This window comes from Rutidosis leptorrhynchoides, chromosome 5, assembly GCF_046630445.1.
Source record: "Rutidosis leptorrhynchoides isolate AG116_Rl617_1_P2 chromosome 5, CSIRO_AGI_Rlap_v1, whole genome shotgun sequence".
Lineage (NCBI taxonomy): Eukaryota > Viridiplantae > Streptophyta > Magnoliopsida > Asterales > Asteraceae > Rutidosis > Rutidosis leptorrhynchoides.
Window position 1 is genome coordinate 453,751,629 of NC_092337.1, and position 72,089 is coordinate 453,823,717.

General features: G+C 33.8%; 2 protein-coding genes across 2 annotated transcripts; both read right to left on the bottom strand.

Moving 5' to 3' along the window:
- Positions 1-8,321: 8,321 nt before the first annotated feature.
- LOC139850167 (uncharacterized) lies at positions 8,322-13,492 on the bottom strand. The gene is made up of 4 exons (XM_071839755.1): positions 11,159-13,492; positions 9,036-11,077; positions 8,607-8,889; positions 8,322-8,543 (listed from the first exon to the last, which is right to left on the bottom strand). Exons 1-4 carry the CDS (start codon positions 13,490-13,492, stop codon positions 8,322-8,324), a joined length of 4,881 nt encoding a protein of 1,626 aa, XP_071695856.1.
- A 9,590-nt stretch (positions 13,493-23,082) lies between these two features.
- Positions 23,083-26,129, bottom strand: LOC139850168 (protein FAR1-RELATED SEQUENCE 11-like). Its single transcript, XM_071839756.1, has 4 exons — positions 26,103-26,129; positions 24,869-25,435; positions 23,903-24,343; positions 23,083-23,814 (listed from the first exon to the last, which is right to left on the bottom strand). The coding sequence occupies exons 1-4, from the start codon at positions 26,127-26,129 to the stop codon at positions 23,083-23,085; spliced, it is 1,767 nt and encodes a 588-aa protein (XP_071695857.1).
- Between the last annotated feature and the right edge of the window lie 45,960 nt (positions 26,130-72,089).

The following is a 72,089-nucleotide window of genomic DNA, read 5'->3' on the forward strand; positions in this document are numbered from 1 at the left end:
ATTATATAGGTTAAATATAAGTGTTTTTCAACTATTTTATGTTCATTCATACTCTTCGTCAAGATCTATGTGTGATTCAATCTAGTTACATGTGAAAATCTTTATAAATTAAAAGTTCTCGCAGTTCTTGCCTTTTTTATGGTTCTCGTTTGAACTTTTGGCTTCACAAGTAAATACATAGTAAATAAACAATGAACTAATTCAAATATTCATATGTTGTTACCATTATAAATGTTAATGATGGGTTAAAATTTCCACCTTAACATCAAGTGTATTTGGTATGTGATAATATGAAGCTTAAACTGATGAACCTGAATGAAAGAACAATGAAGATAAGCAAATGAGTTTGAGAAGAAAGGACGAAGCCGAGCTAGCACCATACCACAAACCAAACACGATAGCATCAACAATAAGCCACTTATCACGATTAACCTGTAAAAAGTCAATAGCATCAGCAATAAGTGAGATGCTTCTAACTTCTAAGTGGCAAAAATGATGAACACCACAAACCAAAAGACAATGAAATCCACAATATGCCACTTATCAAAATCATTAAAGGGAAGATTCTAGCTACGTTTCATATCTAACGGGTCAAATGTATAAAGATTTTAATATATTTAAAATGTAGGAAAAGGGTCAAATTGTTCTAACCGGTCAATAAACAGCATCATTATACTCAAATGCATAAAATCTCCTAAAACACTTCATTAAAATAAAAATCAGAAATCCATGTTATTTGCAGTCGAGGTATAGTGATTCCTAAAGAGTTGGGAATGTAAAAAAATTAATAAAAATTGTCACCTAATTTATAAACACAGATTGATAGTGTTTGTACAATTCTTGGCAAACCTTGTTAGTGGAACAAGGGTATTGAGACCTGATCACTAAATGGATGATATGATGATGGATGTATGCTTGTTGGCGATTCCCCGAAGGTAGTGCGAAGGTATTGCACTTTACGCCACCAAGATACGAAGTTAACTCATTGAGAGTGTTTGTGTATGAGTGATTATGACTTGAGTGTGAATGCCTTGTCCAGGGATCATGTGCCCTTTATATAGAGTTAGGTGGTAGCCTTGTTACCAGTTTTCTAGGCGGATTCAATCTTCGAGGCAATCTCCGATGAGACAAAGGGGACTTTCCCTTCGGCTGACTGTGATCCCTGCTGGTCCAAGAAAGCTAACCTGCAGCATTCCTCTTTTGTCATTTGGCTGTTAGTGGTAACGAGCCTGGTCAACCCGTTAACTTCTCTCTTTCAGTCTAGGTGATCTCGTGACTTTAGGAGAGGTCCTTGTCCATTGGTATCCGTGATCCCTTCGTCAATACGTTCCTTCGTTATTATTTCTTCGTATCACTGAAGCGGATTTGCACCAACTCTGAATATTGGGATTCTTGTTTGGTGGCACTCTTCTTCTGTCCTTTGAGCGCCATTATTTGATTTCAAGGGTATCCTGCCCTATGATTTATATTCGACATGTGTATTCTTGTGATCCATCCTTACGTCATCTATCATTGCTAGGCGTGATACCTTCGTTAACGTAGCTTCGTGTATCTTGGCGGGGAGATACACTATCAAGCCCCTCAGTTTAATTTTACGAAGCTTCTTAACCAAGCTATGTTGAATTAAACTTAATCTGCCACTTGACTACTTGATTTGACGTTTCTGATCTAAGCAATTAATTACCCGGGTGCTGTTTTACCTTTCTGCCCTCGCTAATTCTTTTTGTTTCAATAAGACCGCTGGTTAAAATGGTAATTTGCAGGTGCGGTTACCAAAGTAACTCTGTAATTGATGGGACGGTTCCTGCTCTGTGGTAATAAAGGGTTTACTTTTTGATTTTCTCTTTCATTTTCCTTTTCTTCTTCTTTTGCTATTCTTCATCGTCTGATCATATTTTCCATTTCAAAAAAAAGGTATTGCTCCCCTCTTGTCGTCTTTTTTGTTATTTTGTTATGGCTAAAGTAGGGCTTCGATCGATTTCTAGTACCGTGACCCCCGAGCGTTTAAAACGCCTCTGTAAAACCCTAGGTCTCAAAGGAGACGACATGATTTTGCCGGAATCTGGTAAGTTTATGCTAGATTTTCCGGCGGATTACGTTGGGATGTACACTGAATCATTTACAGAGTGCAACCTTAGGATTCCCATTTCATCATTCTTTCTTAGTGTTCTTGATTACTTCAAAGTCCATGTTTCGATTGTTCACCCTCTTGCCGTTAAAAAGATCTTGGCTTTTGAATATATGTGTAAAGCTTATGGCGGTCAGCCTTCAGTTGACTTGTTTCACTATTTCTTTCAAACCGGGGACGCTGGGAATTGGGTTACTATTGCCAAGCGTCGCAAAAAGAGGGGTAGCGTTACTGATACTCCCATGTGTTTCGCTTATTCCATTCCTGATGTAAGGAATTGGAAGGATTCCTTCGTTTTAATCAAGAAATCTTTTTTCTTTCCGGATAAATATCCTAATGTTGTTGACATCAAATGTGCCACTGTTCCCAAGCAATATGGTGATCCTATCCCTGAGGATGCTAAAGATGATCCTCTCTTTAGTAGGATTTGTCGTCGTCCTATAATTCCTTCAACTCTTCCAGATTCCCTTCTTTTTAAACTCGGCATGGCACCTTCCTGGGAAAAAGGCGAAGCTTGAAATGTCCCGTTCTTATTGATTAAAAACGTTCCATATTAATTGATTTCGTTGCGAGGTTTTGACCTCTATATGAGACGTTTTTCAAAGACTGCATTCATTTTAAAACAAACCATAACCTTTATTTCATCAATAAAGGTTTAAAAAGCTTTACGTAGATTATCAAATAATGATAATCTAAAATATCCTGTTTACACACGACCATTACATAATGGTTTACAATACAAATATGTTACAACAAAATAAGTTTCTTGAATGCAGTTTTTACACAATATCATACAAGCATGGACTCCAAATCTCGTCCTTATTTAAGTATGCGACAGCGGAAGCTCTTAATAATCACCTGAGAATAAACATGCTTAAAACGTCAACAAAAATGTTGGTGAGTTATAGGTTTAACCTATATATATCAAATCGTAACAATAGACCACAAGATTTCATATTTCAATACACATCCCATACATAGAGATAAAAATCATTCATATGGTGAACACCTGGTAACCGACATTAACAAGATGCATATATAAGAATATCCCCATCATTCCGGGACACCCTTCGAATATGATATAAATTTCGAAGTACTAAAGCATCCGGTACTTTGGATGGGGTTTGTTAGGCCCAATAGATCTATCTTTAGGATTCGCGTCAATTAGGGTGTCTGTTCCCTAATTCTTAGATTACCAGACTTAATAAAAAGGGGCATATTCGATTTCGATAATTCAACCATAGAATGTAGTTTCACGTACTTGTGTCTATTTTGTAAATCATTTATAAAACCTGCATGTATTCTCATCCCAAAAATATTAGATTTTAAAAGTGGGACTATAACTCACTTTCACAGATTTTTACTTCGTCGGGAAGTAAGACTTGGCCACTGGTTGATTCACGAACCTATAACAATATATACATATATATCAAAGTATGTTCAAAATATATTTACAACACTTTTAACATATTTTGATGTTTTAAGTTTATTAAGTCAGATGTCCTCGTTAGTAACCTACAACTAGTTGTCCACAGTTAGATATACAGAAATAAATCGATAAATATTATCTTGAATCAATCCACGACCCAGTGTATACGTATCTCAGTATTGATCACAACTCAAACTATACATATTTTAGAATCAACCTCAACCCTGTATAGCTAACTCCAACATTCACATATAGAGTGTCTATGGTTGTTCCGAAATATATATAGATGTGTCGATATGATAGGTCGAAACATTGTATACGTGTCTATGGTATCTCAAGATTACATAATATACAATACAAGTTGATTAAGTTATGGTTGGAATAGATTTGTTACCAATTTTCACGTAGCTAAAATGAGAAAATTATCCAATCTTGTTTTACCCATAACTTCTTCATTTTAAATCCGTTTTGAGTGAATCAAATTGCTATGGTTTCATATTGAACTCTATTTTATGAATCTAAACAAAAAAAGTATAGGTTTATAGTCAGAAAAATAAGTTACAAGTCGTTTTTGTAAAGGTAGTCATTTCAGTCGAAAGAACGACGTCTAGATGACCATTTTAGAAAACATACTTCCACTTTGAGTTTAACCATAAATTTTGGATATAGTTTCATGTTCATAATAAAAATCATTTTCTCAGAATAACAACTTTTAAATCAAAGTTTATCATAGTTTTTAATTAACTAACCCAAAACAGCCCGCGGTGTTACTACGACGGCGTAAATCCGGTTTTACGGTGTTTTTCGTGTTTCCAGGTTTTAAATCATTAAGTTAGCATATCATATAGATATAGAACATGTGTTTAGTTAATTTTAAAAGTCAAGTTAGAAGGATTAACTTTTGTTTGCGAACAAGTTTAGAATTAACTAAACTATGTTCTAGTGATTACGAGTTTAAACCTTCGAATAAGATATGAATCGAATGATATTATGAACATCATTACTACCTCAAGTTTAGTAGGTAAACCTACTGGAAGTGACAAGAAATGATCTAGCTTCAAAGGATCTTGGATGGCTTGAAAGTTCTTGAAGTAGGATCATGACACAAAAACAAGTTCAAGTAAGATTTTTACTCGAATTAAGATAGTTTATAGTTATAGAAATTGAATCAAAGTTTGAATATGAATATTACCTTGAATAAGAAAGATAACCTACTGTATATAACAAAGGTTTCTTGATCTTAGATGATTACTTGGAATGGATTAGAAAGCTTGGAAGTAAATTAGTAAACTTGAAGGGATTTTTGAAGTGTTCTTGAAGTGTTCTTCCTATGATGATTATAGCTTGATTCTTGAAGTGATTTTTGATGAAGATGATGATTAACTACTGGAAAAATACGTTCATAATAGTGTGTGTGTGTGTTGAGAGAGAATTAGAAAGAGAATTGGAAGTGAAATGGAGTGAATGATGAGTGGTAATTGGTGAGTGGTGAGTGGGGTTAAAAGGAGTTCTAGTTAGTTGACTAGCTCATGGTAGAAGTTAAAATTGATTAGTCATACATGACATAATCAAGAGTGGAATCCCATGCTAGTTCCTATTGGTATATACCGATAGTAAGTACGTTTTGAAGCTGTGTATAATACGGGTAAGAATACGACTAGAATTCTTGATGAAAGAAAAGAATGGAAAAGTAACTGTAACCATTTTCGTTAAGTATGAGTGTTTTGATATATGTCTTGAAGTCTTCCAAAAGTATTTTAATACATCTAAATACACTACATGTATATACATTTTAACTTAGTCGTTAAGTCATCGTTAGTCGTTACATGTAAGTGTTGTTTTGAAACCTTTAAGTTAACGATCTCAATTAATGTTGTTAACCCATTGTTTATTATATCTAATGAGATATTAAATTATTATATTATCATGATATTATTATATATTAATATATCTTAATATGATATATATATACATTTAAATGTCGTTACAACGATAATCGTTACATATATGTCTCGTTTCGAAATCCTTAAGTTAGTAGTCTTGTTTATATGTATATAACTCATTGTTAATATACTTATGGAGATAATTACTTATCATAATCTCATGTTAACCATATGTATATCCATATATATATCGTCATGTCGTTTTTACAAGTTTTAACGTTCGTGAATCGTCGGTCAACTTGGGTGGTCAATTGTCTATATGAAACATATTTCAATTAATCAAGTCTTAACAAGTTTGATTGCTTAACATGTTGGAAACATTTAATCATGTAAATATCAATCTCAATTAATATATATAAACATGGAAAAGTTCGGGTCACTACAAAGCTATCCCTGTGTACTTTTGTGGGGAACGGGGTAGGTGTTGTATGTCTTAGGTTTTATTTCTTGTTCATACTTGCTTGTGTCAAATTTTTTGTAACCTTGCTTTATTTTTTGCAGAGATGTCTTTGCGAAATGTTATCAAATCTTTTGGTGTGAAGCAAATGACTGAAGCTGTCCGTGCTAGTACTGTGGTTAAAGAGCTTGGCTCTCCCTCCTGTTCTGGTTTTATGGAGGTGGACAGCAAGCTAGAGAAAGTCACTGAGTCGAGTGCTCCCAAGGTTCAATCCTGTGCTAAGGTGGAGTCAAGTGCCCCCAAGGTGCAACCCATTACTAGGGTTGCTTCGGAACACGAACCTATTGATGTTGATGCTGAACCTGACGTATCTAAAAGCATTCTTGTTAGGGCCTCTAGGCGCCAAAAGGTTGCCAGGAAGATGAAAGAGGTTGTTTCTGGTTCCCCTTTGAAGAAGGCGAAGTTTGCTCTCCATGATGAAGATACTGATGATGAAGCTCAGATTGAAGGTTCTGGTGACAACGTTCCCCTGGGTAAGCTTCGCATTTGTTAACTTTTTTTTTTTTTTTTTTTTTTTTTTTTTGCTTGCTTGAACAAATTTATGTGTCCTTGTAGGTGATACTCCTGCCATCCCTTCTTTAGAAGCTTGTTTTGATGTGTTCGATGAGATGATTCCTTCTGAATTCGAGGATGCCTTTGTGGATACCTCTAAGCTCATTGATGTTTGCACTGCCCATAACTATCGTTCTGCTATTTATAATCATCTTGTCCTTTCTCATTTGAAGCAGAAGTCTGGCGATGTTATATGTTTGGAGAAAGAGGTCGAAGAGCTTAGGGATGTCAATGCATCTTCCAAGGAGTCTGTAAGGAAGTTATAGGAACAATTGTTGTTGAACACTTCTTGGGAGGAGGAGGTGAAATCAGCCAAGAGTGAGATTCTGAGTATGCTGGAGAAGTAGAAGCTAGATGAGAAGAAGATAGCTGACTTGGAAGAGGAGAATGAGGTTCTTCGTCAGGAAGCGAAGTTGTTGGCAGATCAGAAGGCGAGGACAGACTATTCTGCTGTTATTACTCAGGTTATTCCACATGTTTGCAAGCAGGCTATCCGCAGCAAGGAGTTGAGCGAGTTGGTTGGTGAGGTTGTTCTTGCTAGCAAGCTTGAAGAGAGGTGTAAATTGTTGACTGAGTTGTCCCAGCAAGGCAAGCTCGAACTTAGCAGCTATCCAGAGTATACGGATTAGGCTACGGCCCTTGTTGATGCTGCGTGTGCTCGCTATACCGATGCTGATCTTAATTATGTCGCCTCTGTTGCTGCTCACTCCGATGCTAAGCCTGTGGAGCTTCTTGCTTTGGTAGCGGAACAATGATCTTGGTAGTCTGTTTATGACCATCTTTTGATGTGATGATCTGTACTCTAATTATTTTGTGTTCACGTACTTTTACCAGGCCTGCGTGCCTGTTGATTTGGGGCTATGTTGCCCGTGAACAATTTCTGTGTGGTGTTAGATTATCGTACCTGTTTATTATTCATGCATAAGTACTTGCCTATTTGTGGAGTACTTTGCAATAGCTTGGGTACACCTCTTGGGTTACCTTATTGCTAGAGTTCAACAAATATTCTTTTTGAGAATATTTTGCAATAGCTTCGGTGTACCTCTTGGGATACCTCTTGCTTATTGCTAAGTTTTTATAAGTATTCATGTTGGGAATATTTTGCAATAGCTTCGGTATACCTCTTGGGATACCTCTTGCTTATTGCTAAGTTTATATAAGTATTTCTCTTGGGAATTTTTTGCAATAGCTTCGGTATACCTCTTGGGATACCTCTTGCTTATTGCTAAGCTTTTATAAGTATTCCTCTTGGGAATGTTTTGCAATAGCTTCGGTATACCTCTTGGGATACCTCTTGCTTATTGCTAAGTTTATATAAGTATTCCTCTTGAGAATTTTTTGCAATAGCTTCGGTATACCTCTTGGGATATCTCTTGCTTATTGCTAAGTTTATATAAGTATTCCTCTTGGGAATGTTTTGCTTAATGAGTATTACAACATTCACGCTTGATGTTTCCAAAATATAGTAGGATTTCATTCAAATTTCTTGTGGTGGGAAGCGTATAAGTTTCGACTACCCATTACAAGTTTTCCTACTTACATGCGACTAGAAATCTAAAAGTAAAACTTTCGAAGGTTTACCCCATTCCAGGTTCTGGGGATCTGTATTCCTTCCGTGGTTTCAAGCTTGTATGAACCGTTCCCAAAAGCTTCGGAGATTACTTACGGGCCTTCCCAAGTCGGACCCATCTTTCCTTCATATTACACTTTACTAGTGCTGTTGAGCCTTAGGACATAGTCTCCGACCTTGTAAACCGACGGTTTGACTCGCTTGTTGTAATACTTTTCGATTGCTTTCTTGTATGCTGCTTCTCAAATTAACACAGCCTCCCTCCTTTCCTCCATAAGGTCAAGGTTGAGACGGAGATTTTCCTCATTTGCTTCGAGGTTTGCGGTCCTATTGGTTAGTACCTGTATCTTCGCTGGTAATACTGCCTCAGTTCCATAAACCAAACTATAGGGGGTTTCTCCATTACTCCTCTTGGGAGTGGTTCGGTGGGCCCATAGAACTAGGGGGAGTTCTTCCATCCATCCCTAATGGCATTTACCCAATCGTTTCTCAAGACCTTTTAAGATGCCCCTGTTGGTTACTTCGACCTGTCCATTCCCTTGTGGGTGGTAGACGGAGGTAAAAGTTTGTTTTATCTGTAGCTTCTCGCAGAACCCTGGGAATATACCCTCAGTGAATTGTTTCCCATTATCCGAGACGATTTCTTGGGGTATTCCAAACCGACATACAATGTGCTCCCAAACGAACTTTTCTATGTGCTTCCCTGTGGTGGTGCTTAGCGGTTTTGCTTCCGTCCACTTGTGAAGTAGTCTATTGCGACCATCAACCACTTGTAACCTCCCGGTGCTTCGGTTAGCGGACCTACTAGGTCTATGCCCCACTTAGAGAAAGGTCATGCTGATAACACTGATATCATTTCTTGTTTTGGCTGTTTCTGAACTTTAGCGTGGATCTGGCATGGCTCATAGGTTCGTAAGAGCGTGACTGTATCTTCGTGCATGGTTGGCCAGTAATACCCCATCCTTAGTATCTTTGCCACTATTGACCTTGGTCCAGCATGGAGTCCACAGATGCCTTCGTGCATTTCCCTGATGATTATCGAAGCTTGGTTCGGCCCAACACAGCGAAGCCACGGGGTGAGGAAAGATTTTCGGTATAAAGCTCCGTTCATTATCTTGTATGATGGTGCCTTGATCCGGATCTTTCTTGCCTCTTTTTTGTCTTTCGGTAATATTCCGAGGTCCAAATATTCCCTTAGTGGCTTCGTCCACGTGTTTTCTTCTTCGATGATTAGGTCGTGGACTTCTTGAGCTTCGATGGATCTTTTTTCTAACACTTCAACCAACACTTCCTTTGCCAGGTGTGCGAAAGTGATGGAGGCTAACTTGCTCAGAGCATCTGCTTTTTTGTTTTGACTTCTCCTCACGTGTTCTATTGTGAAGCTTCTGAAGCTTTCTACAAGTTCTCTGACCTTCGACAGATAGAGTTGTATGATTGGCTGTCTTGCTTCGAAGATACCTAGGACTTGGTTTGCGACGAGTTGTGAGTATACGAAGGCTTGCAAATGTTCAATTTTCATTTCCTTTGCTATTCTGAGCCCGGCAAGCAGAGCTTCGTATTCTGCTTCATTATTAGTTGTGCTGAACTCGAAACGAAGAGCATAATCTTGTCCCTCTGGATTAATTAACATAAGTCCTGCCCCCGAGCCATCAGAGCTAGAGGCTCCATCAGTGAACAATTTCCATTCCTTTGTTTCAATATTCGGAGTGATAATTTGTGCGAAGGTGGAGTAGTTTTCTTCATTTGTTTCTGTTGTTTCTGCCATGAAGTCTGCCAGCACTTGAGCTTTGATTGAATGGCGAGCTTGGAAGTCGATGTCGTGCTCCCCGAGCTCTATGGCCCATTTGGCCATTCTTCTCGACTTTTCTGGCCTCATAAGAACCTGTCTGATTTGCTTGTTAGTTAACACAATAATAGGGTGGGCTTGGAAATACCTCCGTAGTTTCCTCGCGGTGTGAACCAGAGCAAGTGTGAGCTTTTCGAGCTCTGGGTAGTTGACTTCTGCACCTTGTAGGACTCGGCTTACGAAATATATCGGGACCTGTACCCTTTCGCGTTCTACCACTAACACCGCACTAATGCATTCCTTAGACGTGGCTAGATAGAGGTACAGTGTTTCTCCTATCTGAGGTGACGTCAGTGTTGGAAAATTAGCTATGTGTGCCTTCATATCAACAAAAGCCCTGTCAGCTTCCTCGGTCCATGTTATTTTCTTCGCTCCCAAGCATCCCCTTAAAACTTTAAGGAAAGGCAATTGCCTCTCAGCCCCCTTGGACAGGAAACAACTTAACGACGCTAGCTTCCCATTTAAACTCTGCATTTCTTTGACCGTGGTTGGGGTTTTGAGTTGTTGGAGCTTGTCTATTTTCTCTGGGTTTGCTATGATCCCTTTCTTGGTGATATAATACCCTAGGAACTTTCCTTCCTCTACCCCGAATGAACACTTCTTGGGATTTAACTTCATGTTGACCGATCGAAGGGTGTTGAAGGTTTCTTGAATGTCTGTCAGCAAAGTGCTTTCTTCGGGACTCTTAATCACCATGTCATCGACATAAGCTTCCAGGTTTCTCCCTAGTTGCTTACGGAAAAATTTGTGCACCAGTCTTTGGTAGGTAGCTCCGACGTTTTTCAATCCGAAGGGCATTTTCCTATAGCAATATATCCCCTTGCTTGTGAAGAATGATGTCTTCTCCTCATCTTCTTCGGCCATTTGAATCTGATGGTAGCCTTTGTAGGCGTCGAGGAAGCACTTGTACTTGTACCCAGTTAGGGATTCTACCTTCCAATCGATCTCCGGTAGGGGGTAGCAATCCTTGGGGCAAGCTTTGTTGATATTTGTGAAATCGACGCACATTCTCCACCCTCCGTCAGATTTCTTCACCATGACGGGGTTAGCAACCCAGGTGGGATATTTTGCTTCTCGGATAATACCAGCCTGGAGCAGTTCTTTAACTTCCTTGCAAGCAGCCTCATCTCTTTCATTGGCAATGTTTCTTTTCTTTTAATGTATGGGCTCTAGGTGTTTATATTCATTGAGCTTGTGTTCCGTAGAGAAGGTTGTCCCGTCGATACTGAGCACCCGAGGAATACCTGTCATATCTCCGTATTCCCAAGCGAAGATGTTGATGTTGACCTGCAGTAGTTTACGAAGCTTCTTCTTCGTTACCGGAGGTAGTGAACCTCCAATAACTACTTGTTGCTCGGGGAACAAAGGGTTGACGGAGATCTTTTCTTCGTTCGACCTTTCTTCTCGGGTTTCAAGGATACATTCTCCTGGTCTTTCCTCTGTTTCCCTGATTGCCATGATAACCTTCTCTCGATCATAGGTGGAAGCTAGGGTACCAATTCCTTCGGGTGTGTAGAACTTCACTAGTTGATGTATGGTAGATGCAATTATCCCCATTTTCATCATGGCCACCCTTCCTAGCAGGATGTTGTGCTGCGAGACGGCTCTGACTACTACGAAATCTAGCGTTTCTGTTCTGGATAATGGTGGCTCTCCGATGGTGAAGTCGAGGTCAACTTCTCCGATTGGCCAACATCTTTCCCCAGAGAATCCGATTAGGGGTACCCTTGGTGGACTCAGGCGAGCTTTAATGGCGGGGCTAAGCTGGTCGAAACAATGCTCATACATAATGTCGCATGCGCTACCACCATCCAGGTAAACTCGGTGTACCTCTCTTTCAAAGATTCGCACGTTGATTGTGACGGGTTTGTCGGAGGGAGTGATGGTATCTAGGGCTGGGAAAGAGATCTCTTCCCAATCTATCACTCCATTCTTTCTCCCCCTTTTGTAAGTTCTTATCTTTTCCACTGCGAAGCATTCTGCAACCGTTAGTATGGCATTGTTTGCATCTGGCTTCTTTTCTTCGGGTCTGGGTTCCTGCTTCGGCACCTTCGGGTTGCGTATGCCTTTCACCAAGTGCGTTAGTTTCCCGGACCTAACTGCTTCTTCTATGGCTTGCCTCAGCTGTATGCAGTCGTCCATTTCATGCCCGAAGTCATTATGAAAGTCACAAAATTTGCTTGTGTCCCTCATCTTTCTCTTGCTGTTTAGCTTCGGTGGAGCTTTGAAAGCTTGGGCTGCCTTCTCGGTAGCTAGGATTTCCTTGGGTGACTTCATCAGTGTTCCAAGGATACCAGAGGTGTTTTCCCTTCTATAAGGGGAGAACCTATTTCGCTCGTTCCTTCGCCCAGACTTTTCTTCACGGTGACTTGGTTTTTCTTTTCGTTTAAAACCTTGTGTTTCTTCGTAGACGAAGCTATTCGCAGTATCCTTTGCATCTAGCCAAACGTATGCTTTGTCTAGTAACATTTCATAAGTGTCGGGAAGATCTCGGCTGAGATGTTCCACCAATGCTCGCGTTCTGCAACCGTATAAGAGTCCCGAGATCCTTTGCGACTTGGGGAGTCCGGGAATCTGCTGGGTTTCGTCCGTAAACCGGACGAGAAAAGCCCTCGAAGCTTCTCCATCTTTCTGCTTGATGCTGTGGGCAGCGACGTGATTCTTCTTATGTTTCTTTTGCTGGCTAAATTTCGACCTGAAGAGTCGTTTCAGGTCCTCGAAGCTGGAGATAGAATCCTTCGCTAGAGAGTCGAACCAGACTCTCGCATCACTTTTGAGCACATACGAGAATGCGTGACAAGCCACAGCTGTATCCCACAGTGACATTCGAGCCGCTCCCTCGAAGATGTTTATAAAATCGTCAGGGTCGTTCTTCCCTTCGTAATACCCCAAGTGGGAAGGTATCTTCATCCCGATTGGTAGCGGGTGATTTTGTATCGAAGATACGAAGGGAGTTTTCTGGCTCTTCCAAGGTTGATCTAAGCATCCGCCAGCACTTCCGTTTACTTCGTGATGGAGGTTGTTTGCTGCGGGGGTCCCTCCGATATAAGCATTCTGGAAAGGTAAACTAACCCATGGGCTACCTCCGTTCCAAAATTGCGACCCAAGAGACAACGTAGCGTTTGGCTGAGTTACCAGGGGAATGATTCCCGGGGTTGGTAAGACAGTACCGGTGTTGGCTATATTCTGTGGAGCAACGAGAAAAGGGCTCCCGAAGGTATATTGCTGCGTAATTGGTCCTCCTGGGTGGTTCAACGGGACACTGGTGATGGCCATTGAATGAGCTGGTTGTGAAGGTACCGGCTGAAGAGCAGCATTCGGAGGGACTGCCAGTTGTGAGGTCTGGGGTTGGCTGGAAAGAGGGAGGCTTCTGGATGGTCTAGCCTCCATTTCTATTTCTTCGTCGACGTCATCACTGTCATACGTCAGTGTCCGCCGGCTGTACAGCTGTCCCTCTTCTCGCAACTTCTTGATAACGGTGTGTATGTTATCGTAGATGTTGAGTATGAAGGGTTTGTCAATTAGCGGCGGTGGTTCAGAGTCACTCCGGTTTGTAGTTATTGGCATAACTGGAGTGATAGGTGTGACGACCCAGAAATTTCCGACCAAATTTAAACTTTAATCTTTATATTATTCCGACACGATAAGCAAAGTTTGTTAAGTTAAATCTCAAGAATTTTAAACTGTGTTCATACATTCATTATAACATCGACCAAATTTCGACGATTCACGAACCGTTATATATAAATAGATATGTATATGTATATGTATATATATATATATTATAACTTAAGAATATTAATAAAGTATTAAACGTATAATACCTTACACGAACGTATTTGTTTCAATATGATTTTCAATGAAATAAAAATATATTAAATGATTGAATTATCAGAAACATTGAATTATGATTACAAGTCTCTGTTGAGAGGTCCACTATGATTTGAGAAAATCTATTCCTCTTAACGATATTCAGAATAATTTGTAAAGCTATTTATAAATAAAAACAAAAAGTGTCATTTACGAAAGTTAGACAAAAGTTAGTGGAGAATTGGTTTCCATAATATTCTATTAATTTAGTTTCAAAAGTACAAAAAAAAACGTTTTCAGTTTAAAAAGAACTTTATTATTAAAACGTATATATCTTTTATAAATATCTAGAACCACTTTTGACAACTCATTACTTAACCAGTATGATAAAGATAACGATATTTATATTTTATTTTATTAAATATATATAATGATTTAAATTAATATTATATATACTTATACGCGTATTATACGTATATAGTTTTATACTTTTACTATACTTTAACTTTACATTTACTTTACTTTTATTTTACTTTAACTTTAATAATTCATACTTTAATAATTCAATTTAATAATTCATACTTTAATAATTCACTTTAATAATTCATACTTTAATAATTCACTTTAATAATTCATTTTAATAATTTATACTTTAATAATTCACTTTAATAATTCATACTTTAATAATTCATACTTTAATAATTCACTTTAATAATTCATACTTTAATAATTCATTTTAATAATTCATACTTTAATAATTTACTTTAATAATTCAAAAATCTGTTATAAATAGAATTCAATAAGTTTCATTATTTCATAGAAACTTGAAAATATATTTCTCTAAACTCTCTCAATCGAATTACATATATATATTTTCTTTGTATTATTTCAAGATATTATTAGTATACATAAAATATTACGACGGAGTGCTGTCCGAGTGATTTCAAAATAGTTTTTTTTGAATGAGTCGAAGCTAAGGAAATTATGGGTTATTGCTATGGAGGTTATGGGTATGGTTCATGGGTATGCTCGTGAGGTCAATCTAGTGTTTATCATCTCCGTTGCGTCTACGTACTTTCCTGCAATATTGAATCTCAATATTGATACGTTCGTGAATCCGAGTCCAACCTTGCACTTGTTAAAAGACGTTATATGTATTTTTACTATGAAATATAGTATTGTGAGTTTCATTTGCTCCCTTTTTAATTGCTTTTGCAATATATTTTTGGGCTGAGAATACATGCGCTGTTTTATAAATGTTTTACGAAATAGGCACAAGTACTAAAACTAATTCTACGTGGGTTTAAACCAGAAATATACCCTTAGCTTGGTAACATTAAACTACTTGTCTATGTACGGTAGGCGCGAATCTTAAAGATAGATCTATTGGGCCTGACAAACCCCATCCTGACTATGGGATGCTTTAGTACTTCGAGGTTATTTTAAACACACCTGATCTGGTGTACTTCAGAGGGTAAAACATGAACGTTAAGGCTTGTTACCGGGTGCCTACAACTTATAGAATACTTTTATACACTTGCGAGTGTACATATATTTATAAACGGAAATCTTGTGGTCTATTAATATATTGAAATGATTGTTATGATAAACCTATGAACTCACCAACCTTTTGGTTGACACTTTAAAGCATGTTTATTCTCAGGTATTAAAGAAATCTTCCGCTGTGCATTAGCTCATTTTAAGGATATTACTTGGAGTCATTCATGGCATATTTTGAAAGACGTTGCATTCGAGTCATTGAGTTCATCAAGATTATTATTAAGCCAATTATAGTTGGATGTATTATGAAATGGTGTGCATGCCGTCAACTTTCGTTGTAAAGAAATTTTGTCTTTTAAAAAAACGAATGCAATGTTTGTAAAATGTATCATATAGAGGTCAAATACCTTGCGATGTAATCAACTATTGTGAATCGTTTATAATGTATATGAACGGGTCCTTTCAGTTGGTATCAGAGCGGTGGTCTTAGCGAACCAGGTCTGCATTAGTGTGTCTAACTGATAGTCGTTAGGATGCATTAGTGAGTCTGGACTTCGACCGTGTCTGCATGTCAAAAGTTTTGCTCATCATTTTTGTCGAAAATTATCTGCTTATCATTCTTAGTCTAGACACATCTTATTGCATTGATTGCATGAATAGTGTATAGACAAAATTCATATCTTAGCGTATCTGCTAATTCATATCTTAGCGTATCTGTTACTGTAAACTTTGCCTGACATATTCCGTAAATTCCTCCGTAATCTACGAAACCTTTTGCTCTATATAATTAGAATACCACCTGATAGCCGGAAAATCATTTCATATCAAAAAATTCTTTATTTAATCGTACGAAATGAAATTCGTCATTAGTTCAAGTCCCTCGGATTCCGAAATGGAATCCCACTCAAGTTCCGAAAGCAGTGTGACCGGAATGGATCAACCAATTAGTCATCATCTATTCTGGATGAATTGGGGATAGATTCGTAGCCTCCTTAATCATTGGAGACAAGAAGAAGGTGATCCCTTCCATCCACTACATTGCCCTCTTGGCGAAGAACCTGAAGCACTTACCGGTGAACCTATTCGAAACACCATTTTCTCTCTCATTTCCAGAGTATCTCGTCATGATTATATACTACACCAAATTCTAGATCTTATTTATCCGCTCGTCCGAACCGACAATCACCCCGGTGTAATAGAAGAAGTCAACGAGCTTCGCGCTAGGGTAGTGGCTTTGGAGAATATGGTGCAAAGGTTACAAACACCAGTAGCAGCACCAACAACATAACCAGTACCACCAGCAACATCAACAGTACCATTACCACCACCAACAACAACCGCGTCGCAAACCTCAACTTCACAATCTCTCCCATGAGCATCGACGTCATACGCCCTGTAGATACTAAGGAATACCACAACGATGAAGTATTGATTCATAACTTCATTAGGAAAACATTTTATGATGATTATGTAATTTCTAAAGTTTAAAAATTATCTATCCTAGCCTTAACCATAAATTAAGTGAGTTTAATTTAATATTAACTCATTAAATCAATATTACATCTGAAGAAATATACACATATATTTCCATAAAGACTGTAATAAAATTCTTTTGTACAAAATATTAATTGTGACAATTTTTTTTAACGGGTAGGTAATACCCGAGAGATATATAAATTCACAATTAATATGTTACCTACTTCGAATCTGATTCAGTAAATCATCCATTATACTCCCTACTTTCACAACAATATACATTCTTTTATAGAAATCAAAACAACCATACTCATTCAAAAATCTAATTACATATTCTGATTTTAAAATCGCCGAATTCAATTCAAGTTATAACCGGTATCATCACTCTTAGATTCTTACATCTTTCAAAGCTATACTTTAACTTCAAAACTGTGTTAGAACATCGTATGTATATTAACGATTATAATCTGTGTTCAAGCCCTTCGAAATACCTGAAGACACTTCAAATAATGAACAATCGAGATGATGATCCAACCACATGTTATCCACAGTTACGTACCTGAAAAACTCTTGAAACCAAAGTCATAATTTAACATGTATCCATGTCAGACCTTTTGGCATTTACTAGCTAAAATAACTTTTCAATCCCTTCTAAAAATAGACGGTTTTGTCACAGCTCCAGCAAACCAACTTCAATTGTTCAATCGAATAAGCCTTATTATAATGATTACCTCTTCATCAATATTACCGGGGAACCTTTCATATCTCGCCACATTAGCAGTAAACTTATTAATAACTTCATTGATCTTTAACTTTCCGAAAAATCTTTATATTTATCAAAACCCCATCATTTACTCATCTGCATCTTGTAACGAGAATTGCCATACGAATCATCAGAAATTAGCAATCAGTATTTAGAAATCTCGCAGCATGTCTACGCCAACAATTATATGTGTCTATCTTCTGAACTTATATACTTTGAATGTGAAGTTTCTGAAAAACACCCTAAACTGCGAACTAGTTCTCAAAATACTGATGAAGCAACAAAAACTATAAACGACCTTAACAGTAAAAAGTTTGATGATAAAGAGTAGTGTGTTGGCAAAGCTCAGAAAAAGAGAATATTTGGTACTGAAAAATACGGATTGAGCAAACCATGAAGAAGGCTGTGGATAAATCACAAGGACGAAATCTACCTTCAAAGAATCTAAATGATTCCGTGTCTGCTGAAGTCATTATCGAATACCTTGCTCCTGACTCTAAACCCTTACGGACAATATTCTTCATCATCCTCTGATATTAGAAATTTTAAGATATCATCGTATCTTTCATTATAAATATCCTCCATATTTCTGAAGATATTTCCATAATTATTCTTATCTGAAATCATTTACCTCTTCGTGCTGTCTGTATTACATCATAAAAGAAACTATTTTAGTTTCTAAATTCTGAAACTTTCGAATTTAAAATAGGAATATTTTTGAAGTAGTGTTGTGAACTGAAGCATGAACTAGTATAATATAATGACACTTGATCAACGTGATTATATTACAGTAAGTCATGCTGAGTTTTTAAATGGAACGTGATGATTCACAGATCATAACGTCATCATGTGCTATGTTACACGACTCTTGTATTCTCTTTAACCTCTAAAATATCAAGAAAATATTTCTTGATGATTCGGCCTTTTTCGAGGTATTCTAGTAATTTGACAAGTCAAGATCGTGCCATTACAACTTCCTTCTTAGAACATTAACAATGTTCATTCCGAAATTCATATATGCGAATTCTGGACCATTACAAGCGGTGCTTAATCGCAAGAAGAAGAAACGAAAGGACAAAACTCCGAAATAGAAATTGGGGTATAAATCGCAGCAAATAAAAGAGAGCATTAATTGGGGATGACAATGATTATAGAAGAAGCAAGGACTTTGAAATATAAGGGAAGATATAAAACCCAACAACAACCCAGAAATCACAAACCGTATATATCAATGCATATAGCAATATAAAGACACGGGAGAACTAAAAACACTATAAAACCAAGAGTATAGCAGAAGTAAATAGATTCTTTCAGAGGCAGATGAAAAAGAAGAGCGACAGATATGAAAGTGAGGAGTATATCAAGAATCAGCACTGGATGAAGCATATTGACAAATACTTTAAAATATGAGTTGAGAAGGTGTGAGTTGTAAGAATACAAATGAGGTGGATTTATAGTGAAATATCCGACAGAGAAATCAAAATGGATTATCGCATTAATTCGAAGAGGATCATAATTTCCTTAATCGCCGAATAATCAAATCCAATATAGATTACAAAGATTTTCTTTTCGGAGATCAATCGTGATGACGTCAAAAGATACGATGAATCACTATTATCTTATTTCATTCATTTACGATAACTTCACTCACACGTTTCGATTAATCGAATTATTTTATCCATTCTTCTTGAACATGATAAAACTCTATAATCGTTATAATAACATTCTCATTGTTAGTCATGACGACCTCTATCAAATTTCGGGGACGAAATTTCTTTAACGGGTAGGTACTGTGACGACCCGGAAATTTCCGACCAAATTTAAACTTTAATCTTTATATTATTCCGACACGATAAGCAAAGTTTGTTAAGTTAAATCTCAAGAATTTTAAACTGTGTTCATACATTCATTATAACATCGACCAAATTTCGACGATTCACGAACCGTTATATATAAATAGATATGTATATGTATATATATATATTATAACTTAAGAATATTAATAAAGTATTAAACGTATAATTCCTTAGACGAACGTATTTGTTTCAATATGATTTTCAATGAAAAAAAATATATTAAATGATTGAATTATCAGAAACATTGAATTATGATTACAAGTCTCTGTTGAGAGGTCCACTATGATTTGAGAAAATCTATTCCTCTTAACGATATTCAGAATAATTTGTAAAGCTATTTATAAATAAAAACAAAAAGTGTCATTTACGAAAGTTAGACAAAAGTTAGTGGAGAATTGGTTTCCATAATATTCTATTAATTTAGTTTCAAAAGTACAAAAAAACGTTTTCAGTTTAAAAAGAACTTTATTATTAAAACGTATATATCTTTTATAAATATCTAGAACCACTTTTGACAACTCATTACTTAACCAGTATGATAAAGATAACGATATTTATATTTTATTTTATTAAATATATATAATGATTTAAATTAATATTATATATACTTATACGCGTATTATACGTATATAGTTTTATACTTTTACTATACTTTAACTTTACCTTTACTTTACTTTTATTTTACTTTAACTTTAATAATTCATACTTTAATAATTCAATTTAATAATTCATACTTTAATAATTCACTTTAATAATTCATACTTTAATAATTCACTTTAATAATTCACTTTAATAATTCATACTTTAATAATTCACTTTAATAATTCATACTTTAATAATTAACTTTAATAATTCATACTTTAATAATTCATTTTAATAATTCATACTTTAATAATTTACTTTAATAATTCAAAAATCTGTTATAAATAGAATTCAATAGGTTTCATTATTTCATAGAAACTTGAAAATATATTTCTCTAAACTCTCTCAATCGAATTACATATATATATTTTCTTTGTATTATTTTAAGATATTATTAGTATACATAAAATATTACGACGGAGTGCTGTCTGAGTGATTTCAAAATAGTTTTTTTTGAATGAGTCGAAGCTAAGGAAATTATGGGTTATTGCTATGGAGGTGATGGGTATGGTTCATGGGTATGCTCGTGAGGTCAATCTAGTGTTTATCATCTCCGTTGCGTCTACGTACTTTCCTGCAATATTGAATCTCAATATTGATACGTTCGTGAATCCGAGTCCAACCTTGCACTTGTTAAAAGACGTTATATGTATTTTTACTATGAAATACAGTATTGTGAGTTTCATTTGCTCCCTTTTTAATTGCTTTTGCAATATATTTTTGGGCTGAGAATACATGCGCTGTTTTATAAATGTTTTACGAAATAGGCACAAGTACTAAAACTAATTCTACGTGGGTTTAAACCAGAAATATACCCTTAGCTTGGTAACATTAAACTACTTGTCTATGTACGGTAGGCGCGAATCCTAAAGATAGATCTATTGGGCCTGACAAACCCCATCCTGACTATGGGATGCTTTAGTACTTCGAGGTTATTTTAAACACACCTGATCTGGTGTACTTCAGAGGGTAAAACATGAACGTTAAGGCTTGTTACCGGGTGCCTACAACTTATAGAATACTTTTATACACTTGCGAGTGTACATATATTTATAAACGGAAATCTTGTGGTCTATTAATATATTGAAATGATTGTTATGATAAACCTATGAACTCACCAACCTTTTGGTTGACACTTTAAAGCATGTTTATTCTCAGGTATTAAAGAAATCTTCCGCTGTGCATTAGCTCATTTTAAGGATATTACTTGGAGTCATTCATGGCATATTTTGAAAGACGTTGCATTCGAGTCATTGAGTTCATCAAGATTATTATTAAGCCAATTATAGTTGGATGTATTATGAAATGGTGTGCATGCCGTCAACTTTCGTTGTAAAGAAATTTTATCTTTTAAAAAAACGAATGCAATTTTTGTAAAATGTATCATATAGAGGTCAAATACCTTGCGATGTAATCAACTATTGTGAATCGTTTATAATGTATATGAACGGGTCCTTTCAATAGGTGTTCGCGTTTCGGTTTCAGGTTGATCTACCTCAGATGGTAAAGAGAAACCGGGCGGTGGATGATCAGATTCCACCATGATCTTGTGTTTTTCAAACAAAGTAAGTATTGAAGTGGAGTCCCACGGATGGCGCCAATTGTTTGTACAATTCTTGGCAAACCTTGTTAGTGTAACAAGGGTATTGAGACCTGATCACTAAATGGATGATATGATGATGAATGTATGCTTGTTGGCGATTCCCCGAAGGTAGTGCGAAGGTATTGCACTTTACGCCACCAAGATACGAAGGTAACTCATTGAGAGTGTTTGTGTATGAGTGATTATGACTTGAGTGTGAATGCCTTGTTCAGGGATCATGTGCCCTTTATATAGAGTTAGGTGGTAGCCTTGTTACCAGTTTTCTAGGCGGATTCAGTCTTCGAGGCAATCTCTGATGAGACAAAGGGGACTTTCCCTTCGGATGACTGTGATCCCTGCTGGTCCAAGAAAGCTATCCTGCAGCATTCCTCTTTTGTCATTTGGCTGTTAGTGGTAACGAGCCTGGTCAACCCGTTAACTTCTCTCTTTTAGTCTAGGTGATCTCGTGACTTTAGAAGAGGTCCTTGTCCATTGGTATCCGTGATCCCTTCGTCAATACGTTCCTTCGTTATTATTTCTTCGTATCACTGAAGCGGATTTGCACCAACTCTGAATATTGGGATTCTTGTTTGGTGGCACTCTTCTTATGTCCTTTGAGCGCCATTATTTGATTTCAAGGGTATCCCGCCCTATGATTTGTATTCGACATATGTATTCTTGTGATCCATCCTTACGTCATCTATCATTGCTAGGCGTGATACCTTCGCTAACGTAGCTTCGTGTATCTTGGCGGGGAGATACACTATCAGATAGGCTTTTACCCATTTATAGATAAACATTCACAGACTTTCTACCAGCATGATGTGCATAACATATTTTTTGTCTATTGTGTGCCCCTAGGCATATGATAAAATGTTATTACATCAATTTAGTTTTTAAGTCCTAAAAATAAGTACAGATGAGATAATTCAGTTATTTGTGTTCTTCCATATTTACCCTTTATCATTTTAATATCAAATTAGTTTTAGAATTAACAAACTCAAATACTACTTCCATATTTTACGTTGAATCATCAATGATTTTTTCAATAAAATTGCCTCCACATTTTCTCATTAAAAATACAATACGAAATATATATTCTGCATAATGCATACCGAACCTCCGATTTTTTTTATTTATTTAATTTTTTTTTTGTTTGTGCTTTCATTGTATTATGCGTAATGCATATTCAAACATTCAATTTTTTTTATGTGCTTCCATTGTATGATGCATAATGCATACCCAAACATCCAAAACAAATTTGTGCTTCCATTGTATGATGCATACTGCATACTCCTATTTCATTTAACCAATCATATATTCATATGTGTGCACATGATGTCAATAAATACTAAAAAATCAATAACTCCATAATTCACAATATCAGTTTAACCATTTATTCAAGATAAAACATTGAATTGAAGAAAAAATGTCTTCAAACTACATTGACACCCATCCAAAATAGTTCATAAAATATAGTTCAAGAACGAATTGAATAAAATAACAAAATAACTGACCACCAACATTCTTAACATTTGGTAGATAAAATAGGATTTAGTTCTTCATTTTCTGAATCGATCTTATTTCTTTTAGTAGATACCTCTGAGGAATTGTTTTCCAACTGAATATTTGTTTCTTTGCAAGTGGTAATATTGTGACCAAAACCCTTGCATCGTCCACAACGCCTTGCTTGTTTTGTCAACTCTTTTCCACTTTTCTTCCGTTTTTGTTGTGGTCGACCTTTAGTTTTAGATTTGATAGGGCACTGAACTAAATCAATTTCATCAAATACAAGCTCACCATCTTTATATGAGTCTGAATCCACAAGACTTGATCGTTGATGCGATGAACATGCACCATCATTTTCTATATCGTTTCGGCTCCATCGTGGATGCAAATAGATAGAAGGGATCTCAAAGCAACCCACATGGATAAACACACATAAAATATGACGACAAAGTATGCCAACAAATTCAAAGTTTTTGCAAGTACACATAGCCACTTTACCATCCCAAAAGACCGTGTGACAACGTGTTGCTTTGTGATGTTTGACAATAAACTTGCTGCCATCATTTTCAGGGACCAAATATTGAATTGCATTACCAAACTGCTCTTGAAATTTCTTAAATGCGAATGGAGTAAAGAAGCGATGAGCTTGTTCTTCTAATGGTGAAACTGATCGCAAATTTGACCCCCTATACTTCTCTAACATGGTATCATGTAATTGTTTTTGCTCTACGTCTTCAATTGCAAGATCAACCTAAACAAATATCATACCAAATAAAATCATGAGTCAAGATAATATTATTTATTTAAATGGGCATATGCAACTATAGAATACAACATACTTGTCTAATAAACTGCGTTAGGGAAGTACGAGAAGATAAAAATCTTTTTACAAATGCATTGATACTTTCTGATCTTCCGGTAGTTGTCATGCCGCCTAAGAAAAATTCCCTAAGATAAGCCGGCACCCAAAAAGTTTTAATCTGATATAAACCTAAAACATGCTTATTATTGGTGAGATTGTATTTTGTAGTTACAAGTGGCCATTGTTGCTCAAATTCTTCAACTGTATCCAACTTATATAAGGTGTAGAAGTCCGAACACCAATTTGAATACTCACTTCTTAACACCGACATAAACCAACTACTAAATTTAGAAGTTATATGCCATATGCAAAATGCATGTTTAGTTGAAGGCATTTCTTTTACAATTGCACGAGTCATCCATCTATCTTGATCCGTTAAGATTGTCTGCGGGGACTTTTTCATAAGTACTGAAAAGATCTGCATGTTATAAATAAGTTATTGGTTATTTAAGCGCTACACTCCACAATCAATTGAAAAAAGTTCACCACGTTTTAAGCGCAAACAAATATATATTGTATAACATTAAATATATAAAATAAGTAAAATAAAAAGATGTTGATTTCCTTAAAGAGCCATTCAAATGTATTTGACGTCTCATTGCGTAGAAGTGCACAACCAAGTAATATGGTTCTTCCATGATTGTCAATACCAACAAATATGCCAAAAGGCATGTCATATGAATTGACGTTGTAAGTAGTATAAACACTAAAACATCTCCATATTTTTGATACATGTCAAAGCAATGAGCATGAGACCAAAAAATATGTTCTAGTTTTTTATCACTGTCAATAGTAAACGCATACTTAAAGTTTGAATTTTTTATTTTTTCATTTTTACAGTACTCTAAAAGCTCTTGTGCATCATTTTGAGAGTGTTGTTTATGATTTTTGTTATAAAATTATGAACATCTATTCTAAGAAAAGAAAGTTCCCCATGCCTTACATTCTTTTCGAGCTCCATTACACGCATAATTTGTCTAACGGACAACCCGGGTTCTTTTAACAAGAGAATTCGATTTTTATCTTCAGTTGTAATGTTACGATAAGATGGAAGAAAACGAACCTCTCGAGTAGACAATAGATCATGAGTATGATCCATAACGAATGTCGTGACTTGCCATTCTTCCGGAAAAATTTCGTTAATTCTCCTCAACTTTATACGCATATGAGCTTTGCAATCACATCTTGTTGAACCCCTGTTTCTTTGTTTTTTTGAGTAATCAACTAGTTTGACTCTAGGATGTCCTTCACGGTGACAAACGAAGTCGCGTCTATTTTTTTTTCCAGATTTGTTATCAAACCTTCCTTTACGAACTGAAAATCCATTAATTCTAGCATAATTTTTATAGAAAATAAATGCCTCTTCTTCACTAAGAAAACACTGACCGACAAATGACTTTTCTAAATCTAAAACATTCGTATCAACCTCTTCTTCAATAAGCGATCGTTCTTCTTCAGTGACTTCTTCAAGTGGTATTTCATTCAAGTCAACGTGAAATAGTTGCATCATCTACAAAAAGAAGGTAACATACATACAAATTTAATACTGTTAAATGAAAATAATTATATGGTTAAGTGTCAAATAGTCATTACCTTTTTTATTGCATATGAAGCTACTCCATAAATAAAAAAACAATAAATAGAGGATGAATAATAAGAAGAAGCAAATATAGTTTTGGTTGAAAAAGTGATAACAAACTGAATTAAATACGTATTAATCAAATGTAGAGGGAAAAATTGGAGGGAGTTTTTTCTTAAATTCTGGACTAATATTCAAAATCATGGAAATCTTGAGCTATATCTACGTAAAATATGGGAGTTCAGTATTGTTATTTTTAGATTGGTAAAACGTGATTTAATATTAAATAGATAAGGGTAATTATGGAAGAACGAGAAAAGAAAAAATATTTGTTGCAGATATTGTTGAGATTTAGAATTTAAAAGCTTGTAATGACAATTTATTATATCCTCCTTGGCATACATTAGATAAATCCTAGTTCATATGAGAATCAAAAATATTATAATAGATAATGTAAATCATATATTGTCTTAGCATTAATAACTGTGTACTATTTACAAGTTAGGAATTATATCATAACTTGTTTGAAGACATTTAAAACTATGCACTAACGCTCCTTCACCAAGAGACTTTGAAAGATTTTGAAGTGTTCATGCACCTTCCATATAACCAATTCACATAACATAGCCGATTAAAATAGCAACCACTACTACAAAAAATGAGAAAAGAAACCTCTTTTAAGGGCTTTAGGAACCTGTTTTAAAACAGGTTCCTATAAGTAGGGGTTCCTAAAGTGTGGAACCGGTTTTATAACCGGTTTCTTTGGTATTCGTATAGAAACCGGTTTTCTTAAAAAAGAGGTTCCTATTCTGGACATAAGGAACCTCTTTTTAGCTAAAATCGGTTTCTATTATGTATATTTGGAACCTCTTTTATGTTAAAAACTGGTTTCGAATATAATTTTGTTTTTAAAAAAATAGCGTAAAAATTGTTTCTCCTATGACCAGCAGTTTACTATGCAGATGGAGAACTTCAGAGCTAGAAAAAATATACCAATTCAACTTCGATACTCATTCAAAATAGCAAATGTATCACTTAATATATATTTAGTAAATAAATTACAACCTAGTTATGATTGCGTTCACATATTAGATCTTTCACTGACAACACAAATTTAGGCAACATAAAGTTTTAACATCCAAAAAATAATAGCAAAATAAGAATAACTAAAGAATGGTGTAACAGTTTACATATTTTTAGTTACTTATCTTTTTTGAAGATAAAATATACGAATGTCATAACTTTCTGCAAGACTATTTATTAAATGCAAAGCTTTCTATCATATAGGTTTATTTTTACGTTGATGCCATAGCTTGATTTTTATGTTGATGATTTTGGTGAATAATCAAGTGAGTGTTAATTAAGAGGTAAAATGGGTGTTCAATGGTAGTGAGTGGTGGACGGAAATGGTAGAGTCAAAAGTGAGTGTTTTGGTGAATATGTGAGAGGTAGAAGTAGAGGGAGATGTGGATTTGAATGGAATTTTCGTTCCCGCTAAAGTGTTATCGAAATTTTAAAAAGTTTTAAGAGGTAGAAACCGGTTTTAACTAAAAAGAGGTTCCTAAAGTTTACAAAAGAGACCGGTTTGTTAATAAAAGGGGTTTTAAAAGGTTGAAACCTCTTTTTGTTCAAAAACAGGTTCCTAAAGTCTACCAAAGGAACCGGTTTTGTTCTCTAACATCAAAACCGGTTTCTATACACTTTAGAAACCTCTTTTTATGTCATTCTCCAAAAATAGGTTTCTTATAAGGGTTTCTATTCTCATTTGTGTACTAGTGAACCTTCAATTAGTGACGTAACCTTCAATAGGATAACTGTATAGGTGAACTGTACATTAGACTGTATGTGGAAGCATCCATTTTTAAGAGTGTATGTATTCACAAGTAGGGGCAGATTCAAACGAGAACCACTAAAATGTGAGAACTGCGAGAACTTTTTAATTTAATAGTTTTTATGCGTTTAAATGTATCAAATTACATGCAAATGTTAATTAATGCACATATTATTAACAAACATATGTTCATTAACTCATATTACATGTTAAATTGTTCATTATATGGAACTGTTCACATGTTCGGAAACAAATATGCACATGTGAACGAGAAACTATATATTTAATTATATAGGTTAAATATAAGTGTTTTTCAACTATTTTATGTTCATTCATACTCTTCATCAAGATCTATGTGTGATTCAATCTAGTTACATGTGAAAATCTTTATAAATTAAAAGTTCTCGCAGTTCTTGCCTTTTTTATGGTTCTCGTTTGAACTTTTGGCTTCACAAGTAAATACATAGTAAATAAACAATGAACTAATTCAAATATTCATATGTTGTTACCATTATAAATGTTAATGATGGGTTAAAATTTCCACCTTAACATCAAGTGTATTTGGTATGTGATAATATGAAGCTTAAACTGATGAACCTGAATGAAAGAACAATGAAGATAAGCAAATGAGTTTGAGAAGAAAGGACGAAGCCGAGCTAGCACCATACCACAAACCAAACACGATAGCATCAACAATAAGCCACTTATCACGATTAACCTGTAAAAAGTCAATAGCATCAGCAATAAGTGAGATGCTTCTAACTTCTAAGTGGCAAAAATGATGAACACCACAAACCAAAAGACAATGAAATCCACAATAAGCCACTTATCAAAATCATTAAAGGGAAGATTCTAGCTACGTTTCATATCTAACGGGTCAAATGTATAAAGATTTTAATATATTTAAAATGTAGAAAAAGGGTCAAATTGTTCTAACCGGTCAATAAACAGCATCATTATACTCAAATGCATAAAATCTCCTAAAACACTTCATTAAAATAAAAATCAGAAATCCATGTTATTTGCAGTCGAGGTATAGTGATTCCTAAAGAGTTGGGAATGTAAAAAAATTAATAAAAATTGTCACCTAATTTATAAACACAGATTGATAGTGTTTGTACAATTCTTGGCAAACCTTGTTAGTGGAACAAGGGTATTGAGACCTGATCACTAAATGGATGATATGATGATGGATGTATGCTTGTTGGCGATTCCCCGAAGGTAGTGCGAAGGTATTGCACTTTACGCCACCAAGATACGAAGGTAACTCATTGAGAGTGTTTGTGTATGAGTGATTATGACTTGAGTGTGAATGTCTTGTCCAGGGATCATGTGCCCTTTATATAGAGTTATGTGGTAGCCTTGTTACCAGTTTTCTAGGCGGATTCAGTCTTCGAGGCAATCTCTGATGAGACAAAGGGGACTTTCCCTTCGGCTGACTGTGATCCCTGCTGGTCCAAGAAAGCTAACCTGCAGCATTCCTCTTTTGTCATTTGGCTGTTAGTGGTAACGAGCCTGGTCAACCCGTTAACTTCTCTCTTTCAGTCTAGGTGATCTCGTGACTTTAGGAGAGGTCCTTGTCCATTGGTATCCGTGATCCCTTCGTCAATACGTTCCTTCGTTATTATTTCTTCGTATCACTGAAGCGGATTTGCACCAACTCTGAATATTGGGATTCTTGTTTGGTGGCACTCTTCTTCTGTCCTTTGAGCGCCATTATTTGATTTCAAGGGTATCCCGCCCTATGATTTGTATTCGACATATGTATTCTTGTGATCCATCCTTACGTCATCTATCATTGCTAGGCGTGATACCTTCGTTAACGTAGCTTCGTGTATCTTGGCGGGGAGATACACTATCAGATAGGCTTTTACCCATTTATAGATAAACATTCACAGACTTTCTACCAGCATGATGTGCATAACAGCTCAAAATCCTCTGCCAATTATTCTAAGGTACAGAAACAATAATAAATAACCTTCCCGAGCAACAATAAAAAAAATCTACACTGATTGCAAAGAAATTGATTGTGAATATTGTATATTATATAGTTGACCAGTTTCCCGTGTAGCTACCCTGGGTTTTAGAAAGTCAGGTGAGAAATAGTCGACCTAATAATACTTGGAACATGTCATGGCTTATAAGATGGACCATAGGCTAAATTCAGTTCTCTCTTCATGTTTAACAAAAGCAAATTAAAAATACTTTGGAGGCTCAAGGTGACACTTTGTGTAAGAATATTGACACATATATACCGAAAAAGTGTCTTTTTCCATAAAATCTTGGGACTAAATTATCTAGGTCGAAACAGTTCGGTCTGGATTAGCTTGACCCATAGGCCACAACACTCTCAAAATTTATAAATAGAAGTGAGTCAAAAACAATCATAAATTAACATATCTTTGTAATTGATTACAAAGATTGACAGGCTATCCACCCTGCAAAAAATAAAAAATAAAAAAAATAAAAAAATCAGCTAACAATATGGCAATGATATGTTACAAAGATTGATAGGCAATCCACCTCTTAGACATGTCAAAACATTCTTCAAGCTTGTTCTTAGGGGTTGTATTCCCACCACCCTGCAAAAAATCAGCTAACAACATTTATGATTTATCGAAACTCAAAACAGTAACGCTGCAAATTCCTTACCGTCACAGTGGCATATGTCATCTTATTCGAATAACTCTCCATGTACATGTAAGAATAGAATTGAGTATACGTTTGGTTAAATTGTGCTCTCACTAAGCACGCACAAAGTCAGTACATGATAGATACAATGAAATCATAGAATGATTGACACCATATACCAATCAGCAGAACTAAGAACCATAATAATAACAAATGAGCATAAACATAGATATAGATATAGATATAAAAAATAAAACAAAAACATATAAGTAAAAATAAAAATTTCCACAAAATAGTGTTTGTAGGTTTCATGGCGACAGGCTTCTTAGAGACATACCAATCAACCACGTCGAATTTGTACACGCAACATAAGACGGCGACAATCTGGCTCATCAATCTTTATCTATGTATTCAACCCAATCGTGTTGGCACACACCAGAACATTGATACACATTAGAGCAGGTAATTATACGAATTCGATGAAGTTGTTCAGATGCTTAACCTATTCAAAGTAAGATCGAATACCGCAGTCGATGAAAGATCGAATAATGAAATCGCTTGAGATCCGAATTTTGTCATCTATTTGTATTCCGCTAACGAATTCGATGAGAATACAGGGAGGATAGATACTATTAATTATTTATGTATGATTAGGGTTAAATGGAGGTTGAATTGTGTGTCGGTTGTTATTTAGGAATTAGGGTTCATGAGAGGCGCGTAGGAGAAGAACGATGGGGAATTCTACCGCGTGTTTTTTTTCATCAAAGAGATTAGAGATGTCAACATGGATTATTAGTGATAATTATAATTATAATTATAATTATCTAAGTAATTTACACCTCGACAACCCTCGTTAAGGTATAATTAGGGAGTGCCACGTAGGATTAATGTATAGATATAGATAGATATGCGCCGCCAAATGGAGTACCGTTTGGCGGTGCATAACCTTTGGTTTCAGATTGTGTTGAAATTCTCAAGATCACCTTAAAATGACCCTAACATCAAGACTCTCGGAAAGTTTATTGCCATTCGAGGTTGTCAGGATGCCGAAAAAAGACATTTTTCTCATTATTAATGTTTTTTTGAACGTTTTCAATATATATCGTCTTATTACTTTTGTGTATACATGACTTAGCATGGTATATATAGTTTTATGGCATATTATTTCACTCACAATGTAATTATGTACAACTCATATAATTTTGAGTCTAATGTCACTTCATTAAACATGCTTTTTAAATCATTAATATGCGCCGCCAGATAGAGTAACATTAGGCGGGGCATAACCTTTGGTTTCAAATTGTGCTGAAATTCTCAGGATCACCCTAAAACGGCCCAACGAGCAAGATTCTCTGAACGTGCTTGCCATTCGAGGTCGCCTAGATTCCGAAAAAGACATCTTTCCTCGCAAATTCACACCACGCACCAAACAACGCCGACGGCTCGTGGTGCTTGGTGTTTTTTGTCTTTGGCCAAAATGTTAGATCTATCGTATCTCTTTTTACTCGTAGCTCCGATTTAGTCACCGTTTCTTTTTAAATCGTGTATTTTTTTAGATCTATCCGTTGGGAAACTGCCGTTGGCGGTTTGTCCCAAATATTTTTCGAAACGAGGCCTCGAAAGCCTTCAATTTTGCCTTTTTGTTTAATTTTAGGCGCTCTTTTGACCATTTTGAATCTAATGTCACTTCATTAAACAAACTTTTTATATCAATAATATGCTCCGCCAAATGGAGTACCATTTGACGGCGTATAACCTTTGGTTTCAGATTGTGTTGAAATTCTCAAGATCACCCTAAAACGACCCTAACATCAAGACTCTCGGAAAGTTTATTGCCATTCGAGGTCGTCAGGATGCCGAAAAAACACATTTTTCTCATTATTAATGTTTTTTGAACATTTTCAATATATATCGTATTATTACTTTTGTGTATACACGACTTTGCATGGTATATATAGTTTTAAGGCCTATTATTTCACTAATAATGTAATTATGTACAACTCATATAATTTTGAATCTAATGTCACTTCATTAAACATGATTTTTAAATCATTAATATGCGCCGCCAGATGGAGTAACATTTGGCGGCGCATAACCTTTGGTTTCAGATTGTGCTGAAATTCTTAGGATTACCCTAAAACGGCCCAACGTGCTTGCCATTTGAGGTCGTCAGGATGCCGAAAACGACATCTTTCCTCGCAAATTCACACCATGCACCAAACACCACCGACGGTTTCTGGTGCTTGGTGTTTTTGTATTTGGTCAAAATGTTAGATCTATCGTATCTTTTTACTCGTAGCTCCGATTTCGTCACCGTTTTTTTAAATCGTGTACTTTTTCGAGATCTACCCGTTGGCAAACTGCCTTAGGCAATTTGTCCAAAATATTTTTCGAAACGAGGCCTCGAAAGCCTTCAATTTTTCCTTTTTTTGTTTTATTTTAGACGCCCTTTTGACCATTTTGAATTTCTATCATATTTTTTCTTTTGTATACATGACTTAGCATGGTACATATTGTTTTAATGCCTATTATTTCACTCACAATGTAATTATGTATAACGCATATAATTTTGAATCTAATATCACTTCATTAAAGACACTTTTTATATCAATAATATGAGCCGCCAAATGGAGTACCATTTGGCGGTGCATAACCTTTGGTTTCAGATTGTGTTGAGGTTCTCAAAATCACCCTAAAACGACCCTAACATCAAGACTCTCAGAAAGTTTATTGCCATTCGAGGTCGTTATGATGCCCAAAAAAGACATTTTTCTCATTATTAATGTTTTTTGAACATTTTCAATATATATCATATTATTAGTTTTGTGTATACATGTTTTAGCATGGTATATATATATATATATATATATATATATATATATATATATATATATATATATATATATATATATATATATATATATATATATATATAGTTTTTTGACTTATTATTTCACTCACAATGTAATTATGTACAACTCATATAATTTTGAGTCTAATGTCATTTCATTAAACATGCTTTTTAAATCATTAATATGCGCTACCAGATGGAGTAACATTTGGCGGCGCATAACCTTTGGATTCAGATTGTGCTGAAATTCTCAGGATCACCCTAAAACGGCCCAACGAGCAAGACTCTCTGAACGTGATTGCCATTCGAGGTCGCCTAGATTGCGAAAAAAACATATTTCCTCGCAAATTCACACCCCGCACCAAACACAACCGACTGTTCCTGGTGCTTGGTGTTTTTTTGTCTTTGGCCAAAATGTTAGATCTATCGTATCTTTTTACTCGTAACTCCGATTTAGTCACTGTTTTTTTAAATCGTTTATTTTTTCGAGATATATCCGTTGGCAAACAGCGGTAAGCGGTTTGTCCCAAATATTTTTCAAAACGAGGCCTCGAAAGCCTTTAATATTGCCTTTTTTTGTTAAATTTAGACGCTCTTTTGATCATTTTGAATTTCTATCATATTATTTGTTTTTGTATGCATGACTTAGCATGGTACATGTGACGACCCGGAAATTTCCGACCAAATTTAAACTTAATTTTTATTTAATTCCGACACGATAAGCAAAGTCTGTAATGTTGAGTCTCAGATATTTGGAACTGTTTCATATATGCAATTACCCTTCGACTGTTCTTGACGGTTCACGAACAACTAGTTGTAAATAGATATGTGTGTATATATATAAATAATAACTGGATGTATAATTTGAAATATTAAATGTCGTTGTTATTGAAATTAATTATGTAAAATAAAATAAAAATATATGATATTATGATAATTATTATTTTAAAACATATCTATATATATAAATAAGGTATATTAAATATATATTTTGTGAATTCGAATCTATTTAGTAAACGACAGTAACACTCAATCGTCATTCGATTGATATTAAGCAAGTTAATAATTCAAACTTATATGATTTAAAATAATCGGTGATTCGAAAATGAGTTCTATAAACTTTAGGCTTTCTAAAAATGTATTTAGAACCTAGTTATTAAATTTTAAAACTTTTTATATTTTACTTGGGATTGGGAGTGAATAATTAATGTAATTTTTATTTAATAGTTAATGACTGAATTTTATACCATAATGACCAAAATAAATAAATGAACTTAATTTAAAAATTTAGGATTTTTAGGAACACTTTTATATGTTAACTGTTTAGCGATGGACACGATATAATCTTCGGGGGAAAACTGTCGGTAGTATACCAACAATTAAATGTCACGAGATTAAAAATTATTACTATTAGGATACTGTGCACTTTTTAAATTATTCTTCAACTGCATATTCCATATGTTATATGACATAGATAAATACATATATCATATATATGTATAAACCATTTTCACCATCCTGCACTCCATCACTTCACCTCCGATCACCTTCACCCTACACTTTTAAACACCACTAACTACCATGAAAACTATTCGGGAACCACCACTTCACCCCTTTAGAAACCACCACAAACCGTCCAACTGCTGTCCATAGAGAACAACCCATCGCCACTTTGTAGCTGTCTTTTTGCAGCTGGAAAACACCTTAAACCCACTACTGTGCTGCTGCTGCTGTGTATTTTTTTTCTAACAGTCGCGAAACAAAGATGATGATGAATGATGAAGGTGGATGTCGATAATTATAGTAATGATGAGAATTATGTTACGAATTATGATGATGATGGAACGTACATAATGATAACAATATATAATGAACGAAGAAGATGACATTAGTCGAGCCTAAGTATTGTTGCAACTCATCTTTTCCTATCTCTCTTCCGTATCTATTTTTGTTTTGGTCGAATCAAACCACCATCCATTCGGTTTACACATTACTTCTCCTTGTATTCTGATCGATTAAAAATCTAACCAACCATCACCAAACTGCTCGACAACTATGACTAACCACATCAAACTTTCAATTCCATTAAATCGTCCTCTTTGATCAACGGTCACTGTTAATGTTTTCTGTCGTTAATTACTGCTACTCGTGAGTATTTCATGATTGGTTCAATAATCACCATCAAACGAAACCCTTCTGATTCAAACGGCTTTGGTAAGTTTTTTTTATTTCTGTTCTTGTTCGATACCCTATTGCCGATGACTGCTTCATAAAAGATTATGTAAATCCAAAACCCTTTCTGACTTATAATTGTGAATAAGTTGGTGGATCCAATTAATTACACTAATGGACTATATAATGGGCTCCTTTAAGTTCTGGGCTGCTCGATATACATTACCCACACACACCGAGCTCCTATATTTTTTTCTTCTTTTTCGAAACCATATATGATGATGAAGACGATGGACTGTGATATATTATGATGATGGTGTAACAAGTTTGAATTGATAATGATGAGATTATAAATTAATGATGATGATACGCATGATATTAATGAAGATGAAGATTGAAGTTGGGATTGATAAACAACTTTATATAGGATAAATAATTAATAGCAAGAGTGAAATCAGATAAAAATGGACGGTTCAGTGGTTAAGGGTTCGGGTGTTTAACTAAGAGGTCTTGGGTTCGAGCCGGGGTTGTAGCTTTTTTTTTAAAAGAATAGAAGAAGCTGAAGAAACAGTCAGATATACTTGTTATATACATTAATCCGTGGGTTTAAAACAGAAAAGCTATAAGCAGAATATTGGTTTGGAGTGCTAGTGTTAAGTGAGGGGTCTCGAGTTCGAGCCTAGGCAAAGGCAGTTATTTTTGGAACTTATTCTTTTAAGGTAGTTACTATATCTATTATTATTATTATTATTATTATTATTATTATTATTATTATTATTATTATTATTATTATTATTATTATTATTATTATTATTATTATTATTATTATTATTATCAACATTAGTAATAGTACTATAATTATGAATATTATTAAGTAGTATCATTACTATGAAAATTATCACTTTTATTAAAACTATCACCTTATATCAAAATTATCATTTCTAGTATTATCACTATTATTATTATTCTTATTAGTAATGTTATTTTTATTATCATATTTATTTATATAGTATCATTTTTACTAAAATTCTAAAAATTATTAAAACTACCATTTTTATTATCATTTTCATTATTATTATTACTATTATAGTATAACAAATAAAGATTAATACATAAAAAATATGTATATTACCTATAACTATATATTAAATATATTAACATATTTTTTATATATATACAAAATAAACATATATATATAATATATAATTTAAGATATAATATAAAGACAAAATGTAATAAAAATTCTATATAAACTACAACACTAAATACATAAACATTATATAATTAATAGATGTAATTATTTGATTACCATTATATGTGTTAATAGATATACAATTGATATAGGTTCGTGAATTCGAGACCAACCATGCATTGTTCAATGTCGTCATATGTATTTTTACTACAAAATACAGTATGGCGAGTTCATTTACTCCCTTTTACTCTTTACATTTTTGGAACTGAGAATACATGCGCTGTTTTTACAACTACTTTATTAAATGCTTTTGAAATATATTTTTGAACTGCGAATGCATGAAATGCTTTTATAAATGTTTGACGAGATAGACACAAGTAAAACATTCCTCGAATGAATTATTATGCAGACAGAAGTTCTGTGGATTATTATTGAATTAGTTGGACGTTATAATTTCCACTAATTATTGTGAATATTTCCCCTGATTATTATTGCTTGGTAACCTAAGAATTAGAATCGGGTATGGCCCTAATTTACACGAATCCTAAACGTAGCTATCGAGTTTAACACCCCCACCCAGAATGTTCACTAGACGGAAGAGCTAGTGGGCGTGGTGTTTAGTACTTCGAGGTTTAGTATTTCAAAAAGACATTGCATTCGAGTCGTCGAGTTCATCAAGAATATTATTAAGTCATTTATAGTTGGATATATTATGAAATGGTATGCATGTTGTCAACTTTCGATGTGATGAAAGTTTGTCTTTTAAAAACGAATGCAATGTTTGTAAAACGTATCATATAGAGGTCAAGTACCTCGCGATGTAACCAAATGTAATATATTCGTCCAGATAGATTAGGACGGGTCTCTACAGGTGATTTCAGAGCGGTGGTCTTAGCGAACCAGGTCTTGCATTAGTGTGTCTAACTGATAGTTGTTTAGGTGCATTAGTGAGTCTGGACTTCGACCGTGTCTGCATGTCAAAAGTTTTGCTTATCATTTTGTGTCGAAAATTACCTGCTTATCATTCTTAGGAAATCACTTGCTTATTATTCTTAGTCTGGACACATCTTACTGCATTGATTGCATGAATAGTGTATAGACAAAAATTCATATCTTAGCGTATCTATTACTGTAAACTTTACCTGACATATTTCGCAAATTCCTCCGTAATCTACGGGATCTTCTGTACTATATTCAGGTATCCTATGTAATTCTGATAGCCAGAAATCATTTTCCATCGAAAAATCCTTTACTCAATCGTACGAAATGGAACTCGTCACTAGTTCAAGTTCTTCGGAACCCGAAAACTATTCCTACATGGATGTTCACCTAAGCTCCGGAAGCAGCGTCATCAGCATGAATCAACCAATCATCCATCCCCAATTCATCTGATGAGTTCGTAGTCAACTTAATCAATGGAGACGCGAAGAAGGCGATCCCTTCCCCCCAACCGAATTCACCTCTTGGTGAAGAACCTGATGCACTTACTGGCGAACCTGTCCGAAACACCATAATCACCTTTATTTACAGGATATCTCGCAATGATTATATGATATCCCAAATTCTGAACCTTATTCATCCACTCGTTCCGACCAACAATCATTCCAGAATAAAGGAAGAAGTCAACGAGCTTCGCGCTTGAGTAATCAATTTGGGAAATATGGTGCAAAATTCACCAGCTTCAGCAACATCACCGGCACCAACAGTACCATCAGTAACAGCACCAGTACCATCAACAATCCATGCCTCAACATCTCATTCTGTACCTCAAGTATAATCATCGTTCTACGTATCGTTCTACCTCATTTATCTTGTTCGACATGGCAATAATGTAATCTCTAATGTTTTAGAAATTATGTACAATAGTTCAAGCCGTAAACCAGATGAGTTTAATATCATATTAACTAATTAAATCCATGATTATAGTCTGAAGAAAATATATATGTATATATATTTTCATAAAGATTGTAATTAAAAATTCTTTTGTACAAACTGTTAATGGTGAAAATATTTTAACGGGTAGGTAATACCCGAGGAATATTTAGATTTCACATTAATAAGTTACACTCTACATTCTTCGAATCTGATTCAACAATTAATTACTATCCTACTTACAACCATCAATATACGTATCCGTTCACCGCAGAATAACCATTTCCATTCAATTTCATATTGGGATTTTTACCTATCAGAATCCAACAAGTGGCATAACGAAGAAAACATTGGACAAAATAAAATTTGTTAGAAACAAACGAATTAAATATGAGAAATTTTGTTAAGAATCCACGCTAACTATTATCCAGCTAACTGTTCCTAGCTAACTGATTACATTTATTTATCGCAATTTTAATTCTCGCAATTTTATTTATTGTCATTTAATTTATGTTATTTATTTTACGCACTTTAAATATCGGGACACGTATACAAGGTTTTGACATATCATATCGACGCATCTATATATATTATTTGAAATAACCATAGACACTCTATATGCAGTAATGCTTGAGTTAGCTATACAGGGTTGAGGTTGATTCTACAATAATATATATACTTTGAGTTGTGATCGAGTCTGAGACATGTACCCGGGTCACGATACGTATTAATTAATTCGAATATTATATATTAAACTATATATGAATTATTGGACTGTTAACTGTGGACTATCGACTGTGGATTAATATTATTGGACAATTAAAATGAATTAAAATATTGATTATAACATATGAAACTAAACATTTCTTCAAGTTTGCCACTTGATTTCATCTTAAACCTCATTTGTATCTTGACGATTACAATCTGCGTTCAAACCTTTCATAATTCTTGAAAACACCTCAATCGAGTGAATGAACCAACCACACTTCATCTACGGAAGAAAAGATTAATGCATATTGTTATGTACCTGAAAACACTCGGAACCTGAGTAAACTTTTAACACGTATCTGTACTAGCTCCTTCGGTATTGTTATTACCGTAAATAACATTGCAATTCTTTTTCAAATTAGCCATATTTGTCACAGCTCTAGCAAATCAACTTCGATTATTCATTTCGAATTAACCTTATTATAACCTTGATATATGTGCTTGCTCTTTTATTGTTACCGGAGAATTTTTTTTCCACCATATTACCAGCAGACGTACCAGCAACCTCGTTGCTCCTTGGTTTAAATCTCTCTGAACAAATCACAAGGACTAAACTTGTACATAAAGAATTCAGATGATTCTGTTTCTGATGAAATCTTTAGAGAATACCTTGCTTCTGACTCTAAACCTTTACAGACAAATCATCATCATCATCCATCGATATTAGAAATTCTAAGATATCATCGTATCTTTCATTATAAATATCCTCGATATTTCTGAAGATATTTTCATAACTATTCGTATCTGAAATCATTTATCTCTTCGCAATATCAGTGTTACATCAGAAAGGAAACTGTTTTAGTTTCTAAATTCTGAAAAATTCAAATTTAAAATATAAATGTTTTTGAAGTAGTGTTAGGAACTGAAGCATGAGTTAGTATAATATAATGACACTTGATCAACGTGATTATATTACAGTAAGTCATGCTGAATTTCTAATGGAATGTGATGATTCACAGATCATAACGTCATCATGTGCCATGTTACACGACTCTTACATTCTATCTAATCTCCAAACATTGCAAGAACATATTTTATTGATAGTTCTATCTATTCTCATAAATTCTGGTAACTTAACCAATCAAATCGTGCTATTACGTTCTTTTTGTTTAGAACATTAAGTTCATTCGAAACTCCATACCTGCGAATTCTGGACCATTATTCGTTTGAATTAAAGTCGAGAAGAAAAAGCAAAAGTATGGAACTCCAAAATATAAAGGAAACGAAGAGGGTGGATTTATAGTGAATATCAGACAGAGCAATCGAGACAGATCATCGCATTTAAACAAAGAGGATTCTAATTTCCTTAATTATTGAAGGACCAAATCTTATTATTCCCCTAAATTTCTTGAACTCTGAAAATCAACCGTGACTACGTCAAAAGATATGACGAAAATTTACTTTCTCATTTGACTCTTTTGTGATAGCTTCACTCGTACTCTTCGAGTAATCGAATTATCTTATCCATACCACAGTAATAAAACTTTATTTATCAGCTCATATGAGTCATGAAAAACATACATATTGTCTACCATGACCATCCCAATCAAATTAAATTTCTTTAACGGGTAGGTACTGTGACGACCCAGAAATTTCCGACCAAATTTGAACTTAATTTTTATTTAATTCCGACATGATAAGCAAAGTCTGTAATGTTAAGTCTCAGATATTTGGAACTATTTCATATATGCAATTACCTTTCGACTGTTTTTGACGGTTTACGAACAACTATTTGTAAATAGATATGTGTGTATATATATAAATAATAATTGGATGTATAATTTGAAATATTAAATGTTGTGGTTATTTGTAACGACCCAGATTTTTCCGTTAATATATTGAAGATTAATATTTACATAATTAAATGTTTCCAACATGTTAAGCAATCCAACTTGTTAAGACTTGTCTATTTGAAATGAATTTCATACAAACGTTTGGCCACCCAGTTTGTCTGACGATTCACGAACGTCATAACGTGTAATAATTATTTAATGGAATATATATATATGGATATATATATTTATAAATTGTTAAAATGATATTTAAGTATTTCATTAAGTATATTAACAATTAGTTATATATATAAAATGAGACTACTAACTTAAAGACTTCGAAACAATATACATATATGTAATGTTTTTCGACGTCTTAAACCCTAATTTAAACTAAATGTATATGTATTGTATTAAGATGTATTAATACACTTTTGAAAGACTTAAATACATATATCAATATAATTATACTTAACAAAGATAGCTATACTCATAATCTCATTCAACTCTATCAAGAATTCTACTCGTATTTATTCGGTATTTATACCCGTATCATACCCAGCTTCTAAACGTATTTTCTATTGGTATATACATACCAAATCATTGATGTTAGCAGCCCTCAATCAGTTGTTAGACATGTATAAATATGATGGAGACTTGTGGGAACCATCCTTTGTCATTAACCATGACTTATTTGTAACAAAACAAAACTATACATATCATATATCTATATCTATATTCACATGTGTATATATACACATCTCATTTCATTTACATCTTCATTTTAACTCACTCTTAAACACATACTCAAAGTATTCAGCAACCTTTCATCATATATCTCATAAACCACTTCAAGAATAAGCTTAAAACATCATAACAAGAATCATTCAAGAACATATCAAGATAACCTTCCAACATGAAGAAGTTTACTTCCAATCTTTCAAGCTAACTCAACAACTCTTTAGGATCACTAATTCTACTTTCTTTCCAGTAGCTTTTCATCTTATAATCAAAGTAAGAATTATATATAAACTTTAGTTCAATTCATATACTTATAACTATCTTATTTCAAGATAGAATTCTTATTCAAACTTTTGTTCATTTCATGATTTTACTTCAAGAATTCCAAGCCATCAAGGGTATCTTTGAACTCAAGATATTCTCCTTATTTTTCCAGCAACTTTGTTCATTTGATTTTAAGGTAGTAGCCTTATTCATAATCTTATTCGATTCATATTCACATAGCTATCTTATTTTGAGTTATAACTAATAACAACAAGAACATAGTTTAGATTATTTCTAAACTTGTTTGCAAATAAACTTAATCCTTCTAAATTGACTTTTAAAATACTTCAACACATGTATTATGATAGTATGTCAAGCTAACATAAGGATATAAAACTTGTAAACACGAAGAACACCTTAAAATCGAATATACGCGGTCTTAGTCGAACGGGGGCTGTTTTGGGTTTAATTTTAAAAACCTATCTTAAACTTTGAATTAAAAGATTTCCTTTGGTGAAAAATATTATTTTATATGGATATGAAATATATCCAAAATCCATGGTTAAACTCTAAGTGGAAGTATATTTTTCAAAAGGGTCATCAAGATGTCGTTCTTACGACGGATATGACTATGTTCTCTTATTTGACACCTAAGCTGTATTTTTGACTATAAACCTATACTTTTTATGTTAATATTAATAATGTTGAGTTCGATACAAAATCATGGCAAATCGAATCACTCAAAACGGATTTGTAACGAAGAAATTATGGGTAAAACAAAATTGTATATTTTTCTTAATTTTTAGCTACGGACATGATTTATAAAAATGGATGCTAACCTTATCCTAGCTAACTTACCTTGTATCCTACATGTATTTATACATGTCTTGTTCCCGAACTTATGGAAATACAATTTATAATAGTCATGATTAAGTTCTACGACAATATATTATAGTCTTAATAAAGATCGTAAGGCACCATATATATATATATATATATATATATATATATATATATATATATATATATATATATATATATATATATATATATATATATATATATATGACTTGATCACCGTGGATTCGTATACAAAGTTTTGACATATCATTTTGACTTCTTCTATATATATTATTGGAACGAACTATTAGACACCATTGGCAGTAATCTCGAGTTAGCTGTGGGTCGAAGTGGATTCCAAAATATTATATACTTTGAGTTGTGATCGAGCCTGAGACATGTATACAATGGGTCGCGGATTGCTTCAGACAATATACATATTATGTGTCTTATTATATTAAGACAATATATTATAGTGTTAGTGAATTCTAACACAATATATGCATTTATATTTATATATATATTTATACTGTTGGACTATTGGACTATTGGACTACGAACGTTAGACTACTAACAATGGACAATTAAAATTATCACAAGTATCATAAGTATGGAATATTATATATATTTATATATATATATATATATATATATATATATATATATATATATATATATATATATATATATATATATATATATATATATATATATATATATATATATATATATATCTTGACACAAGAATATTATTATTAGGTTCATGAATTTGTCAAAAGGCCAAGTCTTATCACCATCTATTCGGAAATCATCACAAGTGAGTTATAGTCCCATTTTTACTATCTAAATTATTTTGGGATGAGAATACATGCAAAATTTATAAATGTTTTACAAAATAAGCACAAGTTCATGGAACTACATTCTACGATTGTTTTGTTATACCGGATATATGTACTTATTATTATTATGCTTGGTAACCTAAGAATTAGTGAAAAACACTAATTGACGGAATCCTAAAGGTAGATCTACGGGCACCAACCACCCCCATTTTCGAATAGTGAAAATGCTTTAGTACTTCGAAGGGTTCTTGTCATACATTTGAATAGTGGAATGTATGATACCAGATATCTTAAGCGCTCTATGTTAAGGTCGGTTACCAGGCGACTCATCATATGAATGATTTTTGCAGTTGTAATGATCCTGCGCATTTAATTAAATGAAATCTTGTGGCTTATTAAATGTTATGATTATTATATAGAAATTAAATCTATGACTCACCAATATTTTTGTTGACGTTTTAAGCATGTTTATTCTCAGGTGAATATTAAAAATGCTTTCACTGTCGTATGCCAACCCAAGGTCAAGATTTGGAGTCGGCATATTTGTTTATATTGTTTAAACTTGCATTCAGAGTATTTGTTGTAATATATTTGATCATATTGTAATGGGTTGTGTAAAAACTTATTTATTTGAGGCGATTGTCTTTGATAGACAATCTAAATTATGTCATTAAGACCTTTATTCAATAATAAAGGTTATGGTTGTTTTTAAAAACGAATGCAAGATTTGAAAAACGTCTCATATAGAGGTCAAAACCTCGCAAAGAAACCAATTAATATGAAACGTTTATAATTAATATGAACGGGGCATTTCAATTGGTATCCGAGCGTTGGTCTTAGAGAATCAGAAAATTTTTCATTAGTGTGTCTAACTGATTTTTGATGCATTAGTGAGTCTGGATTTCGACCGTAATTATTTTAAAAATGATTGCTTAATATAATTGTTGGAAACATAAGATTATTAACATATAAATATTATAAGATATATCATTCTCTTAATGTGCCTGCTATTATCTGATAGATGACTTCATCCGATCATATAAGCATCTCTAGTGATTTAGATTTCATTTACTTATCAAGTGATTCGGAGGCTGAGTCAAAGCATACGACTTATGAACCAATGGAAAAGTTAACTTTTGGTGCTACCATTAAAGTGGAAAATTGTTGGGAAAATTGGGAAGATTCACAATTTCCAGTAGAGGTTCCGGAAGAGGATCCAGAAGAAGATCCCGAAGAGGAACCCGAAGAAGAGGATCCTGAAGAAGTTGCGGAAATTACCGAACCACAACGTGATTTGGGAAAATCTTTGGCTATTATACCCGATTCCAAACCCGATGAACCTATTATGACCCAAAATATTTGTGATCATTCACCTGAACCACCTAAGAGACCAGTTTATAAAATGACCACTCGTATAACGACTGTTGGTTTTGCTCTCAAACAATTAGCCGAAAGAACCAATTGGGAGGAATTGGAAAAAGAACTATCCAAACGAAAATCCAAACGTTTGGCCGAGAAAGAAACAACGTCAACATCTAAGAAATCTCGCCGTTCTTGAACCATCGGCAGCTATCCTGTATTCCATGCATTGTATAATATGTATTATATTGTGTGTTTAAGTTTGTAAGAAAATCCGCAATGTAATTTTCCTTATGATTGTATAATAATGAGAATAAGCATGGAAGGTTTATTATTATTATTACAACTTATTATTACGTAGTAGCGTAATAACTTACCATAGTTTTTCATATTAGAATTTTAGTAGTTAATTTGTGTGTTAGCTGCTAAGTATGAACATTATTATAGTTATAAAACACTAATATGAAGAAAATGTTTTTATAATAATAAGTTCATATTAAGCTACAAAATACTTTTTGGCTACTTCTAAAATTCTATATGATTAACTCAGTCGGCTATTTTTGAAGGAAATGGCTCCTCCAGCTACTAGACAACAATAATTGAACACAGAAGAACTTCAAGCTTTCGCTGCAAATATGGCTGCAGTGGTGAATGCAATGAACAACAATAACCAATCAGGTTCCAGCAGTGGAGGAAACAATGGCAACCGGGTAGGATGTTCCTACAAAGCTTTTATGGCCTGCAAACCCAATGAGTTTGAAGGAACTGAAGGACCCGTTGGACTAAAGCGATGGACAGAGAAGGTCGAAGCCGTGTTCGCAATCAGCAACTGCGCAGAAGAGGATAAAGTTAAGTATGTCACACATACTTTCAGGGGTACTGCTTTGACATGGTGGAATACCTACATGGATTACGTAGGACAGAATACCTCCTACGCACTTCCATGGTCCGCTTTCAAGCACATGATGACGGAAGAGTACCATCCCAGAACCGAAATCAACAAGCTCAAGGTAGAGCTTAAAGCACTGACAACCCAAGGGTTAGATGTCACTACCTACGAGCGACGTTTTAATGAACTGGCTTTAATGTGTCCTGGAGCATTTGAGGACGAAGAAGCAAAAATTGAAGCATTCATAAAAGGGTTGCAGGAACGAATCCAAGAGCATGTTGGTGCTAACGACCCTGCAACAATGCAGAAAGTGAGCTGTATAGCCCACAAATTGATAGGCCAAATTACAGGAAGGATAAAGAAAGAAGCGGCCGAGGAGTCCATAATGAAACAGGAAAAAAGAAAGTGGGAGGAAAGCAGTGATCAGGGTCACCAGTACAACAACAACAACTACAACAACAATCGCAGCCACCCCAACAACAACAATAATCGCAATAACAACCGCAACAATAACCACAACAACCATCCCAATAATAATAACAACAACAACAATCCCAATCACAACAATAACAACAACAAACGACTCAACAATAATAACCCTAACAACAACAACAACAACAACAACAACAACAACAATAACAACAACAACAACAACAACGACGACAACAAAAGGCAAAGAACTATATGCCCCAGGTGTGATACGTTTCATCCGGAATGGTTTTGTAGAGAATTATGTACCAAGTGTAATAGGAATGGCCATATTGCTGCAAAGTGTGAAGTCTACGGACCAAATAGAAACAAAGGAGTAAATAATGCCAGAACAAATAATAACGGTGTTGTTTGCTATAGATGTGGAAAACCGGGTCATACCATAAACCAGTGCAAGAGTGGAAATAGGCAAGGCCGTAGGAGAGCCTTCAACATTAATGGGGAGAAAGCACAGGAAGACCCAGAGCTTGTTACGGGTATGTTTCTTATCAACAATACCCCTGCTTATGTTTTATTTGATTCGGGTGCCGATAGAAGTTATATGAGTAGAGAATTTTGTGCCAAATTAAATTGCCTGTTACGCCTTTGGATAAAAAGTGTATAGTTGAAGTAGCAAATGGTAAACTAATTAAGGTTGATAAAATTTGCCGAAATCGAAAAATTAGTTTAGTTAGCGAAACATTTGCAATTGATTTAATACCAGTAGAATTGGGAAGCTTCGACAAAATTATTGGAATGGACTGGATGTCCAAGGTGAAAGCCGAAGTTGTTTGTCATGAGAAGGCGATTCGCATTCTGAGAGAAAACGGGTTACCCTTAATGGTGTACGGAGAAAAGGGTAATGCCAAATTAAATCTTATTAGTAGTTTGAAGGCGCGCAAACTAATAAGAAAAGGTTGCTATGCCGTGCTAGCACACGTCGAGAAGGTTGAAAAAGAAGAAAAGAAAATCAATGATGTTCCCATTGCAAGAGAATTTCCTGAGGTGTTTCCGGACGAATTACCGGGACTACCTCCACACCGATCCGTTGAATTCCAAATAGATCTTGTACCAGGAGTCGCACCAATAGCTCGTGCTCCATATAGACTTGCGCCCACCGAAATGAAAGAATTACAAAGTCAGCTACAAGAATTATTAGAACATGGTTTTATCCGACCGAGTACGTCACCATGGGGAGCTCCAATTTTGTTCGTTAAAAAGAAAGATGTGTCTTTTCGCATGTGTATCAATTACCGTGAGCTGAACAAAGTAACCATCAAAAACCGATACCCTTTACCCCGAATCGACGATCTATTTGATCAACTCCAAGGTTCGAGCGTATACTCCAAAATCGACTTAAGGTCGGATTATCATCAACTGAGGGTTAAAGAAGACGATATACTGAAAACAGCCTTCAGAACTCGTTATGGCCACTACGAATTCATGGTTATGCCATTCAGTTTAACCGATGCACCCACAGTTTTCATGGACCTCATGCACCGAGTATGTAGTCCATATTTAGATAAGTTTGTTATTGTCTTTATTGATGACATCCTTATCTATTCAAAGAATAACCAAGAACACGAACAACACTTGAGACTTGTGTTAGAGCTGTTAAGAAAAGAACAACTTTATGCTAAGTTCTCTAAATGTGCTTTTTGGTTAAATGAAGTACAATTTCTTGGCCACGTAGTCAGTAGTAATGGAATCAAAGTTGATCCCGCCAAGATTGAAGCCAACAAAAATTGGGAGACCCCAAAAACTCCAACGCAAATACGTCAATTTTTGGGTTTAGCCGGTTATTATAGGAGATTTATTCAAGATTTTTCCCGAGTAGCCAAACCTTTAACCGCATTGACACATAAGGGGAAGAAGTATGAATGGACTTTCGAACAAGAGGGTGCCTTCCAATTGTTGAAAAAGAAGTTGACTACGACACCTATTTTCTCGTTACCTGACGGAATGGAAGATTTTGTTATCTACTGCGATGCATCAAGAATGAGTTTTGGGTGTGTTCTTATGAAACGGAAGAAGGTGATTGCATATGCTTCTCGACAACTCAAAATTCATGAACAAAACTACACCACACACGATTTGAAATTGGGTGCCGTTGTTTTTGCACTAAAAATGTGGAGACATTATCTATATGGGGTCAAGTTCATCATATACACTGACCACAAAAGTCTTCAACATATTTTAAATCAAAAGCAACTAAATATGAGGTAGCGTAGGTGGGTTGAGCTGCTAAATGATTATGATTATGAAATCCGTTACCACCCTGGGAAAGCAAATGTGATAGCCGATGCCTTGAGTCGAAAGGAAAGAGCACCTATTCGAGTAAAATCTATGAACATGATTATTCATACTAATCTTACTACTCGAATAAAAGAGGCACAACAGGAGGTTTTGAAGGAAGGAATTTTTAGAAGGGAAATACCCAAAGGATTAGAAAAATAGCTTAATATTCGGGAAGACGGAACCAGGTATTTTGATGAAAGAATTTGGATACCAAGGAATGGGGATTTGAGGAAAGTGGTACTAGATGAAGCACATAAAACCAGATATTCAATACATCCCGGAGCGGGGAAAATGTACCAAGACCTCAAGAGAAACTTTTGGTGGCCAGGAATGAAGGCCGATATAGCCATATATGTAGGAGCATGTTTGACTTGTTCTAAAGTCAAAGTTGAGCATCAGAAACCATCAGGTCTACTCCAACAACCTGAAATCCCAGAATGAAAATGGGAAAACATTACCATGGATTTCATTGCTAAGTTACCGAGAACCGCAGGTGGTTATGATATGATTTGGGTAATAGTCGATCATCTTACTAAGTCAGCATACTTTATGCCAATAAAAGAAGAGGATGGTATAGAGAAATTATCACGATTATACCTGAAAGAAGTTATTTCTAGACATGGTATACCAATCTCTATTATCTCTGATCGTGATAGCAGATTTACTTCCAGATTCTGGCAGGCATTACACGAAGCGTTGGGAACTCGTCTAGATTTAAGTACTACCTATCATCCACAAACTGATGGGCAGAGTGAAAGGACGATTCAGACACTCGAAGACATGCTACGAGCATGTGTTATTGATTTTGGAAGCAATTGGGATCGACATCTACCGTTAGCTGAGTTTTCCTACAACAACAGCTATCATTCTAGCATTGAGGCGGTACCATTCGAGGCACTTTATGGGAGGAAGTGCAGGTCTCCGATTTGTTGGAGTGATGTGGGGGAAAAATAGATTACAGGTCCAGAAATCATCCAGGAAACTACCGATAAGGTCATTCAGATTCAGCAACGATTGAAAACAGCCCGGAGTCGGCAAAAGAGCTACGCGGATGTTAGAAGGATACCTTTAGAGTTTGAGGAGGGTGATATGGTTATGCTTAAGGTATCACCTTGGAAAGTTGTTATTCGTTTTGGAAAGCGAGGAAAATTGAGCCCAAGATACATTGGGCCATTCAAGATCGAAAAACGCATTGGGCCGGTGGCCTATCGACTTGAACTACCTCCACAATTAGAAAAGATTCACAACACCTTTCATGTTTCGAACCTGAAGAAATGCCTAGCTACCGAAGATCTCATTATCCCTTTAGACGAAATTAAGATTGACGAGAAACTAAATTTCGTCGAAGAACCCGTCGAAATTATGGATCGTGAGGTCAAACGACTCAAACAAAGTAAGATACCAATCGTTAAGGTTCGGTGGAATGCTCGTAGAGGACCTGAATTCACTTGGGAACGAGAAGACCAAATGAAGCTGAAGTACCCACATTTGTTTTCCGATATTGCACGTTAACTAGGTACTATTCTAAATTTCGGGACGAAATTTAATTTAACGGGTGTGTAATGTAACGGCCCGGATTTTTTCGCTAATATATTGAAGATTAATATTTACATAATTAAATGTTTCCAACATGTTAAGCAATCCAACTTGTTAAGACTTGTCTATTTGAAATGAATTTCATACAAACGTTTGACCACCCAGTTTGTCTGACGATTCACGAACGTCATAACGTGTAATAATTATTTAATGGAATATATATATGGATATATATATTTATAAATTGTTAAAATGATATTTAAGTATTTCATTAAGTATATTAACAATTGGTTATATATATAAAATGAGACTACTAACTTAAAGACTTCGAAACAATATACATATATGTAATGTTTTTCGACGTCTTAAACCCTAATTTAAACTAAATGTATATGTATTGTATTAAGATGAATTAATACACTTTTGAAAGACTTAAATATATATATCAACATAATTATACTCAACAAAGATAGCTATACTCATAATCTCATTCAACTCTATCAAGAATTCTACTCGTATTTATTCGATATTTATACCCGTATCATACCCAGCTTCTAAACGTATTTACTATTGGTATATACATACCAAATCATTGATCTTAGCAGCCCTCAATCAGTTGTTAGACATGTATAAATATGATGGAGACTTGTAGGAACCATCCTTTGTCATTAACCATGACTTATTTGTAACAAAACAAAACTATACATATCATATATCTATATCTATATTCACATGTGTATATATACACATCTCATTTCATTTACATCTTCATTTTAACTCACTCTTCAACACATACTCAAAGTATTCAGCAACCTTTCATCATATATCTCATAAACCACTTCAAGAACAAGCTTAAAACATCATAACAAGAATCATTCAAGAACATATCAAGATAACCTTCCAACATGAAGAAGTTTACTTCCAATCTTTTAAGCTAACTCAACAACTCTTTAGGATCACTAATTCTACTTTCTTTCCAGTAGCTTTTCATATTATAATCAAGGTAAGAATTATATATAAGATTTAGTTCAATTCATATACTTATAACTATCTTATTTCAAGATAGAATTCTTATTCAAACTTTTGTTCATTTCATGATTTTACTTCAAGAATTCCAAGCCATCAAGGGTATCTTTGAACTCAAGATATTCTCCTTATTTTTCCAGCAACATTGTTCATTTGATTTGAGGTAATAGCCTTATTCATAATCTTATTCGATTCATATTCACATAGCTATCTTATTTTGAGTTATAACTAATAACAACAAGAACATAGTTTAGATTATTTCTAAACTTGTTTGCAAATAAACTTAATCCTTCTAACTTGACTTTTAAAATACTTAAACATATGTATTATGACATTATGTCAAGCTAACATAAGGATATAAAACTTGTAAACACGAAGAACACCTTAAAATCGAATATACGCCGTCTTAGTCGAACGGGGGCTGTTTTGGGTTTAATTTTAAAAACCTATCTTAAACTTTGAATTAAAAGATTTCCTTTGGTGAAAAATCTTATTTTATATGGATATGAAATATATCCAAAATCCATGGTTAAACTCTAAGTGGAAGTATGTTTTTCAAAAGGGTCATCAAGATGTCGTTCTTACGACGGATATGACTATCTTCTCTTATTTGACACCTAATCTGTATTTTAAACTATAAACCTATACTTTTTCTGTTAAGATTAATAATGTTGAGTTCGATATGAAACCATGGCAACTCAAATCACTCAAAACGGATTTGTAACGAAGAAATTATGGGTAAAACAAAATTGGATATTTTTCTTAATTTTTAGCTAAGGATATGATTTATAAAAATGGATGCTAACCTTATCCTAGCTAACTTACCTTGTATCCTACATGTGTTTATACATGTCTTGTTCCCGAACTTATGGAAATACAATTTATAATAGTCGTGATTAAGTTCTACGACAATATATTATAGTCTTAATAAAGATCGTAAGGCACCATATATATGACTTGATCACCGTGGATTCGTATACAAAGTTTTGACATATCATTTTGACTTCTTCTATATATATTATTAGAACGAACTATTAGACACCATTGGTAGTAATCTCGAGTTAGCTGTGGGTCGAAGTGGATTCCAAAATATTATATACTTTGAGTTGTGATCGAGCCTGAGACATGTATACAATGGGTCGCGGATTGCTTCAGATAATATACATATTATGTGTCTTATTATATTAAGACAATATATTATAGTGTTAGTAAATTCTAACATAATATACGCATTTATATTTATATATATATTTATACTGTTGGACTATTGGACTATTGGACTATTGGACTACGAACGTTAGACTACTAACAATGGACAGTTAAAATTATCACAAGTATCATAAGTATGGAATATTAATTATATATATATATATATATATATATATATATATATATATATATATATATATATATATATATATATATATATCTTGACACAAGAATATTATTATTAGGTTCGTGAATTTGTCAAAAGGCCAAGTCTTATCACCATCTATTCGGAAATATTAATTATATATATATATATATATATATATATATATATATATATATATATATATATATATATATATATATATATATATATATATATATATATATATATATATATATATATCTTTACTATCTAAATTATTTTGGGATGAGAATACATGCAAAATTTATAAATGTTTTACAAAATAAGCACAAGTTCATGGAACTACATTCTACGATTGTTTTGTTATACCGGATATCTGTACTTATTATTATTATGCTTGGTAACCTAAGAATTAGTGAAAAACACTAATTGACGCGAATCCTAAAGGTAGATCTACGGGCACCAACCACCCTCATTTTCGAATAGTGGAAATGCTTTAGTACTTCGAAGGGTTCTTGTCATACATTTGAATAGTGGAATGTATGATGCCAGATATCTTAAGCGCTCTATGTTAAGGTCGGTTACCAGGCGACTCATCGTATGAATGATTTTTGCAGTTGTAATGATCCTGCGCATTTAATTAAATGAAATCTTGTAGCTTATTAAATGTTATGATTATTATATAGAAATTAAACCTATGACTCACCAACATTTTTGTTGACGTTTTAAGCATGTTTATTCTAAGATGAATATTAAAAATGCTTCCGCTGTCGTATGCCAACCCAAGGTCAAGATTTGGAGTCGGCATATTTATTTATATTGTTTAAACTTGCATTCGGAGTATTTGTTGTAATATATTTGATCATATTATAATGGGTTGTGTAAAAACTTATTTATTTGAGGAGATTGTCTTTGACAAACAATCTAAATTATGTTATTAAGACCTTTATTCATTAATAAAGGTTATGGTTGTTTTTAAAAACGAATGCAAGATTTGAAAAACGTCTCATATAGAGGTCAAAACCTCGCAAAGAAACCAATTAATATGAAACGTTTATAATTAATATGAATGGGGTATTTCATTATTGAAATTAATTATGTAAAATAAAATAAAAATATGATATTATGATAATTATTATTTTAAAACATATCTATATATATAAATAAGGTATATTAAATATATATTTTGTGAATTCGAATCTATTTAGTAAACGACAGTAACACTCAATCGTCATTCGATTTATATTAAGCAAGTTAAAAATTCAAACTTATATGATTTAAAATAAACGGTGATTCGAAAATGAGTTCTATAAACTTTAGGCTTACTAAAAATGTATTTAGAACCTAGTTATTAAATTTTAAAACTTTTTATATTTTACTTGGGATTGGGAGTGAATAATTAATGTAATTTTTATTTAATAGTTAATGACTGAATTTTATACCATAATGATCAAAATAAATAAATGAACTTAATTTAAAAATTTGGGATTTTTAAGAACACTTTTATATGTTAACTGTTTAGCGATGGACATGATATAATCTTCGAGGGAAAACTGTCGGTAGTATACCAACAATTAAATGTCACGAGATTAAAAATTATTACTATTAGGATACTGTGCACTTTTTGAATTATTCTTCAACTGCATATTCCATATGTTATATGACATAGATAAATACATATATCATATATATGTATAAACCATTTTCACCATCCTGCACTACATCACTTCACCTCCGATCACCTTCACCCTACACTTTTAAACACCACTAACTACCATGAAAACTATTCAGGAACCACCACTTCACCCCTTTAGAAACCACCACAAACTGTCCAACTGCTGTCCATAGAGAACAACCCATCGCCACTTTGTAGCTGTCTTTTTGCAGCTGGAAAACACCTTAAACCCACTACTGTGCTGCTGCTGTGTATTTTTTTTCTAACAGTCGCGAAACAAAGATGATGATGAATGATGAAGGTGGATGTCGATAATTATAGTAATGATGATAATTATGTTACGAATTATGATGATGATGGAACGTACATAATGATAACAATATATAATGAACGAAGAATATGACGTTAGTCGAGCCTAAGTATTGTTGCAACTCATCTTTTCCTATCTCTCTTCCGTATCTATTTTTGTTTTGGTCGAATCAAACCACCATCCATTCGGTTTACACATTACTTCTCCTTGTATTCTGATCGATTAAAAATCTAACCAACCATCACCAAACTGCTCGACAACTATGACTAACCTCATCAAACTTTCAATTCCATTAAATCGTCCTCTTTGATCAACGGTCACTGTTAATGTTTTCCGTCGTTAATTACTGCTACTCGTGAGTATTTCATGATTGGTTCAATAATCACCATCAAACGAAACCCTTCTGATTCAAACGGCTTTGGTAAGTTTTTTTTTTTATTTCTGTTCATGTTCAATACCCTATTGCCGATGACTGCTCCGTAAAACATTATGTAAATCCAAAACCCTTTCTGACTTATAATTGTGAATAAGTTGGTGGATCCAATTAATTAAACTAATGGACTATATAATGGGCTCCTTTAAGTTCTGGGCTGCTCGATATACATAACCCACACACACCGAGCTCCTATATTTTTTTCTTCTTTTTCGAAACCATATATGATGATGAAGACGATGGACTGTGATATATTATGTTGATGGTGTAACGAGTTTGAATTGATAATGAAGAAGTTATAAATTAATGATGATGATACGTATGATATTAATGAAGATGAAGATTGAAGTTGGGATTGATAAACAACTTTATATAGGATAAATAATTAATAGCACGAATGAAATCAGATAAAAATGGACGATTCAGTGGTTAAGGTTCGGGTGTTTAACTAAGAGGTCTTGGGTTCGAGCCGGGGTTGTAGCATTTTTTTAAAAGAATAGAAGAAGCTGTAGAAACAGTCAGATATACTTGTTATATACATTAATCCGTGGGTTTAAAATAGAAAAGCTATAAGCAGACTATTGGTTAGGAGTGCTAGTGTTACGTGAGGGGTCTCGAGTTCGAGCCTAGGCAAAGGCAGTTATTTTTGGAACTTATTCTTTTAAGGTAGTTACTATATCTATTATTATTATTATTATTATTATTATTATTATTATTATTATTATTATTATTATTATTATTATTATTATTATTATTATTATCAACATTAGTAATAGTACTATAATTATGAATATTATTAAGTAGTATCATTACTATGAAAATTATCACTTTTATTAAAACTATCACCTTATATCAAAATTATCATTTCTAGTATTATCACTATTATTATTATTCTTATTATTAATGTTATTTTTATTATCATATTTATTTATATAGTATCATTTTTACTAAAATTCTAAAAATTATTAAAACTACCATTTTTATTATCATTTTCATTATTATTATTATTATTATTATTATTATTATTATTATTATTATTATTATTATTATTATTATTATTATTATTATTATTACAGTATAACAAATAAAGATTAATACATAAAAAATATTTATATTACCTATAACTATATATTAAATATATTAACATATTTTTTATATATATACAAAATAAACATATATATATATATATATATATATATATATATATATATATATATATATATATATATATATATATAATATAATATAATTTAAGATATAATATAAAGACAAAATGTAATACAAATTCTATATAAACTACAACACTAAATACATAAACATTATATAATTAATAGATGTAATTATTTGATTACCATTATATGTGTTAATAGATATACAATTGATATAGGTTCTTGAATCCGAGACCAACCCTCCATCATATGTATTTTTACTACAAAATACAGTATGGTGAGTTCATTTGCTCCCTTTTACTCTTTACATTTTTGGGACTGAGAATACATGCGCTGTTTTTACAACTGCTTTATTAAATGCTTTTGAAATATATTTTTGAACTGCGAATGCATGAAATGCTTTTATAAATGTTTGACGAGATAGACACAAGTAAAACATTCCTCGAATGAATTATTATGCAGAAAGAAGTTCTGTGGATTATTATTGAATTAGTTGGACGTTATAATTTCCACTAATTGTTGTGAATATTTTCCCTGATTATTATTGCTTGGTAACCTAAGAATTAGAATCGGGTATGGCCCTAATTCACACGAATCCTAAAGGTAGCTACCGGGTTTAACACCCCCACCCATAATGTTTACTAGACGGAAGAGCTAGTGGGCGTGGTGTTTAGTACTTCGAGGTTTATATATTATACAGACGAGATGTTCAATTTTTGGGGATATTATTTATGCACATTATATGTTAAGGTCAGTTACCAAGTCAAGCAATGAATGAAAAAGTGAATGTTATGTATCGAGAGAATGATTTTATACACAGGTTATGTGTATGATATTTTTGTACACGAGATATGTGTACGGTTATTAAGATTTATGAAAATGGTTTCGTACACGAGATAGGTGTACTGTATTTAAATCTTGTGGTCTATTAAAATGATGATTTTTATTGTTTATGATAAACTTGTGAACTCAACAACCTTTTGGTTGACACTTTAAAGCATGTTTATTCTCAGGTATGAAAGAAATCTTCCGCTGTGCATTTGCTCATTTTAAAGATATTACTTGGAGTCATTCATGGCATATTTCAAAAAGACGTTGCATTCGAGTCGTCGAGTTCATCAAGAATATTATTAAGTCATTTATAGTTGGATATATTATGAAATGGTAAGCATGCTGTCAACTTTCGATGTGATGAAAGTTTGTCTTTTAAAAACGAATGCAATGTTTGTAAAACGTATCATATAGAGGTCAAGTACCTCGCGATGTAACCAAACGTATCACACTTTTTATATCAATAATATGCGCCGCCAAATGGAGTACCATTTGGCGGCGCATAACCTTTGGTTTCAGATTGTGTTAAAATTCTCAAGATCGCCCTAAAACGACCCTAAGATCAAGACTCTTGGAAAGTTAATTGCCAATCGAGGTCGTCAGGATGCCCAAAAAAGACATTTTTCTCATTATTAATGTTTTTTGAACGTTTTCAATATATATCGTATTATTACTTTTGTGTATACATTACTTTGCATGGTATATATAGTTTTAAGGCCTATTATTTCACTTACAATGTAATTATGTACAACTCATATAAATTTGAGTCTAATGTCACTTCATTAAACATACTTTTTAAATCATTAATATGCGTCGCCAGATGGAGTAACATTTGGAGGCGCATAAACTTTGGTTTCAGATTATGCTGAAATTCTCAGGATCACCCTAAAATTGCACAACGAGCAAGACTCTCTAAGCTGTGATGTTATGCGAGGTGTATATGAAATAGCTTTATTTTTACTAGGAAATACTATTAAAAATTACACAAGTTTTAATTATTTATTTACAGATGGGATATACCTAAACGTTGCTACAACACTATAGGCAGTGTACCTAATCATAGAGTAGTATAGTTTTTAGTAAGTCCGGTTCGTTCCACAGGGAGATGGCTTATTTCACACTATATTTTAAATAACTATATTTGTACAAAATATATATAATAATATATAATAATATATAAAAAGGGGGTTTACCGTTTAATGACCGGTTTGTCGATTTTAAAACTTTAGTCGCAGTTAAAACCTAATGTAAAATATTAAAAATAAATACAACTTAATTTAAAACGTAAAGTAAATAACGATAATGAAATTGCGAACAATAAAAGTGCGAGAAAATTAAAAAGTACGATAATTAAAAGTGCAATTAAATACAATGACAATAAATAAAAGTGCGATAATTAAAAGTGCAATTAAATATGAAAATAAAAGAATTATGCTTATTTAAACTTCCGTAATCATGATGTTCGACGTGTTGATTTTAGTTTATTCCCATGGGTTAATTGTCCTTTGTCCTGGAATATTTAATATGTCCGTCTGGTTTTTGTCCATAACAGTCCATTAGTCATAAATATAAAATGCGAGTGTCCTCGTCAAATTATCCTTATACCCGAAGTCAAATATTCCAACTAATTGGGGACTTAAACTGTAACAAGGTCTTAATACTTTGTTTAATAATTACACCAGGATATCGACTGCGTGTAACCCAAGGTTTTAATACTTTGTTAACAATTATACCAAGTGTCCTTGTATATAATTTCACCCCTGTTTTAATAATTCTAGTGACTATTAATTCATTCCCGTGTCCGGTTAAATGAACGATTATTCGTACATATAAATATCCCGCCCATCGTGTCCGATCGAGTGTATATGGTTATTTATAGGTACGTCCAATTGTAAATCTTTATATTAAAATTAACAAACTATCATTTAGTTAAACAAATATAAAGCCCATTAATAGCCCATAGTCTAATTTCCACAAGTGTCGTTCTTTTGTCCAAACCCCAATTATGGTACAAAGCCCAATTACCCAATTTTAGTATTTTAGCCCAACATCATAATTACTTCGGCTCAAATAAGCATAATAATAACTTAGTTACGAGACATTAATTTTAAAAAGGAGAACATAACTTACATTGAGTATTTATCGCGTAGTGTTACACGGACAGAACTTCGACTTTAGAGCCCGTAAAATAACCTTTACATAACCCAAACTAATCTAATATAAAACTACACTATACTATATATATATATATATATATATATATACTATTATTACAGAGGAGTATTATTATTATTATTTTGTTTTTAAAACTCGGCAGAAGCTCGTTGCATTTATAGGAAATTTTGATCCTGGTGTGCTCCGTGATCGTGGAGGTTTAAGCCTTCACAGCTCCGCGAGTGCGGAGGTCCGAAATCCAGCTCACAAATTTTTGGCCATTTGCTTGTCGACGTTTTATTTAAATATATATAATATATAAATAATTTATATAATTATTTAAATATTATATTATATTCTTGTGCATAGTTGGCTCATAATTTTTAGTCCGTTTCATCGGGCGTTGATAGTTGGCTCAGGTCCCGGTTCCGGATTTTTGAACGTCCTTTCGTATAATTTAATATGTTGTACTTTGCGTTCCGCAACTTGTACTCTTGTCATTTTTAGACGTTTCTTATCAATAAATTGAACCACTAGGATTGTATCTTGTACATTTGAGCTTTTTGGACGTTTTTATCTTCAAATCTTCGTTTTCGCCTTTTGTCTTCGTACTTATTTATTTAAACGAATATTACTTGAAAATAGAACAATTGCAACTGAAAACTTTACATATCGGAAGGATATTGCGCCTAAATATATGTTCATTTGGAGCACTATCAGCGTGCCTGGCATTTGAGGTCGTCAGGATGCCGAAAAAGACATCCTTCCTCGCAAATTCACACTATGCACCAAACACCACCGACGGTTCCTGGTGCTTGGTGTTTTTTGTCTTTGGCCAAAATGTTTGATCTATCGTATCTTTTTACTCATAGCTCCGATTTAGTCACCGTTTTTTAAATCATATACTTTTTCGAGATCTATCCGTTGGCAAACTGTCGTAGGCGGTTTGTCCCAAATATTTTTCGAAACGAGGCCTCGAAAGCCTTTAATTTTGCCTTTTTTTGTTTAATTTTAGATGCTCTTTTGATCATTTTGAATTTCTATAATATTATTTCTTTTTTTATGCATAACTTAGCATGGTAAATATTGTTTTAAGGCCTATTATTTCACTCACAATGTAATTATGTATAACGCATATAATTTTGAATCTAATGTCACTTCATTAAAGACACTTTTTATATCAATAATATGTGCCACCAAATAGAGTACCATTTGGCGGCGCATAACCTTTGGTTTCAGACTGTGTTGAAATTCTTAAGATCACCCTAAAACGACCCTAACATCAAGACTCTCAGAAAGTTTATTGCCATTCGAGGTCGTCAGGATGCCGAAAAAAGAAATTTTTCTCATTATTAATGTTTTTTGAACGTTTTTAATATATATCGTATTATTATTTTTGTGTATACATGACTTTGCATGGCATATATAGTTTTAAGGCATATTATTTTACTCACAATGTAATTATGTACAACTCATTTAATTTTGAGTCTAATGTCACTTCATTAAAGATGTTTTTTAAATCATTAATATGCACCGCCAGATGTAGTAACATTTGACGGCACATAAACTTTGGTTTCAGATTGGGCTAAAATTCTCAGGATCACCCTAAAACTGCCCAACGAGCAAGACTCTCTGAACGTGCTTGCTATTAGAGGTCGTTAGGATAACGAAAAAAACATCTTTCCTCGAAAATTCACACCACACACCAAACTCCACCGACAGTTCCCGGTGCTTGGTGTTTTTTGTCTTTGACCAAAATGTTAGATCTATCGTATCTTTTTACTCGTATATCCGATTTAGTCACCGTTTTTTTTAAATCATGTATTTTTTCGAGATCTATTTGTTGGCAAACTGCTGTACGCGGCTTGTCCCAAATATTTTTCGAAACGAGGCCTCGAAAACCTTCAATTTTGTCTTTTTTGTTTAATTTTAGACGCTCTTTTGACATATTTTGAATTTCTATCATATAATTTCTTTTTGTATGCATGACTTAACATGGTACATATTGTTTTAAGGCCTATTATTTCACTCACAATGTAATTATGTATAACGCATATAATTTTGATTATAATGTCTCATCATTAAACAGGCTTTTTATATCAATAATATGCGCCGTCAAATGGAGTACCATTTGGCGGCGCATAACCTTTGGTTTCAAATTGTGTTGAAATTCTCAGGATCACCCTATAACCACCCTAACATCAAGACTCTCGGAAAGTTTATTGCTAGTCGAGGTCGTCAGGATGCTGAAAAAAGACATTATTCTCATTATTAATGTTTTTTTTAACGTTTTCAATATATATCGTATTATTACTTTTGTGTATACATGACTTTGCAAGGTATATATAGTTTTAAGGCCTATTATTTCACTTACAATGTAATTATTTATAACTCATATAATTTTGAGTCTAATGTCACTTCATTAAACATGTTTTTTAAATCATTAATGTTCGCCGCCAGATGGAGTAACATTTGGCGGCGCATAACCTTTGATTTCAGATTATGCTGAAATTCTCAGGATCACCCTAATACGGCCCATCGAGCAAGACTCTCTGAACGAGCTTGCCATTCGAGGTCGCCTAGATTCCGAAAAAGATATCTTTCCTCGCAAATTCACACTACGCACCAAACACCACCGACGGTTCGTGGTTCTTGGTTTTTTTTGTCTTTGGCCAAAATGTTAGATCTATCGTATCTTTTTACTCGTAGCTCCGATTTAGTCACCATTTTTTTAAATAGTGTATTTTTTCAAGATCTATCCATTGGCAAACTGGCGTAGGCGGTTTGTCCCAAATATTTTTCAAAACGGGGCTTCGAAAGCCTTCAATTTTGCCTTTTTGTATAATTTTAGACGCTCTTTTAACCATTTTGAATTTCTATCATATTATTTCTTTTTGTATGCATGACTTAGCATGATACATATTGTTTTAAGGCCTATTATTTCACTCACAATGTAGTTATGTATAACGCATATAATTTTGAATCTAATGTCACTTTATTAAACACACTTTTGATATCAATAATATGCGCCGCCAAATGGAGTATCTTTTGGCGGCGCATAACCTTTAGTTTTAGATTGTGTTGAACTTTTCAAGATCACCCTAAAACGACCCTAACATCAAGACTCTCGGAAAGTTTATTGCCATTCGAGGTCGTTAGGATGCCAAAAAAAACATTTTTCTCATTATTAATGTTTTTTGAACGTTTTCAATATATATCGTAGTATTACTTTTGTGTATACATGACTTAGCATGGTATATATAGTTTTATGGCCTATTATTTAACTCACAATGTAATTATGTACAACTCATATAATTTTGAGTCTAATGTCACTTCATTAGACATGCTTTTTAAATCATTAATTTGCGCTGTCAGATGGAGTAATATTTGGTGGCGCATAACCTTTGGTTTCAGATTGTGCTTAAATTCTCAGGATCACTCTAAAACGGCCCAACGAGCAAGTCTCTCTGAACGTGCTTTCAATTCGAGGTCACCTAGATTCCAAAAAAGATATCTTTCCTCGCAAATTCACACCACGCACCAAACACCACCGACGGTTCCTGGTGCTTGGTGTTTTTTGTCTTTGGCCAAAATGTTAGATCTATCGTATCTTTTTTACTCGTAGCTCCGATTTAGTCCCCGTTTTTTTTAAATTGTGTACTTTTTCGAGATCTATCCGTTGGCAAACTGCCGTAGGCGGTTTGTCCAAAATATTTTTCGAAACGAGGCCTCGAAAGCCTTCAATTTTGCCTTTTTTTGTTTAATTTTAGACGCTCTTTTGACCATTTTGAATTTCTATCATATTTTTTTTTGTATGCATGACTTAGCATGGTATATACTATTTTAGGGCTTATTATTTCACTTACAATGTAATTATGTATAACGCATATAATTTTGAATCTAATGTCACTTCATTAAACACACTTTTTATATCAATAATATGCGCTGCCAAATGGAGTACCATTTGGCGGCGCATAACCTTTGGTTTCAGGTTGTGTTGAAATTTTCAAGATCACCCTAAAACGACCCTAACATCAAGACTCTCAGAAAGTTTATTGCCATTCGAGGCCGTCACGCTGCCCAAAAAGACATTTTTTCCCATTATTAATGTTTTTTTGAACGTTCTCAATATATATCATATTGTTACTTTTGTGTATACATGACTTAGCATGGTATATATATTTTTATGGCCTATTATTTCACTCACAATGTATTTATGTACAACTCATATAATTTTGAGTATAATGTCACTTCATTAAACATGCTTTCTAAATCATTAATATGCGCCGCCAAATGGAGTAACATTTGGCGGCGCATGTAATACCCCGTCAGAATCCACTAACGGAATATTAACTCCGGTCCCACAGTTTTGCGGTCACGCCCTCTATATGAGACGTTTTCGAAAAGTATTCGCATTAATTAACATAGCAAAGTCATTTATTAAAAAAATATAACTGGAAAAATATTTGACATAAATGACTAATGTAAATGAACCCAAAACATCTCGAAGAAAATAGTTTAAATGCGAATATTTGTTCTTGAAATGAAAATGATAAAATATGCTGGACGCAGTCCAGTTCTAGCAGCAAACAGCATAATAACTTCTGTTAAGCGAAAGCACTACCTCTATGAATCTGAGATAAAACATGCAAAACGTCAACGAAAAACGTTGAGTGAATCTACAGGTTTAGGTAAATCATTTCATAAGTTAAGCCACAAGATTTTCTGGAAAACATCGTAAGAAAAGTATACATTATCATGAGCACTTGATTATAAAGCTTTAACCTTTGCGGATAGCCGAGCTATGCGTCTTCATTTTACCCTATCTAAGCGATACACCGATCAAGTGTACGAGTAACAACTATATAAGCACCAATTATGTTGCGGTGAGGTTTGTCAAACCTAACGGTACCGTCCCTATAAGTCGAGCTTACAAAGTAACTAATATAATCAAGCTAAGGGATTTTTGATCTGAACTCATATGTATAGTTGTTTAAGTTACTTGTGCCTAATATGTAAAACATTTACAAAAACATGCATCTCATCCCTGTAAAAATGTAGTAGGGACTGCAGACTCACCTTAGCAAAAGCACTTGTAAATATCTTAGCAAAACGTACGGTTGTCGAACAATCTCGACTGAACAACGCAACCTAAATAAGTAAATCATCTTAAGTATACACTTATAGGTCAAACTATGTCAACCCATAGTGTACGCAAAATCCTAGTGCTCAGACTGACTCAACGAAAAAGTAAAAGTCAACTAATCCAAGCAAGTCAACAAAAGTCAATCAAAGTCAAACCAAAAGTCAACTCGGTCAAAGTAGTCAACTAAAGTCAAACATCTCAGTAGGTCATGCAATCATGGTCAACACGTCAAACCTAGGTCAAATATCATTTTACAACTCATAGTAAAGCAAATTGCACTTTTGCATTTTAAAGCATGCCTTAGAAATTCGTACGTCGTAGAAAGAAACAACCATTACTCATAGCACATAACTCATAATATTATGACCAAATCCAGATCATAACTATACTTAAAATCGATTCGAAAAAGTCCAGCCAAAGCCTCATACGATAATTAAAAGTCAGAAGTCAGAAGGGGTTTAGTTACGGTTTACTAAATCAGTTTCAGCACGCGCATCAGTTTTGAAATATTTTTCAGAAAATATAGAAAATAGATTTTGACGAACGGCCAATTGAAGTCATCTCAAAACATTCTAAAATTTTAGTGGTAAAATAATCAAAGACATCTCTTTAGCCAATTCGTAAAGTTTAATCAAATTTTACTGACCTTCCAGTTTTACACGTTAAACAGACACATCACTTAGACGAGCATATATCTCATGGCAAATAATGTTTTCACAAGTTCACCTACAAATGAAATATGTCAAGTAGCATATAAACTAACATATTCCAGAAGATCAAAGTCTCAATCAACTCCTAGTTCACTCTAGAAATTTTTATGTAACTTTGAAAACTGATTCAGCTCACTTTAAGAACCAAATCTTCGTTTTGTCATAACGGAAGTATTACAAAACCTTTTAACGCAAATCTTAAGTCCAAATTGCATAAATTTTCATAAGGAATACAGTAGAACACTTTTTATACAATAAAACACAAAGCGTACAACTCATAAAATTCGTATATCATGTATACCCTAACGAAAACTTCGATTAAGTATATCTTGAGCATACGATAACGAAATCACGCAAAATCAAAGTCTAAAATTAATAAATTTTCGATATCTATCCATCTAAACATATTACAAGATCAGTTCTCATGTCAATTTTATCAGATCTACAAGAAACAAATTTGTTTTTCATGCAAACAACGTAAATCAAGCAATCAAACGATAAATTACAACTCTAAACACCACTTATTGAGCACTAGAGTCGAATACACCATGCAATTGAACAAAATTCAGATTTAGTAAAACTAGGTTTAGTATTTATACCTCAAACAATCAAATTGCTTAAAGAACGACTTTCGTGCACTAGGTTACTTCTAAAAACAACTTTTGAAGGTGATGGTGATGTTGTGGTGGTCAACGAAGTCAAGGGAGAGGGAGAGGGAGAGGGAACCGATCGGCCAAAAGAAAACGAAAAATAAGGATTTGCCTAGCTTCCTTGTTATTTATACTTTGGGTTTAAGGCCCTAACTTAATCCACTAGCAAATCACATAGCCCAAATATGAATTTAAAAGTCCAATGAGGGGGTCCACTAGGGGGTCGGCCGAATGGCCCTTTAATGGGGTCTCGGGCTCGTTTTTACTTAACTCTTGGTACGTGCGTGGTCCATTTCGAGTGCCGTTAACCGTACCGGGTCTCCGGAACGTTAACTAGTCGTTGAAACGCAATCACCAGATTTAATTCATTAAATAAATAATAAATTAAATAAGTTTTTTCTTAAAGTCAATAATCATTGAAAATAATTATTTCGTCGTTTTTCTGAATTCCGTAAACTGAAAAGCTTTCTAGGCGATTTTCTTAATCGTAACGTTTCCTAGTTATTTCGCTATCCGAAATAAGTTCATAAATTAATATAACATATTAATTCAAGAATCTCTCTAATAAGTATGTATTTAATTCTATTAAACACACAAGTCTAAGTAAACACCATTAAATTCTTAACGGATAAGTAACGAAAGTAAACAGAAAAAGTCGGATTGTTACAGCGCATAACCTTTGATTTCAGATTGTGCTGAAATTCTCAGGATTACCATAAAATGGCCCAACGAGCAAGACTCTCTGAATGTGCTTGCCATTCAAGGTCACCTAGATTCTGAAAAAGATATCTACAAATTCACAGCACGCACCAAACACCACCGACGGTTCCTGGTGCTTGGTGTTTTTTTATCTTTGGCCAAAATGTTAGATCTATCGTATCTTGTTACTCGTAGCTCTGATTTAGTCATCGTTTTTTTTTAAATCCTGTATTTTTTTTAGATCTATCCGTTGGTAAACTTTCGTAGGCGGTTTGTCCCAAATATTTTTCGAAACGAGGCCTCGAAAGCCTTCAAGGTCACCTAGATTCTGAAAAAGATATCTACAAATTCACAGCACGCACCAAACACCACCGACGGTTCCTGGTGCTTGGTGTTTTTTTATTTTTGGCCAAAATGTTAGATCTATCGTATCTTGTTACTCGTAGCTCCGATTTAGTCATCGTTTTTTTTTAAATCCTGTATTTTTTTAGATCTATCCGTTGGTAAACTTTCGTAGGCGGTTTGTCCCAAATATTTTTCGAAACGAGGCCTCGAAAGCCTTCAATTTTGCCTTTTTTTGTTTAATTTTAGACGCTCTTTTGACCATTTTGAATTTCTATCATATTATTTCTTTTTGTATGCATGACTTAGCATGGTCCATATTGTTTTAAGGCCTATTATTTTATTCACAATGTAATTATGTATAACGCATATAATTTTGAATCTAATGTCAATTTATTAAACACACTTTTTATATCAATAATATGCGCCGCCAAATTGAGTACCTTTTGGCAGCGCATAACCTTTAGTTTCAGATTGTGTTGAAATTTTCAAGATTACCCTAAAACGACCCTAACATCAAGACTCTCGGAAAGTTTATTTCCATTCGAGGTCGTTAGGATGCCGGAAAAAAACATTTTTCTCATTATTAATGTTTTTTGAACGTTTTCAATATATATCGTATTATTACTTTTGTGTATACATGACTTAGCATGGTATATATAGTTTTATGGTCTGTTATTTCACACACAATGTAATTATGTACAACTCATATAATTTTGAGTCTAATGTCACTTTATTAAATATGATTTTTAAATCATTAATATGTGCTGCCAGATGGAGTAACATTTGGTGGCGCATAACCTTTGGTTTCAGATTATGCTGAAACTCTCAGGATCACCCTAAAACGGCCCAACGAGCAAGACTCTCTGAACGTGCTTGCCATTCGAGGTCGCCTAGATTCCGAAAAAAATCTTTCCTCGCAAATTCACACCACGCACAAAACACCACCGACGGTTCCTGGTGCTTGGTGTTTTTTGTCTTTGGCCAAAATGTTAGATCTATCATATCTTTTTACTCGTAGCTCCGATTTAGTCACCGTTTTTTTGAATCCTGTATTTTTTTTTTCTAGATCTATCCGTTGGCACACTGTCGTAGGCGGTTTGTCCTAAATATTTTTCGAAACGAGGCCTCGAAATTTATAACGACCCTTATTTTTTCATTCTACATTCCTCATTTTTCCATTAAATACATTTCATTATTAAATGCCCAACTAAATAATTAAACTTAACAATTTAACTTTAATTAACGATTGTTAAGAATTATATCAATTAACTTTAGGTAATAATTAATAAGTTAATAAAAGATAAAAATAATAAGCTTATTAACTTTTGTGAATAAATAAATAACTTTAAAACTTGTGTACTTAAAATAATTAAACTTGAATAATTAATGAACAATTTAAGCTAAATTAAAGTGCAAGGTTTAAAGTGAAAAAGTTAAACCCTAGCCCATAAAACCCTAGCCGATTTTTGGAAGGGCAAAATTACCCTTCTACCCCTCTAATTTTCGGCCCAAACCAACAACCATAACCCCCTCTTCATGCCAACTTGTTCTCTAAGTAAGACTTGTTCCCTAAGTAATTCCTTATTAAACCCTAACTCTAGAATAATCCTATCCTCCCTATAAATAGAGACCGAGGCTAACCCATTCTATGTACCAAATCACAATTACAACTCTCTCCCAGATCTCTCCATCTCTCTCTTATTTTCAGCCCCAAAACCAAAAATACCACCACCCCCCATCGAAATCATCATCAATCTTCAAGGTGATCTTCAAGTGTTCTTCGTGTTCTTCAAGAATCTTCAAGGTGTTCTTCATGTTTTTCAAGGCTTTGATCTTCAATCTTCATCGTGTTCATCTTTTCTTTGTTAGTCATCTTCGAATCTTCAAAGGTATAAACATAAACCCTAAACTATTTACCTAATCTTTAATTTTATTCAATTCATATTCATGATTATAATTCATTCATAAACATAAACATAAACACACCTAGATCTGTATATACATGAAAAAGAAAAAAAAAGAATATATATATATATATATATATATATATATATATATATATATATATATATATATGTATGTATGTCGACTAGAAAAATAAGGGGAAAAGGAAAGTTTGATCTTTAAAACCTAGAAGATTATATAAAGATTTGTTTGTGTTTAATTAAGGAAACAAAATAATTACATATATATACATACATATATATATATATATATATATATATATATATATATATATATATATATATATATATATATATATATATATATATATATATATGCATGTAAAAAAAATATTTATATATATATATATACATATATATACGAGTTATATATACATATACATATTAAAACCCTAAACCCTAATTACACCTAATCATTACTACATTAATTAAAACCCTAAACCTAACTCTAATTATTAAAACCCTAATTTATTAAACACTAATTTATTAAACCCTAGGACATTAATTAAACCCTAGACATTTATTACAAACCCTAATCATTAAAATACTACTTTAATTAATTAACCCTAATTAATTAATGAAACCCTAATATTACTTATACTATTATTTAACATATATACCCTATTACTATAACTAACACTTATAACCTACTACTTATATTATAACACATAAAAACATTTTTTGGATATGTATTAGAGATGTATAGATCTTCTAACTTTCTTGACGAATGGTTTCTACGCAACTCTAGGCGGAAGGGTTTGGATTTTACGATTTAAAGGCTCCTATAGCTCAAGCCCCTAGACCTGAAATGGCCATTCGAAGGGGAAGGGGTGATTGGAAGCTTATCTAATACGGCAAGTATCCTAAAATGAAAAACACTCTTAAAGTAGAAACTTTCTAGTTATAGAGACTTACTAAAATAAGGAACCTACTAAAAGTGGAAACTTTCTAAAAATAGAAACTTACTAGGAAAGGAAACTTAGTAAAACGAACTATACTTAAAGAACTATCATACTTAAACATCTACTTAAACATGGGCAAAAACACTTAGTACTCTTAAATGTCATAGGTTGACTTTCTGCTCTTTCATCCAACTTTCTATTCTGAGGAATAATCGTCATCTCTCTCTACTTGCTAAGGTGAATTCATAGCCCCACTTTTCTTTGTGCACAACTTATTTACTTTATGGGGTGAGACACATGCTGCTTTTAATATTTACAATTTAGACACAAGTACCAACTGCTAAACTATGCTATACCCGGCTATGTCCGACTAAGTCCCTACAGTGATATTTTTAATTGCTCGTTGATTGCATGCTTAATTATTGGGGGTAGGCCTATCGGGAGTAACGTCCCCGATACATTTGACTAAGTCTTTGTATTACTTGATAATGAAATCTTAACCGACAAAGACAGACACAACTTGTCATTGGGGCAAACTTGAACGTTTAGTCTAAATATCACGCACTGGCATAACTTTTTGATCTGCGAGATCAACTTTATAAACTAAATCTTGTGGTCTAAAACAACGGTCAAACTTATTTGTTAAACCTATGATTTCACTCAACCTTTTTGGTTGACACTTTAACATGTTTTGTCTCAGGTGCTGTTTGATTCAAACTTTCTTTCTTATTGCTTATGTGATGCTACTTGGACATAGGATCAAGATATATCGCGTTATTTACTTTTGCATTTGAATATTTACATTATTATTACTTCCATCATTGTAACGACATTTCATTTTCCACTGCGTACTCTCAATAAAGATAATTTTATCATTTAGTATTGTTCTCTTTTATTATAATATGTTGGTTTGTTTGGTATTAAGTCACATTTTACCCAGGCCCTAACTAGGGTGTGATAGATTGGTACCAGAGCAAAACAGGCTGTTATAGAGAACCAGGATTGCATTTTTATGTGTGCCTTACTTGTTAGCTAGGGTGCCTTAGTAATCTAGGAAACTATAACCTTTCCTGCCTTAGATTTTAAAGCACTTAGGATTGCCCTATAATCTTAACACTTATGCTTTACTACACTTAACTTAAAGATTCTAATCAAAGTCTCATTCCTAATGTAAGGATGTCAAGCTCAAGCGTTAACAAGCCTAACAAAGTAACTCCCAACCCTACCACTGAAGTAGGTGTTAGACACTCTGCAACTTCGAGACCTGTTTGAAGTCCTTCCTACAGTCCTGCCTCACCGTCACCAAATTATAGCACAAATACTATTCGACATGGTTCGCCTCAATACTATCCAACTTCAAGAATCGAGGATAAAGGAAAACATCATGAAGAAGCCGGTCCATCAAGTAAGAGAGCCCGAACTCCTTCTTATAATGATGCTGCTAAGTATGAGATCTCGAACCTACAAAAGGATACCGAGAGAAACTTGGAGGGTTTGCTTCGCCACGTGGCAAGAGTGGAGGTCCGTATGGATGAGAAAGATTATGAAATTAAGAAGTTGGTGGAGGAAAATGTTGAACTAAGAAAAGAATTGAGGCTGCTAAAGTATGAGGAAGAACATAACACCCGTTGGGGGAAGCAATCCCTTGCTTGTCTCAAGGAGGATGTTGACTTCCGAATGAGAATGGAGAGAAGTCGAGTCGACAAATAACTTGATTTAAGAGAATACGAAACCAATACTGTCAACAGTCGTGTTACCAACCTTTACGACAACCTCGAGTACCTCTACGAAAAGCAAAAAGAAAAGAACGAGTGATATGAGAAGTTTATGGAAGAGTCCCTCGATTCTCAAACCGAAAGGCTAGAGAAACTTGTGAAGGATAACATGGAGAAAGTGATGAAGCAGTTTGAGGATGAGAAGAAGAGATATGAAGACTACTTCAATCTTGACATTTCCTAGTTTATTTTCCTATTTTTCCATCTATGTAAAGGCTATGCCTTAAACTATTCCTATTCTCGAATCGTGTATTAAAAGGCTTATTTTAACGCCTCGTTCCTTAATAATATAAAGTGTTTTATTTATATCATGTGATATCAATACTTTATCTTATTCATACTTGTAATTGCTCAACCCTATAACTTGTTAACTTATCCGACTTATGTCAACTTCTATGTAGCAACATCATGGTTCGTCCAGCTGCACCTACTGTTAACAATATCGTATTGACTACCGAGCAATTCCAACAACTACTCACTGTTGCACAAGGCAACAATCAAGCTAATAATTTTAATCCTCAATCGAAACCTTGTTCATACAAGGATTTCACAAATTGTAATCCTCCTGCATTTAAGGGAAATGAACAAACAGTTGAACTAGTTCGCTGGTTCGAGAAGATGGAGTCCATCTTCCGCATTTGCAACTGTGGTGATAACGATCGAGTAAAGTATGCCACTAGCTCATTAGGTGGTAATGCTTTAACTTGGTGGTCTGCTCATGCCAAGTCCGTAGGAATTGATAATGCTAATGCTATCCCATGGGACGAACTCAGAAGCATGATGGTTAATAAATTCTGTCCGAGAAGTCAAGTTAAGAAACTTGAAGCTGAGTTCTAGGAACTCAAGGTGAAGGGTACTAATATTGAGAACTATCCCAACCGATATCTTGAACTCTCTACTCTGTGTCCTGAGATGTTTCCTACCGAAGCAAGGAAGATAGAATGATATATTGAAGGTCTCCCCGAAGATGTTCAGGGGATTGTTATTGCTGCCGAGAAGGTTACTCTGGATGCTGTGATTCTCATGGCACAAAATCTAATGTTGGCCAAGAGAAGAAGAGCGTCGGCCATTAAGCCCGTTGACACTAAGGGTAATGAAGGAAAAAGGAAGTTTGAGCCA

What these genes read in the sequence shown, in the direction of transcription:
- LOC139850167 (XM_071839755.1), bottom strand. Translation starts at nt 13,492, where the DNA reads ATGCCAATAACTACAAACCGGAGTGACTCTGAACCACCGCCGCTAATT. An exon ending in GCAAAGATACTAAGGATGGG is followed by an intron (nt 8,890 to 9,035) that starts GTATTACTGGCC and finishes AGTGGGGCATAG; the next exon opens with ACCTAGTAGGTCCGCTAACC. An exon ending in ACCCACAAGGGAATGGACAG is followed by an intron (nt 8,544 to 8,606) that starts GTCGAAGTAACC and finishes AAATGCCATTAG; the next exon opens with GGATGGATGGAAGAACTCCC.
- LOC139850168 (XM_071839756.1), bottom strand. Translation starts at nt 26,129, where the DNA reads ATGTTATGTGAATTGGTTATATGGAAG. An exon ending in TAATGGAGCTCGAAAAGAAT is followed by an intron (nt 24,344 to 24,868) that starts GTAAGGCATGGG and finishes TATAACATGCAG; the next exon opens with ATCTTTTCAGTACTTATGAA. An exon ending in TAACGCAGTTTATTAGACAA is followed by an intron (nt 23,815 to 23,902) that starts GTATGTTGTATT and finishes ATATTTGTTTAG; the next exon opens with GTTGATCTTGCAATTGAAGA.